Raw genomic sequence first — 72089 nt, forward strand, 5'->3', positions numbered from 1 at the left:
GTTTGTTCATTTTCATCCTCTTCCTTAAAAAAATTGAATTTGTAGTCCTAAAAAAGGAATGATGTTAAATTTAATCTGATGTGGCTAACGGTGTGCCACATTGTACACTCAAAAATGGACGGCCCATGTGAGGAGAAGAATAGTGACAGCGACCCCGACCACCCTAACCACTGTGAAGATCGAAAAACTTACTACGGGGAGAGTCGCCATTGGGATCTTTGTAGAGAGAAAAGGGAAGAGACAGAAGAGGAAAATGAAAGAAAGGTGAAAGGATATGCAAAATGAAAATGGTTTGTACATTGACATCAGTTTCTTCCTACACCAAAAACAAACAACTCTGACATTCTAAATTAAAATTATGAATTTCATTTAGGTTTTAATTAGTAAGAATTTTCTGAACAATTTATCTTTTTAGTGATAATGGAGTAGACGGTGGAGGAGCAGACAGAGGTGGCGAAGAAGGTGTCGCCGACAGAGGAGCGGAGGGAGTCGTTGAGGGTGGAGATGAAGGAGGTGAAGGTGGAGGTGACGATGGAGTCGTAGAGGATAAAAAGAAGAAGAGGTGGTGGTTGTTGTGGAGAGAGTCAATGTTTCTAAGTGTACATCGTTAGCCACATCTGATTAAATTTAACGTCGTTCCTTTTTTAAGACTAAAAATTCGAGTTTTCTAAGAAAGATAATGAAAATGAACGAACCTTTGAAAGAGAGACGAAACCCAAAAATATGTGATACTTCAGGGACTAAAATATATTTAACCCATTTTTAATTCTAATATCTTTAAGAAAATGCAAAATTTTTTTTTTCAGAAAATATTTAGACTATCCTACTATTATTCTCAAATAGGTTAATGCATACTTTTATAAATACCACTAATGTTAAGTAATCATGTAGTATACTCATTGTGATGAAATCACTACTAGCTAATGTGAGTATTAACGTGGTTTTCACCTAACCCAGATTCATAGCATATCCAAGTGGAGAACAATCATCTCTTAGCAATAGAATTTGATCAACAAAATATGCACTTTTGGTGTAACGCTTTTCATAAGTTTAATGAAGTCAATTTATTTTTATTTACTTTTTTAAAAACTAAAATGACCACTCGTGACTTAATTGATATTTTTTTTCCTTGAAAACTTTATCTTTGATCCTATTGTTTGTCTGTTTTGAGATTTTAAGTTTTATTTTTAAAAGATCTTACTTTATACGACAGCAAATATGGTGACAATTTTTAATTAACTATGGGAATCGTTACTATATTTAAATTAATTACAGTAATAAAACAAAAAAAATATGGAAATCGTTACTATATTTAAATTAATTATAACAATAGAACAGCAAATATGGTGACAAATTTTATCTGTTATTATACGAACTGTTTCTATAAAATCAGTGCTAGTATCAAATCAACAGAAAAACAAATCTTAATTACTTAAAAGATGAAAAAATCTAAAAGAATAAAGTAAAAACCATAAAAACATAAGGTCTAAAATAACGTTTTTTTTCTCCAAATTATTCTGTATTTCAATTTTATAAAAGTCTTCTAAAAAAGGGCATAATAGAAAAAGAAGAAATAAAGATGCGTGTGTCGGCGAATGTTAAAAGAGGCGACGAAAATTCGCACGGCTTGCGGCTTATCCACACACAAAAAGGGTTTGCCAAAAAGCACTTTCAACTATTTTGGATTTAATTCGAAGTGATTATAGAAAGAAAGGATAGAATTAATTTAAACATAAACTAAACATAGATTAATATTAAAAAAAATTAAATCTAACTCAAATTTATTAAATGAATTTAATAAAATGAGATTTATTTTTATTTATAATAATATATCTCTATGTTTGGAATTTAAGAAGAATTATAAATCTTAAATTGAATAAAAAATAAATAAATTTAAAAAAAAATATAAATAAAAAACTTGTAAATTCATTATTATAAGATTTTTTATTGAAAATAATATTTTGATCTCTTATATAAATTTATTTACTACTTATTTGTATTGAATACTTCTAATATCTCTTCTAATTATGGTATCAAGTTAATATTAATCTTGATGATGACTTGAATAAATATTATATAAAATAAGTAAAAAATTCTAAAATTAAAATTTTTTTTGTTTAAAATATTTTCTATTTCAAGAAAAAAGAAAATAGCTGTTCCATATGGGTTCAAAAGAATAATTATCAGAGTTTATCTAAACTTATACATAGTTAGTGTTGAATCTCTCCCTGTTATTTTTGATATATGCGCATCCAATGTGGAATTAAAGGACCTTTAATGAGTTTGAATCTAATTATGCAAAAAACTAATTTATAAATTTATATGAAATAAATTATTCTCCAACTATTAATTTATATATGGGTTTATTTGAATTTATAATTTTACTTTTTAACACCGTCGGTCAAAGTGATGAAATACCGGAATCACCTTAAGAGTGACCCCACGCGCATTTTCCTCAGCCACACGTGTTGATTAACATAATTTATTTTAAATCATTCTAAAAAATCCTCTCCAAATTTATCGTGCTTGTGACCTTCCCCCATTATGGAAGTTGTTGATCACAACTTCCATGGTCAACTAGTTGCTTCATGTGTAAAGGAAACTTTACTTTACTTCAACCAATCACTAGAGGACACGTGTACCCAACAAATTATACTTTCCATTGTTTTATCCGGTGTTTGCTCTAGTCATGATAAATAAATAATTGTAAAAGTATAAGAATTTTGAACTAAAATATTCAATATGAATTACCTTTACGTGAATCTTTTCAATTTTTATAAATAGGAATAGGGATGATAAAAGGGGTTAAATCTAAAAGGTAAACTCACTAGTTTGGTAAAACAAATAGATTGGGATAGCGTTTTAAATTTAGGAAATCAAACCAACCGCGTTTATCTCATAGTCCAACAAGCTACTTTTGTGGGTTAGTCAGGTCAATTTGGAGCTTTATTAAAAGAGTTTGAATCCATATAGTAATATTTCATATTAATATAATCTAACAGCTCGTCAAAGTCTTATACAATTTGACAAAGATTTAATACAATTCGATCAAAATTTGAAGCAACTCATTTTAATCTTTTTCATCCCCAACAACCCGTCATTAGTCCATTTTTTAAGTAAAAAATAAAAAAAAATTAGTTTATTTTCATGTAGTATTACACTTTCTATGATAGGAAAAAAAGTAAGTGAACTAACTCGCTAGCCCGACAGTTGATTGTAAACTTGTTTTTAATTAGTAGGACACTCCGTTTCAACCTGTTTTGTTAGGTCAATATCGAGTCAAGCTTAAATGGGTATTGTTGACTCATTTTTTCACTCCTAAATATGAGTGGTTATGTTTAACCATTTGTATTGTTAATGAGATCACACAATATTTAGTTACTCGTATAAGAGTAAATAAGAAGTGCAAAACAAAATGATTCTAAAACATAGAAGACAAGGAGGACATGAAAAATTATTTCAAAGTTTACTAATGGTTCAATAAAATGTTTTAAATTATTATGATATATTTCTAATTGCCCTACTATGATAAATATAGTCTTCTGAGAAGAAGGTCATTCAAGAGAATTCTTTTACTTCATCTTGACCTCTTTTTAGTGATGATGAATGTATCACTAATCCTTTAAAGGATAATTTATTAATGTTTAGAGCAATAGTTTGCACATTTGATAAGAAGAAGGATTCCCAAAAACAATATTTTTCATATTAAGTATCTAATTAATAATAAATTGTGCACATTAATCATTGATAAATGAAGTTGTGTTAACATTACAAGCAAAATACGTGTACCGTACGGTCTTCCCATCATCCCACATGGCCGTATGGTCCTCCCAGGTCGTCCACTGCCTTCCCAGGACGTCTGCCCATGGTCGTCCACCTAGGCCATGCCAACTGCTAATGACTTACAAGCTTCGTTAAATAAACATGGTGAATTGTTTGAAAAAAAAAGTTTTGATTCCTTTACAATAGTAGCATTCCTGTGCCTTTGGATACTTAGTCACCATGACACTTTGATAGAAGAGTATGCTTGATAATGTTTTTATTTTTTTTTTAAAGAAAATTGATCATAAATATACAATGCAACCTTATATATTTGAGAGGTAAATAAAAACTAAGAGAAAATGTAAATAAATGAGAGAGAAATTATAAGAAATTTAGGAAGAGAATTTTGTTTCAAATTTAAAAAAAAATTGTATAACTAAAACTACGAGAAAATCACGACCGTAATTTGAGTTTATCAACAAGCAATAATTCATCTACAAAGTGGTCGTCAATAAATTATACTAAAAAATGACAAAATCTATTAGTAATTGTTGATGACCACAAATTCATTGATAAGCATTCATCAATAAGCACATGTCGATAATTATTGACATATTTTGGTTGTTAGTATAATATGCAATCGATTCTTCTTCTTCCTTTTCCACCTCTTTTTCCTTTTCTTTTTTTTCTTTTTCTTTTTCTTCTTCTTTCTCCTTCTCCTTCTCCTCTTCCTTTTCCTTTTCTTCTTCATCTACTTCATTCTTTACTTCTCTTTGCAGCACCTCGACTATCGTCGCCACCATTACATCCACCACGGTCACCTTCATCTCATATTTTTCCTACTCTTTCTTCTTCTCTTCTTTTTCCTCCATTTCGTCTTCTAACTCTGGCAACACCATTGTCCCACCTTCATGCCTCTACCTCATCGTCGAGTCATTGTCGCTTCATAGTTGAGTCATTACCACATCATTGACAAGCTAGTAATTCACTATAGAGTCTCCACCTCCTTCTCCTCTTTTACCTCATTCTCCTCTCCGCCTCCTCATCTCTTCTTCTTCTCATCCATTTCCCATTAATATACAAAACATTTCATTAGACTTTGTGAAAACTTTGTAACTTGATTTATTGACAGATTTACTCACACAAAAACTTGTAATTTATTGAAAAAAATATTAATCAATAATACAAATTGTAATTTATCAATAGATTTTACCAATATAGAAGAAATTAAATAATAAAATTAGTTGAAAAATCAGTCAATAAATTTAAATTATTTACTATCATCAATAATAATCCACCTGTAAGTATTTGTAATACTAAATAAATTATTGTTAGTAAGACAACATTTACATTCTTTTAGTTTCAAATATTAATAAATTATCTTTGCTTGTGCTTTTAGATTTTAAAAATCAACCATATAAGATCGAGTATATGTAAGGATGAATCAAAGTATCTTATAAAATTAAATCTTTCTAAACTCCAACTCTTACAAGAGTTAAAGAAGTTACTTAAAGTATTTCAAATAAGACTTAATACCTCTTTTGGTCCTTCGAAAGAAGGGTTGTGTTCTTAAAAAGTAACAAGTGAGCCCAACTTTTGGAAAAAATGGGTCAAGTTAATTCTTTTTGGTAACAGCGTCAAAAATTAAACGGTGTGGCTGGTCCCCTAAATAAAACTTAATGACGTGTCCATTGTATTTTATTGTGTGGCAGTGAGTAAACAACTCTGGCTGCTCCCCTGGATAAAACTTAATGACGTGTCCAGTTTATTTTATTGTGTGGCAGTGAGTAAACAACTCTCCACTCAATCTGCTTCTTTGTCTTGTTGAAGTCAGATTCTCTGTTCTGTATTCCAAATAAAAATCCCTCATGCATTTCTGAGCTGTTCATTTCTGTAATATTAATTTCATTTCTTTAGAAGATTATTTATTTTTAATCTATGTATGGAGTTTCTTTTCACAAGATCTTCAATCATTACGATCCTCCAAATTTTGAAATACCACAAATCTGGCAAAAAATTTCATTTATTTGAGAAGTGGAGGAGTTCAATTTTCGTGTCAGAAAAAAATGGTCAAGAAACAACCCGCCTCTACGAAGAAACAACCCACCTTTGTCATGACCACTGCGCCGCGAAGAGGTCGTGTCTGCACTTCCCTACGAAACAACCCAAAACAGAGAAGAAGAAGAAGAGGGTTTTCCTTGCACCGCGAAGGGCCTCGCGATTTTGCCACAGTACTCGCCAGATTGTGCCCTCGCGAGCCACCACGACCTTCTTGGACATGATCTCCTCACGCGGTCCCTCGCAAACACACCTCTCACCACCACAAAAGACGAAAACACCGCCTGCGTCGCGCTCCCGCATCTCTATCGTCTTTGCCACCACAAGGCTTCTACCTTTGCTCGAGACAAGGATAACTCTCAAGGTTGGGTTGTTAGCGTGAAAGAAACAAAGAAAATTGGGAAGACGAAGACAAGCTCTTGATTAGGTTTATGATAGTGAATCTGCTTTTAAAAATTTAATTAGATTTAAAGTGATTTCAATTAAATTACCTATTAAGACTAGAGGTAATTAGAAATTCCTATTTAGAGTGGTTAATGAAACCCTAATTCTTCATAAATTTTTTAATTATAAATTAAAAGGAATCTTCACGTAATTCAACATCTTTTAGTAATTATTTAATTTTTAATAATCATTTATTTTTCTTTAAAGGATTATTCAATTTTTATTTTACACTTTATTCATCCTGACAGTGTCACGCAATCATTAAAATTGGACACCTCATCATGTTTCGTCCAAGAGCACCCGCACGATTAAAATTTTGACGCCGTAACAAAAAAAAATTAACTTAACATGTTTTTTCACAAGTTAGGATCGTTTTTAACCTTTTAGAAAAGTAAGACCACTTTGAACAAACCTCCTAGAAAGCAAAAGAAGTATCAAACCTTCAAATAAAAAGATATTACCTAATATTTGTTGAGTCATTATACTATTTTATTATATAAATTGTCACGATGAGTATTACGTAACGTAAACACAAGTCCTTTAAAACTTGAATAGAAAAACTTTTTGGAATGTGAAATTCTTTCAATTTTGGAGAAAATTAAAAAAGAAACAAAAACATAAATATTTTTGCAAATAAATGTATTATAAAAAATTTCTTATGAAGTAAAAAGAGAAACATTTATATTTTATCCCAGCATATTAATTGAGTTGTTATTCTTTTATAAGCTTTTCTAAAATTAAATCTCAAATTCTCTTAAATAAAGGAAAGATGATGAATGTATGGATGACCATGATATATATATATATATATATATATATATATATATTAGTTTTTAGAAAAATAAAACATTTCTTTTATTTCTTTTGTTTTACTAATATTTTTCAGTTTCCTCTGCTTTGTTATCTCTATCACTATATGTTAAGCAAAATATTAAATTAAATGACCATTATAAAACATCACATAGTAGTGTTGTAATATAATATCGACATGTATCACCTTAAAAATCTTTTAATATTTTCAAAATAAATCTTATTTATGTGTGTTAAAAGGAATATTAAAGACTAGAAGTAGATATCTAAATCAAAGAAAAATATTTTGGATGAAATAATATAGAAATTAACACATTTTATAAGAACTAAAAAGACATTTTGTAACATCCAAATTTTATAAGAACTAAAAAGACATTTTGTAACATCCTAAATTTTATAAGAATTAAAAAGACATTTTGTAACATCCCAAAATATACAGTAATACTATATAATACAATAATCACATTAATAATAATTCAGATCAGTCTTATACTAGAGTCGAACGTATGTTCATGGCCGAACGGCCTTACAGAAAGAGTTACAAATTTAAGTCGTACAAGATAATCAAATCTGACCGAACGGTTTACAAAAGAAAATACCGAACGGTCATACCTAAACAAAGGGAAGATGATCGAACGATCACCTTACTATAACTAGACTATGGACCGAACGTTCTACTGTTCGATCTTTGCTTCAACTTCTTCCAAATTTTCTTCTTCCAGTGCCTCTTCCAACTGCTCGTCTCCTTCTGCTCACATCCACACGGATGATCATTGCAATGACAAGGACGGACGTACAAAACGAGACAACACAAGAAAACACAGGGTAAGCTTATGTAATTTAATTCATGCATAAACATACATTTCAAATAACCAACACCAAATAAATTTCAACGTACGCATCATACAAAGCCTATCACTAGACTGATTGTCCGGACCGTATGAAATTTGTGTAGCTACAAGCGTTCGTGCACCTGGGTGGTGTAGTAACTGGAATACTCTCATCAGCTGCCACCCGAGGTTAGTCCTATTCATACAAAGTACCCCTAACGACGGGATCTCCTGTCGTTCCCACACATGACCTACCCTCCTCTACGTGAGGACAAGTACTCACGGAACATCAGGATGAACCGCCAGCATTAGCATGCCCACAGTCATACTTTACCAATTCCAATATTCATCCATGAGTCGTTCCTCCCTAGAACGCTCGTTCAAATCCACATCATTTCATTCATATCACATTCTCTTCCTATTTCATTCATAATCATTCTCAATTTCATCTTTCATTATCACTTTTCTCAAATTCATCTTTCATTACTAATAAGTTAAATTTCATCTTTGTTCAAAGATTCTTACGGATACTCGATACTGAACGTTCAATCCTTACTCAGAACAAGGACGAACACTTGGAACGAGACAGAGAGGTCTCTAGTTCCAGAATAGAATAAGACCGAGAGGGTTACGGTCGGTTTGAGATAGAAACCGAGTGTAATAAATATAGCAAGAAACGAATGAACCGACCGTTCATTACCAAGTGAATCAATTATATGAACTGACTCGTGATAGCTATAACCGAACGCTGAAAAGACCTCGCCAAGTGTTACGACTCTAGGCCGAAACCAATCGATACAGACACTTCAAGACATTTCAGTAATAATACTTAGAAGAATTTACATGAAGAAACCGAACGCTTATGAATATTTAGCTTATTTGAATTTACATCAAGAAATCTGAATGTCAGTCAATGACCGAGCACGGTAGAGAAGAAAATTCTATTAAAGTTAGACGAATACTATTTTTCATGAAAATAGATTATACAAGAAACGAGTACGAGTGCTTGGTATAAGACCGAGCACTACTCAGTATGAGCGCTAGGTGTAAGACCGAGCACTACTCAGTACGAGCGCTAAGTGTAAGACTGAGCACTAATGAACTTATAATAAAAGGCTTGATAAATAGAATAAGATACTATCGAAGTAGTGTTACGAACAACGAGAATATATCATTACATATATATATATATATATATATATATAAATTTAGTTTATCACAAGATACCCAGATACAACTGTGCTTGGCCGAACGCTCAAGCATAGTATTACCACACGAGGACGCTCGTCCTCAACTAGGATTCTCTCCAAATGAAAGAATCTCATTTCAACTATGTTTACTAGAAGAACCGAACGGTCGAAGACCGTTCAGTAACGAATGTACACTTTCATATGGGAAATCATATCAGGATCATTTATATTCCAACTCATTTATTTCATATAGTTTCACAACTTTATACATTCATCTCATAATCACTTTTCATACTTCATACAATCCAAGCATATCAACCATCATGCATCATACTCATTCAGTCAATTAACGAACGTTCATACAATCCAAGCATAGAAATTCCATATATTTCATACATCAGAACATAGCACAATCATAATTCATTCCCAATCATTGTGTAAACGAACGTTCATGCAGTTCAACAACATACAAATTAAATTAAATAAGCTTCCCTTATCTCAGAGCGTGAACGTACATCCCTCAGACTGAGACTCAGTTCGCCGAACTACGATCCTTTCCACTCTCAACGCTCAACGACTCTTCGAACCAAACAACAGACCAAACTCATTCAGAATGAAACTAAGGGCTCATGCAACCAGAACTTGGTTTGCATGTTTACAAGAACGAACGGTTAAAGACAAGAAAAACTTACCCGTTCAGAATTTGAAACCAATCGGATCAAACTAAAGCTTGGGACGCCGGAAGTGATCCTACGTGCCGGAATAGTGATCGGAGGAGAGAAAGTGAGTGTTTTCTCAGAGAGAAGATGAAGAAGACGTAGAGAGAAGGAGGAGAGAATGAGATTCTTCAGAAATCTAAAAAGAGGGTGCATGCAGAGAGTGGAGTAGATTTTTTGAAAATCCAAGTTTTGCTTCACACGTCAAAACGAACGTTCCATCTTCAGTCAACACCTGTTTTCCACTAACTGATTTTCGGATCTTTTCGCTTGACACCTGACGTTCGTTCAGGGGTTTTTAAGTGCAATTTATTGAGCTGACAAGAGGAGTTTAGGTGCGTTTTTCCAAGGTTTAGGTGCGTTTTTCCAAGGTCTGACACATTTCAAATTGTATAGAAATAAAAAGTAATTTTTTTACAAAAATTAAAATCAAAACTTACTGATTAAGAAAATTAAAGATATAATTCAATGGACATACCAATATCAGAAAATTCACATTAAAACCATTAAATACGTCTGAGTTTGAAAAAAAAATCTGAAATGTTAAATTGAACGTGTAGTACAATATTAAATTAATGCCAGGACAATTATAGAATTAGTCAAATTGTTTATTAAATAATAAGACACTATTTTCTAAGATTCCTCAACGTGCTTTTCCTGAACTATATACTATAGTGTTTAGTATTAGTTTCTACATCACGAATCCTCAACACTAATTTCACAGAGAGTCACGTGGAATATAACTTTAAATCAAAATTTCCATATTAAAAAATTTATTAAGACTGGCACACTATTCTTCTAAACAACTTTGTTTAAAAAGTAAGAAACAATTTAATCATTCCTTAGCAAAACTATTCCTTTTAAATTTTTTTCTCCAAACAAGAATTACCACAATGAATTTCTTTTTATACGATTAAAGAATCATAGATAATTTCAAAAGAAAATAATTCAAATATCCATAATATACTAGTTTATGATTATAAATCACTCTTATAAGGATACTGTAGCGTTAGTTCAGAAATTACAAATATTGTTAATCATAATAAATAATTTATTATTTTATAAAAATTTGATATTAAAGACATTGATTCAGTATATATTATATGACGTCAATTATAAATCCAAGATTCATTCTTTAAATAACTTTCATGTTTATATTTAAAACATAAAACGGAAACTTTAACATCAAATCAAACACATGCTTATTTTATTTTTTACTTAAAAAAGTACGATAGTTTTAGTTTTGTAATAAAAGTATTTTATTAAGATAAGAAACATATCCCTAGTTTATTCCCTTAATTTTAACATAAAATTAAAACTTATTTTCTAAAATTGTGATATATAAAAATAAATGAATATAATTCTTTAATTTAATTGCATTAAATTTTTTAAATGTAAATATAAATAATTTAAATACTAAAATTAAAAATATTTAATTTGTGAAACATATTTAATTTTAAAATTTAATGTCAAAATATATTAAAATTTTGGACAAAAATAAATTTTAATTGGACAATAAAATTATAATATGACGCAGATAATGAACAAATTAAATGAAATGAATGTTTGCACATGAATAACATACCAAACAATTTTTTAGTTTCAAGAAACAATAAATCATCTTGTTTTTTCCAATCTCACTTTGTGCCATCCACACGCTTTCACTTCTATTATATATCTCTCTTCATTCTTCCTCAAAGCTAAACCAAGTTCATCTTTCTCTCTCTATCTCTCTGAACTTTTTTCTTACTAATTCATCAATGGCGTTTCACTCACCTTTCAAAAGCACCGTTGCTCTTTCTCTCTTAGTTTTTCTCTCTCTCTTTTTCACTTCTTCCCATTCTGCCCTCACCTGCGCCTCCTATAAGCTTCCGGCAAACCGCACTTACTCCAACTGCACCGCCCTCCCCACCCTCGGCGCCATCCTCCACTACACCTACAACGCCACCAACCGCACCCTCGCCATCGCGTACGCCGCCGAACCACCCAAATCTGGGTGGGTGGCCTGGGGGCTCAACCTCGCCGGTGGCGGCATGATAGGCACGCAGGCCTTCATTGCGATCCCCGCCTCCGCCGGCGCCATCACCGTCCACCGCTACAACCTCACTGCCACCAAGGCCATCAACGAAGTCGAAGCCTTTACCTTTGATTCGTGGGACGTCGCCACGGAGGGGGCTGGCGGCGTCGTAGCGATCTTTGCCGTAGTTGCGATTCCCGAGAAGGCGTGGAACGTGACCCACGTGTGGCAGGTGGGACCCACCAAGGACGGGAAGCTGTCGATCCACGAGACCAAGCCGGATAACATGCAGTCAAAGGCGACGCTGCCGGTGGCGCTGGCTCCCGCATCTGCAGGTGGAAGCGGAAACAGTAGCGGAAGTGGGAACGCCACCGCGCCAGCCGCCTCGAGTGGGGACAAGAGTGGTGTGAGTGAGAGGTTTGGAGTTGGGTTTTACTTTGGGTTGATTGTGGCTTTGATGACTGGTGCCGTTGCTCTTTGAAGTGATTTTTTTTTCTTTTTTTTACTTTTAATTATTATCTCTATCATTTAATAATTTTTGCTAAACTGTGATAACTGATTTTTTTTTTTATATTTATCATAGGAATTTCTTTTAATCCATTGTCACGATGATTTTATGTTTATTTTTCTCATTTTTCATTTTGGACTTTATCCATAATTTTGTTTATCTTCGTATTTTCATCGGTAAAGTTTATCTTTTCATTATCTTGTAAACAACATCAAATTAGTCTCTATATTAAGGAGGAAAAAAATATTAGTCTCAAATGAACTTGTCATGATCTTGTTCAAGAAGTTTAATTTCTTAATCAAATATAAATTTGAGTTTGAGCAAGACCAATAAAAACTGTAAACAAAACACTCACAAATTTACATTATTACTATAAAGTTATATCTTCATTGTATTTAAAATCAGAGTGGATGAATAAAATTGTATTATTAAATTATACTAATTATTACATATTTTTTTGGAAAAATATAAATTAGTCGTAGATTATAAAAAAAGGGAACCAGATAAAAATGGTTCTTCACAGAGAGACCAAAACAATCTGTCGAAATGATCTTGAAGGGAGCAATACATTTGAAGACTATTTTTTTCCTATCTAACTATTATGATTGAAAAAACAAATAGTAATGGCAATTTTTAGAAAATTTACAATTAAATTTTATTTTTCACAATTTTAGCTTCTTAAATTTATATTATCTATAAATTTAGTTCTTGAACTACACAATAATTATTCGTAACGTTATTCAATTTTCAGCATTTTATTCATAATTCGTTTATTACTTTCGGCATGAAATAATAATAGGAGAAAACTCATTATACTTGCGATTTTCTTACAAGTTTGTGACAATAACAACCGCACAAATTGTTGCCAATATAATTTGATGTGATTCAATATATTTTTAAAAATAAAAATTAAAAAAAGTTATGAATAATTAAAAATAAAGCATTAAAACTGTGTAAACAAATTTCGGATAACTGAAAATTAAGGAACTAACTAAGGAAAAAGAATCTAGAGACCACCTTTATGTAGTTTGTAAAACATATACCAAAATTAGAATTAAACTAAAAACATATATAAGTTGAGTTTAAAAAGATAAAACATACATGATGATTAAATTGTCTTTTGAAGATGAAAAGGAGTATCTCTTGTATTTCAATGAAGTTGAACTTGGTGATAGTGAAATTAGGGTTTCAACCTTATACTTGTATGAATTTGGTTCACTTGGAGATTGTGATAGGAGAGTTTGAACTTTCTCATTTTTCTACTTTAATGAATGTGGAGGACATAGGGGTTGAATTGAAAAAAAGAAAAAAAGAAAAAAAAACAAGAAAATAGCTTTAGTGAGAGTTTAGAAGGGCTACTAAAGAAGGCTGTGGTACATGATGAAATAAGAATATATATGTGTGGACCAAGTGGGCGAGGGTTTTTATTGCGTTGAATTATTGGTGTCTCACTTTTCTTCCTTTTTATATAGAGGTTGGTGCAAGTGGATTCTAACTTCCAAACTTTTTTTTTTGGTCCATCTCGGTTTCTGTAACTTCTTCACTCTGCATTATTACTCTACTTTTCTCACTATTAAACTCACCCATTACCACTTTTCAAGTTTTAACTTTATGTACCTTTTTTTAATTAAATATTAGGGTTAGGATTAATTAAGTTTCTAATTTATGAAATTTGTATGTCTGGTTGAATTTATGAAATTAACGTGATACAGATGTTAGCCTAAAAAATTATCTAACATGTAAAAAAAATATAAACAATATTAAATTAAAAAGATTGTATCAATTTATTTTTAAAGTTTGAAAGTTTGAAACTAAAATATATATTAAAGTTTGAAATAAAATCAAATTTTAATATTACTTTCAAATTTGAGGATTAAAAAATATTTAAGCTTAATAATAATTATATGGTTCTAGTTTTTTATATTTCACTTGTTTGGGTTAAATTTATGTACTTATAAAGAACTCATGAGACAAGTACCTAATTGTGAATGTGAGCAAATTCTCTCTTGCTGACATTGCTGAAACAAAACGTAGAAAAGAAACTTTATTTTGAACCTAAGTTTACTTGAATAATTATGACAGTAAGTAAACATGCAAGAGGGGTTAATAAGAATCCTTCGCATGTGAAAGTTTCAAAATTGGGTGGTTTTTCAGGTTTGGCTGTGACAAATTTGTTTGAACTTTAGAGAGAAAAAGAAACTCTAAAACATGAAGGGGACAACTCTTGAATCATTATGTTGTTTAATGAACATGGTTTTGTCCTTTATGAGTTCACATGCAATGAAACCATAATGTTATAAGGCATAGGTGTCGTAATCAGCAACTTATAAGTATATAAAAATATTTAAATTTGTCTATAAAAATAATGCTTTCATAAAAGAATATAAATAATTTTTTAAAAATTATCTTACTTGACATTCTTTTCATAAATGTTTAATATTATATATACTTTTTTATATTTAATAGGAAAAAATTTATACACGCAGATAAATTTGTTAAGAGCGGTTTAACACTTTTACAAAAGGCTATATTTAAGAATTTTACTGATGACTAATTTAAATTATTTAAATTTTTATTCAAAAGTCAATACCAAATTTCACTTTCGCTCCACCTTTTTCGTTTTTTATCCCCAGCATGGTTTAAAGTTAGCTCACGTCATGCAGACATTCATTTTGCGAAAGCAACAATTTATTTCACAAAAGCAACTAAGTTTGCGCAACACTTTACTAAAAGAAGGAAAGCTTACACACACACATATATTTATATATGACGAATATCAAGTAAGTAATAAAGATATGTTTAGTTTTTAATAATAGAATTTGGAAAGTATGTAAATATATATTTTTTTTAAGAGAATGCTATTTTTCTCTTTTTATTTTTTATATTATTTGTGTTTTATTGATTTGAACATTAATGAATCTATATTTAATATTTATATATAGTTATTTGAAATTTACATTTTAAGAAGTTTATAGTTTAATAAATTATATTTTTGAACTATTTGAATACTCAAAATCGATAATAGAATTCAAAGTAGCATTCAATTTTGATAAGTTTTGAACAACTTAATCTACCAAGTAGGTCAGATTAACTACATCTTGGTATGATCAAATGACATTCAGTCTATTACAAAAAAAAATTGTTACTCACAACAAAAATTAGTAATTCATAAACCAGTTTAATCTATAGATTACTACAAACAAAATTCTTTATGTAAAATAGTCGTAATTAATGTCACGTATGAATTTATTCATATATAATTACTTGTAGGTAAATAATTTTAATGTATAATCTTTGTACCTAAATTTAATAATGTAAAAAATCTAAACAATATAAAATAAATTCTTGTCATAATATCTAAGCAATATTTTCTAACACAATAATAATGTCTAAAGTTTCTTAACACTAGAAGTGTTAAAACGGTAATCCAGTTCGACTCGACTCGACCCATCACAGGTTGGTTACGAGTCAACTTAACCCGACTCACTTATTAATGAACTAAAAAAATTTAAAGTCGATCCAATCCACTACGGGTTGGTAGGTTAAAGGGTTAACTCACTGTCTCACTTAATTATAAGTTTTATTTTAAATAAATAAAAATTATAATTTTTTTAATTCAAATCTAAATAAATTTCACTCTACCTCCAAAGACAATCCAAAATAAAAAATATATATATCATACCGTCTAAGCCTAATCCAAAAACAAACACAAAAGACGAATAAATAAGATTTTAATATTAATCATTTTTGTATCACTTGTCCATCTATAATATTAGAGTATAAATCTATAATATTTCTCTCATCTACAATATAATAATAAAAATGCAAATTAATAATATTGAAACACAAAATAATAAATAATTAAATTAAATTAGGTGGGTTGGAGTCAACCTAGCTCACTACGGGTTTAATCCGAATAAGTCAAGTTCTAAGTGAGTCGGGTTGAAAACTAACCCGTATAAAAAAATTACATTTTTTTAAACCTGATCCGACTCAAAACATGGTGGATCGAGTTGGCTCACGGGTTAAATCCCCATTTTTACAACACTACCTAAAACTAATAATCTGCATAAATACCATATGAAATGGGGTTGGTGATTGTCTTGTAACTGATTGACTTGTTGTCTCTGGTTTTGTCTTTCTGATATTTATTAAATTCAAACAACATTAAACCAAAGCAAATTAGACATAAGTAAAAAGGCTGGATGATCATTAGACAACAAATACATTGGTTTAAAAACTGGGGTTTGAAAAATGGGTTTGGGTTAACAGTTTAGGTCATTCATCATCTGCTGCCAAACAGCAATGTCAAACATATTTTGGCCATTACTTTTATACTTAAAAGAAATGGAAGTGATTTCTGCTCTCCCCACGAAGATACAAGTAAAAGTCCAAAGCTCCCTTTTCATCACTCACCTCCTATTTTCCATATTATAAATCATGCATAACTTTAACTAGACAACAGTCAACACAGATACTAGTAATTTTGCTAATAACTGGTCAATGGTTTGAATGAAATGGTAACTTAAATTTATTTTCAGTAATTTGATAAGCTAACAGATAGAAAAATTGAAAATTCACCAAATAAATAATAAAGTTTTTCTCACCAAAGAAATTGCTTTTGAAGCAGCTGTATTGAGACTTCTGCAAAATGTACATATCAAGGTCAATGTTGTGGTAAAGTACACCAGTTCAACAAGATGGCATATCAGGTTAAATGTATGTGAACTGGTATTGAAGTTGAACAGAGTCCATAAACATCATTGCTAAAAACTAGCCACTCAAAAGTACTATAAAAAGTTTGTGGCATAAATAGATAGGCAGATGCTAGTAATAATGAACAAATAGTTAAAAGAAAAATGCTTCCACCAATCTTTTCTGCAATTTTGAAGAGCTTGAATTCATGCATATGCCATTAAGAATAATGATACTAGGAAGCCATAAGGCATCAAAGAAGTGCAACTGATTATATAATGGATTGTTGGCATGCTAAGTTTCATTAAGCCAAATACAAACTTAATATAAATTATGCAGACATTTTCATTGGCAGAACCAGGAGCCTCTATAGGTATTGAATTAAGTTTCTCTTCCAACTCCTGATTTCAGTATGTAATGTAAATATTTCACTAAGGTGATTTTGATTCCATTCTCACAAAGATCTACACTCTTTGTATATCTAGAATCACCACCAAGATTAGTTTGTCAAGAATGACCACAAAGACTGGTTTCTTTTGTAAAAAACCAGCCCAGAATGGTTTCTTTTGTAAAAAAACAAAGCATCATTTAACTTGAAAATACCTATACGTAAAACATGAAAATAAACAGTACAAAATAGTTCAAAATAGTAGACAAACAATGACGAGTGCTTAAATGAGAAGGTTCTACAATATATAAAATCATAAAATTAAAGATAACAAAACTACTAGGAAATTGGAGGATACGTGATGCTCAATAATGAAAAAGGAAATAAAATGGGGAGTAACATTTAACTTGACTAAGAGTATGGAATAATAATTGACATTTTTGTTAGGCTTCTTGGACCTCAGTAGCTTATCATCAACACTCACATCTCCCAATCTATTCTAAAAGAAGTACTTTCAAGTATAAAGTGTTTTAAAACATTGAATCAGAACGAAACTGTTCCAAGAACATAAAATTTTGGGTAATTAGGTTTAAAACAGAGGATGTATAACATTGACTAGCCATTTGCCAGCTAAGAAGCCAAGACAATACAACAGAATTGATTGTGAAGTACACCAGCTTTGATCACAGCACAATTCAAATAATGCAAAACTAAATTACAAATTCCAATTTCATAAACAACTTATAAGCATCCTTCAATAGCCCTACCTTGCTGTGAACTTCAATCAATGTATTGTAAGTGACAATGTCAGGATTTATTCCATTGCTCCTCGTTTGCTCAAAGAGCTTATTCACCTCATTGATTCGGCTTACTTTCCCCAGAGCATTGATGACTGTTATACATAACTATGTCAAGATAACCTCCCTGCTTTAGTAGCCTATCAAGAACAACACTAGCTAGATCAGCTCGTCCCATCTTTTCTAAACCTTGAAATATCATATTGTATGTAGCTATATAGTATGTAAATATTGGTAGATAAATCACATTTTTCTTGTAGTGAGTCTTCAAACAGAGTTAGATAGTCTCAGCAAATCACTAACAAATAATGATTACAACTAAACAAGCAATACTATGTGTGATTAAGGCATGTTTGGACCAACATTAACCTATGAACAGTGCAATGCCCGTAAAGTAATCCTATAAATAGACATAGTATTCATGTTAACTAACATTTTAGCATCTTGTAGACTAATTGTTTAAAACTGTCACAAAATAATAAACTGACTTGGGTGTCACGATATCTTTTGTATGTATTCTCTTTTTCTATTGGAGTCGAACACTAAGAAGACAAGCTATTTGACAACTATTGATAAAGGATATAAGAAATTGGATGGTCTTATAAAATTATATTGGTTTTGTAAAAACATCCTTAGGATGTTTTAGTAAATACATTTTGGAATCATAGTACTGTGGGGTTAAGGAAAAAATTTTCAAGTTACTTTAGTTTATTATAGTTCTTATTAAAAGTTAGAATATCATTTTCTGTTAATTCGATAATGAGATAGATCCTTCCTATTAGTAATCTCCTCCAATTATTTTTTATATAATCCAATATCTTCAAGATATATTTGCTTCTTGTGGAGATCTAAAAATATTTGAAAAGATATTTGCTAGATTAAAAAAGATTTGACAAATATTATCTTTTGATATTTATTGGTATAGTTACATAAGATAATTATTTAACAATATTAAATAAAATATTTTAAGATATATTTTCTCCAAATTATCTTTAATCATAAACATTTATCAATTATCAAAGCCCTTTAGTATAAAAAATAGAGAAAACCGCAAGATCCAATTTTTGTTACCTATTTCATCTTTTTAGCTTAGCCAAATTTCTTCACTTTTTCATGCTTACTTAAATTGACTTCTTATGATCTTGATTATTTGTTATTCTTGGATTTATATTTAAGGTGTTATGGCACTTTACCCAATTTATTTCCAAACTTCTATGAGCTCACCTTAGCTCAACAACTCAAAATATCCAAAGAACATTTATGCAACTAAAAATTTATTTTTAACATACTTTTGTATCTTAAGTTAAATAAACCCAATTATAACAAATTCTAATTAAAATATTCTATTAAAGTACAAAAACCAACTAAAAATCTAATATTAAAGGCTAAATGAGGGCATAAATATGCACTCATCAAAGAGGCAAAATTTTGTTTTCATAAGAAGCTAGCTTATTTGTTCATATAGTCTATTGAGATAATTCAATGAGAGACACTTTCTTCTAAACATTGTTTATGATTTTCTAATCCATTTAAATAGTTTGCTCTGGAAAGCATTACTTCAACTTTTGGCTTTAGACGTTATAAAACGCTTCTTCATTAGACGCTACTGTTTTAAATAGTTATTCCTACACAACAATAATATGTTTAATGCTCTTTGTTAAACTTCAAAACTTGGGTTGCTTTAAACGGTCTATTCTCCAAACGATTTTTGTCTTAACATGTTCTTGTTCACCGCTTAGATATATGCTTAGCTGAGTAGTATATCCTTCCATCTTGTTGATCCTCAAGTCTTTAGTCTCTCCTTAGGGTTCCATACGGTCTTCGGTATTGTTTCGAGGGTCAAAATCAGTTGTAACCACCTTCAATCGACAAACTTTTCTAGGTGAAATGTATAAGGTCATTTTCAAGTTTGCGACATAACACTCACTTACCGTCTTTTAGTCAACGCGTACAGTGCATATCCTACCTTTTTCTAAGGGGAATTTCATTGCTAGTTGTGGGGTTAACGCTATGGTCTTGTGGGTTGAGGCATGCCTGACCAATCAATACATTATAGGATGTGTTGGCCTCAACAATGATGTATTGAATATGAATCTCTCGACTATCCCACTAAGTCTCGATTCGCGTTCGAAGGTTTAACTATCCCTTCATATCCACTCATTCACCAGAGAATCTGACAATTTCTTTGTTGTATGGCACAATATATCCATTTTCTAGAATGTCTTCTAGTATAAGATGTTGACCTAACTGCCTTGGTCGACCAAAACATTACTAATACTGTAGTCAAGGAGCTCGATTGTTATCACCATTAGATCATCTTGATTGGGGTCAAGGGCTTGAAGTCCTCTTCTATATAGGTGATGGGGTGCACACTCCTTTTTCTTGCAGATGTCGACGATCCATCTTGACGAAGCCTTTAGAGATGGTATTGATGACACCCCTTAGTGGACGATCTTGACTCCTACTTTTGCTGCAACTCCTCAAACTAGTTTATCCATGGAATCCTAGGATGAACTTTCGAGGGCTTCTTGGTGGACTTCGCTTATGACGGAGACTCCACTAAGGACATTCAATCCTAACAAACTTTTTCAAATGTCCCACCCAAATTAACTTTTCAATCTTGTCTTTTAGGGCAACACATTCCTTAGTGGTGTGATTGAGATTTTGGTGGTATAGGTAGTGTGTAACACCCCATCACAGGATGCCACGAGTAAGTATAGAACATTCATTATTTTTAAAAATACTTAACCTCTAATACCATCGCTAAAATTAAATTTTACAAAATATAACTTGGAATTAGAATAATAAATCGAATATAATAAAATTTATGTTTCAAACCTTTCAAGTAATTAACCCAAAACTTTATAACTATCACAACAAGGACCTATCTCCCCTGCTCCTCAAGGGCATATGAGTAAAAAATTTGATGCATTTCACACCGAGTACTATACTCAACAATTAGCTAGAACCAACGGGCGAAACATTCTTCCCTTTTCCACTGTCTCGCACAGGCGAGATTGTTTTTAATCCATTTTGTGAACCTAATAGCTCAAGGGTTTTATACATATGAATGTACAACCTATCATACGAAAAAGGGGAGACATAGATACACATATCTTCTTCCCTAAGATATATTTTGTATTGATCAATATCCTCTCTATATTTGTTTGAAAAAACACTTTGTTGCTTTTTGGATAATCCAAAATGATTTAAAACACTTTATTGTTTAACTTAGGGGGAGTTAAACAATTTTAGCCATTTGGGTTAGTATAAACCTAGGACTGGTGAAATTCATTCTTAAACTAGGAGTTGTGAAACTCGTAACTTTTTAAAGTTAGTGAAACCCTTTAAGAGTGTTTAAAAGAGAACTAGACGTAACTCAATAAATCAATATCAAAACGAGCTTTCATTTTTGCTATTTTTTTACTATGTTTTTAAACGCTTTAAAAAATCCTTAAGTGTTAAACATTGTTTACAAATAGTCTAACTCCTGCAAACAACGTCTAACATCAATTGCAAAAAAAAAAAAAATTCAAACTCTATTCAAATCTTTTCTAAAGTTTGCTTATTGTTTCATTATCATAACATAACTTAATACATGACTATTTATGTTTTTTAAAAAATTAAAAAAATAAAAAATAAAAAATTGAAATTTTGACAAATTAATATATGATATGAATAAACACAACAATAATCTCAACCTAAACTTAAAGGAAATGAATAAATTAAACCATTTTAAAAATTAAAATATTAAATTGAACTAATAGAAAAATAAGGGACAAAATTAATCCAACCAAACAAATACAATAATATACAAACATATAATCTTATGTTTTTTTTTAAAAAAAAAGAATGCAACCCCGGAAGAATATTTCAACGGAAGCAACTACCAAAGAAAATATAAGGAGAGTGGATATTCCCTCATTTATTCCTTTTCCCACATCAAATCAAATCACCACAATCACATTTTATTTTCTCCCATTATTATTACATAATCCCAAAAATATAAGAATTTCATATTATTTTTATTACATTATGGTTTTGTTATGAAACACAAGTAAAAAAAAATAATGTGTTTTCTTACAAGATCCCATTCTTAATAATTTCATTAACTATGTTCGGAATAAAATACTATAAAATAAAAAAAGAGAGATATTATGTTAACAGTAAGGAAAAAGCATTAGCTGCAAAATAACTATTAATACTGTTATAATCGTCTGAATTTAATCAATCTTTCGAAACATTGTTATTATCTAATCTAACGATTTTCCTTAATTTTGGGTGATTAGGTAATTAATTATTACAAATAAAACCATAACAAGTACATTAAATACTCTTGGTAAAATAATCTACCCAAATTTTGTGCTTCATTAATTTTCTTTTATATTATGAAATATTGTTTATATAAACCAATAATTATAATAATAATAATAAAATTTTGCAATAGCGTATCAATGATTTCCATTTGGTTCTTGTAGTTCCCTCCCACACCACACAACGCAACGCGTTGTTGCGTCTCTTTTGGAGTGAGTCTGGTTAGGGCTGTTATGGAGTTCATACAGAGCCGCGTGGAGCCATGGATCAAGGACCAGCGGGAGAAGCTGTTGGGCCTGAAGGACAAGGTGTCGTGGGGCCCACTCCAGTGGCGGATGAAGTGGCCGTGGGCCTCCCACCGTGAGCACAAGAAGCGGATCCAGGAGGAGTACCAACGCCTCACCAACCTCTGCCGCGCTCTCAAGGCGGACTCCGTCTCCGATTTGCAGGACCTTCTCTGCTGCATGGTCCTCTCCGAGTGCGTCTACAAGGTCTCTTTCCTCGCTTTAATTTATCGTTCTCCTCAAAATTAAAATAAGAATCGTAAAATGTTTGTTTGGGTTGGGTTGTGTATAATTCTGATTTGAGAGGAGTAATGTGTACTTCAATTTGTTCTTACTGTATTCACCTCGTTGTTTTTCAATCGATTTTGAAGTTTGACGTTTGATGAAATGTTTTTTTTTCAAGTAAATTACCGAGGTGGACTCTAACTGTAAATTTGATTCGATATATAAGTTTGTCAGGTAAAAAATGGTATGTGAGTGTGATATTGACGGCAATGTCAAGGTTTTTGTGAAAGGACACAACTTGCATACGGTTGCTTGTACTTATTTCTAGTTTGAATTGGAGTTTCACGTTGTTAATACGTGAACAAAGGTTTGTAGTAAATATCAGTGCGTATTATTGAGAAGAATATTTAATTCTAATTGGAGAACAATAAAAACAATACATAAAGAAGTGTTTGTAAGTTTTTTCCTATTTGAGGTGTTTGTATATATGTTGTTTGTGTTATTTTTCAATTAGAATTGGAGTTTTACCTTGGTAATATGCGGAAAAATGTGTAAATTATAGGATCATGCATATTATTGGGTTTAAACTAATTCTAATTTAAGAACAAGACAAACATGTCTAGAACTGTATGTAGATTTTCTGCCTGGGGTGCTTGTGACCGCAATTATGTTTTTATCAGAAAAATTGTGGTTTTTGGAGTTTCTGCAACCACAATTATGATCGTATCTTCCATATCCGTCTACAATATGAAGAAACACGGTTTCAAGTCGGGGTGTTAAAAGAAGAAAAGCGGTGTCTTTGGTCTTTATTAAAATTACATTTGTGGGTCTTCTTTATTAAACTTTGAAAAATAGCGATACTAAAAATGTGTAGGAAAAGGGTTTCTTAGAATTACTATAGGTTTCATACATTGTTGTTCTTCAACGGCAATTCTGTATGAGAGACACGGTTAGTTACTATGCACTATTAGCCTAAAACTACTTTACAATTGTGTCTAATAGGACTTAGTCATTTTAGCTTCATATTCTATTCATTGACATAATGTGAGCATAGGATGAATTCATATTAGATATCAGTGTCAAAATGTTTGAGTGATACTTTATGAAAATTAAACCTTTATAATTTATGTAAAATAGAAAATTGATTTTCTTTTGTTATAATTTTAAGAAACATGGTAAAAGCTAATTGGCTTCATAAAGTAATCATAAATACTTTTTTTTCCCTAAAGCATAAATGAATATGATGAATATTTTAAAGGTTTGGTGTTCTTTCATGTGAATCATGAAATGAATAGGCCATATGCTATTGTATACAAATATTTCTGTCTGTTCATTTTGAGGATTATTCCTGGAGCTTTAATATTCTTTAGTGTTTATTTAAATGCTACAAGTACAGTAGCTCTATGAAATGCGATGGTTTTCTATAATCTTGGAATCAACTACAAGGCATATGCCTCTCAGAGTCTTAGACAAGTGCTTATAGCAACTTTGTAACTTTAATATGATTTTCTTGGATGAATTATTGTATGAATATTTGTAAGTTAAATAAACTTATTGCTCATTATTTCTGACTTATTATATAGAGACCTGCTGGTGAGATGATTCGAGCTGTAAATAAATTTAAGGCAGATTTTGGTGGACAAGTTGTTGCTTTGGAGAGGGTGCAACCATCGTCAGATCATGTTCCTCATAGGTGTTCATTCATTCTTTATACAATTTAATTCTTCTTCTAATCTTACATTATTTTCAAAGATTCCAATATGCCATTATATATTTTGGTATTTGGAGGCTTTTATCCTTTATTATTGTTCTCATCCATTCTATAATATATTTGGATTGTGTTTTGGAGGTAAAAAATAGGTTATTTGGATGTTTTTTACATTAATTGGTGTGATCTTTATTTTTAATGATTGCTTTTTAATGTCATGGCTTTTGTTTGTTCTGTTTAGTGTTTTTTAACAACCTAGCATGTGAATTTCTAGTTTTACTTACCTTATTGGTAACTACTTATAGTATTGCATTCTCTCTCAAAATAGAATTGTGCATTGAAGTAGTTTGTCTCTTCTTCTTCTCTTAGGCTCTAAGAGATTATTTAGCGTTGGGTTCAAATATTATGGACTGTCTTCCTTAGGTTTCTTTTATTTTGACTTATGCAGTGGATGAAATAGAGGATGGATTTGGCTGTTATTCATAACAGAAAGATGTTGCTCTTGATTAAGGAAAATAACAGACAAGAGAATAAACTCAATGTACCCAGTAATGAGGATGTTGCATGATATGAAGGCACAAACTACACTATTCGTACAAGATAGGATTAGGAACAGATACATTAGAGAAGAAGTTTGGGCAGTATTTTACGAAAGATGGTAGAAGCTCATCTTATATGCTTTTTGTAGGCATGTGTGCAGAAGATCTGCAATAATTCAAATAGATGAGATGGAGATTAGCAATCCCTAGTGGTAAAGAGACTGAGAAATACTATTATTGAAACTGTTATGGAAGATTGAGAGGTCAACTGATAGGTTTCTGGGTATGAAACCTATCTGTTCCAAGCACTCACACACAACTCGCACACAATTGTATGAAAAGAATGAATATCTGTATTCACATCAACAAATGTCATGTACAACCATGGTAGCATAATCCCCCTCCACAGGACCAATGTTCCTGTCACCAACTGATATTCCAAAAACTAATCCCCTAACAAAAGAATAGAACTCTATTTATACAAGTCATTTCCCGTCCATCCTAACTGCTAAAACAGTTAGGATATTAACTCTTCCTTCTCCTCTCATACACTCTCCACTCCCTAACATCAACAATTTGTCAATACTCCATAGACGTGAATACATGATCTATGATAGAATATTTTAGAATTTGATACATGTAGTTGAACCCGACTAGTGGAATACAACTTGGATGTTATTGCTGTTGTTGTGTCATACTTATTCGGTTATTATGTTGTTGAAGGTATTTGTTGGCAGAGGCAGGTGACACTTTATTTGCTTCCTTTATCGGAACAAAGCAGTACAAGTGAGTTTTTTCATACGATTCCATGTGCAAGCTTTTCCTAATCATTTTAACTTCAAGAATCTTTACCTTTTTCTATTTTGATGAAAGGGATGTCATTGCTGATGCAAATATACTTCAAGGTGCCATCTTTCATGATGATGCTGTTGAGGAATCTGAAAAAAATGAATCAACTGAATCTGACAATGATGAAAGCCATAATGGAAAAGACTATACATGGAATCCTCTACAATCCAGGTCTAAGAAACCGAAGAAGAAATACAAACCTGCAGCTCATAGGGTAAATGACTATTATCCAATATGTTTTTATTAAATTAACTTGCAGACTCTTATACCTGGAGATCTTTAAATGGGCTCATAGTTTGAAAGGGTGACTGGATCCCTATAGTTTCATAATCCTTTTTATTGAGTTCCTTGAATCCAGTCTGTTTATTATTATAATTATTATTATTAGTGTTATTTTTAATCTTCAGGGACCTGATACATAACTGTAACGACTAGATTGAAAATTTCCAAATTATACAGGGACCTATATTAATTTAACTATTTTTTCAAATTCCTATAGATTGTTGCTTCTTTATATGGTAAATTTATAATAGTTCAATTTCTATTTTATCTATTCTGCTTTATAATTTTCAACTGTTCAACTCTTTATAATCTTAGGATTTTATTCAACAGTAAAATCACAACCTTGGTTTCTGGGTATTGCTATAGAGCAATACTATATGAGTAAATATTATGTTTCTGATTCCAATAATTTCCTTCATAATTCATATTACATCTCAGGGTTTCATGGCTCGTGCTAAAGGAATACCTGCTTTAGAATTATATAGGCTTGCTCAAAAGAAGAAATGCAAACTAGTTCTATGTGGTCATTCACTTGGTGGAGCAGTGAGTTTGATCTATCCAATTTGGATTTTAAAGCATTACTGCTTTAGTGTTTGAACAAATTACATATGTAAAGTTCCTTGTATACACAGGTAGCTGCATTAGCTACTCTTGCCATTTTGAGAGTAATTGCTGCTTCATCTTCATCTTCATCAAAGGAAAATGAAAAAGTCTCTATCAAATGCATTACATTTTCTCAACCTCCTGTTGGAAATTCTGCTTTGAAGGAGTATGTTTTCCCTGTTCTTTTTTCTCACTTTCTAAATTGGTTACCTGCTGATTCTTCTTCAAACCTGCAAAATTAGAATATCAATTATTTATTTCCTTGTTTTTTCTTTTCTTTGCAGCTATGTTAATAGAAAAGGTTGGCAGCATTATTTTAAGAGTTACTGCATTCCAGAAGATCTGGTTCCCCGTATTTTATCTCCAGCTTATTTTCACCATTATAATGCTCAGACTCAGCCAGGGCCTTCTGAAAATGAAACTGACAGCTCATTATTGAGAAAAAACAAGCAAGGGTCAGGGAAGCTTAATGCAGAGCAGTTGGTTTTGGGGGTAGGGCCTGTGCAGAGATCATTCTGGCGACTCTCAAGGCTAGTCCCTTTGGAAGGTCTACGGAGACAATTTAGTACAGGCAGAGAAAGACCAATCAGTTCCAATGAAAGAAATTCATTCCCTGATTCTCTTGCAACTACTTTGAATGAGGAGGAAGTAGTTGCACCACAGTTGCTTGAAATACAAGAGGGTTCTGATGGCATATCACTGAAGCCTTTACCTGAAGCTGATAAACATTCACTAGAGGTTCCAATTAATGGGAAAACAGATGCAACCAACAATGTGATGACTGGAGATGAGAAAAAGTGGCGCAGAGTGCCTTATTTGCCTTCATATGTGCCATTTGGACAGGTAGATATTATGGACTGATGATTTAGTTCAGTTTTCTTTTTGAGTCACCACAGGTTCTATGAATGTTTTTACTTTCTTATTTTTTCATGGTGTACTGCTTTTGCATGTTATTGTTATTGTACTTGCATGCAAAAGATTGATTGATTTGTCCTATAAGATGAAAAAAACTAGATCAGAAACTAGAGTGGAATTAGATTTTCTTTGTCAAATCCTTAACTGCCAATCTGAATCGGTATGATGATGGCAGAATTGACTGTAATTCTCACCAACTAACTCGATTATCCTCTCCACCCTTTCTCATAATTATTGTAGTCAATTGACTTATTTTTTTTTATAAATATAAAAACTGTCAATACTCCCCATGTCGATAGTTCCCCCTAAACATTCACTTGGTCCCCTAGGTAAACAGCTTGTGGCTTTTGAAATTGTTGTGGAGTTGATTGAAGCATGTTGACTAAACCAATTCCACCATTTAGTACAAGAATAATTTCTAATCCTCCTGGGTCAAACATAAACTTATGAATACTCCTGTACTCTTTCAGTTCTGTGTTTTGAGTTTCCTATGGTATGTTTGGCCATAAAACGGAGCATCAGTGGCTCTGAAATTATACTAAGATCCCATGGCTCCCTTTGTAAACTGCACTACTCTACATGGTTTTAGCTGATAATTATTAATATCCTTCACCTTTTTGTCATTTTGTGGTGGGCTGATGGTACTACCCAAAACCTCCATTGTTGCCCTTAGTCCCTGGTTTTCCCTGTATCAAACATGGGCTTCCCTCAATTTTTTTCCTCCTCTTTTCCCGCCCAAAAACAATCCATCTCTAGCAGTCTCATTCCTGATCTCAAGAACTTTTTTTCTTCAGTCTTCTGCTTTTTTGACCTGATTTTTTTTTTGTTTCTCCTAAGTTATTCCCAGTTTTTGCTTCTTTCTTTCTTTCTTTCCCTTCTGTTCTTTTCATACCTTTATCTTCTGTTATGTTTTCTTGCTGCCTTTTGTCCGTTAAAGCAACCATTTTACAGTGGTTTGAAGGTTAGCGTTAAGGAAAAACCTAATGATTTATGCATTAGATTCTACAATCAATGTCAACCAGGCTTTAAATTTTATGCACTTGACAATGCAAAATCAATTTTTAATGTACAGGATCAAAAGCAAAGGAGTAAAATGATTCCATATCTTTTGTTTTTCCTTAGTGTACATTATTTTCCAATTTTCATTTTCCCTGGATGCTATGTTTCTTTTAATTAATTTTGAACTCATTGGAACTTGTTTCATGTAAGACAGCTTTATTTATTGGGAAATTCCGCCGTAGAGTCTCTATCAGGTGCAGAGTACTCAAAGTTGACATCGGTATGATCTTTTCTTCGTTGCTTATGAATCTGTGATATTGTTCTAGTGTCCCAATTTAGGCTTAAGATTTATCTTCCAACATTATATTTATGAATATGGTAGTGTAAGTTCTCTCATTTAGTTTTCCTTTGGCAAAGACATTTTCAGGTCAGATCTGTGATTACTGAATTGAGGGAAAGACTTCAATCACATTCAATGAAGTCATATCGATCTAGATTTCAGAGGTAACCATCTTTCTCATCAGGTTACACTAACAGAATTGGGTTTGCTTAGTTTTCAAATTATTGACACCTAAATGATCATATGCTTACATCATAACCAAGATTCATGCCCAAATCATCTTATCTACTGTAGTATTTCTGAGGATAGGTCCTCTAAGCTTCTTGAATTCCATCTAATGGGCTAATTATTGTTTCAAGCTTTTGATAATACTTTTCTACATTAATTGGTGTTTCATATAGGAATAATACTGGTTTTCCTTCCTGGTTTGCAGAATCTATGACCTTTATATGAGTATTGATTCCTCATCTTTCTCTGGGATTGATCAGTTTCCTCATCTGAAGCAATGGCTTGGGTTTACAGCTGCTGGCACTGTGGAGCTTGGCCACATAGTTGAGTCCCCTGTTATTCGAACTGCAACCTCAATTGTTCCTTTGGGATGGAAAGATGGACTACGAGCAAAAAATGGAGAACCTCTGAAAGTTGATATTGCTGGTTATGGGTTGCATTTATGTACACTGGTTCATGCTCAAGTGAATGGTAACTGGTATTGTCATTACCCCATAAAACATCATAACTTCTAAGATAAATGGAACAGAGAGAGGAGAGAAAAATAACAGTGAAAGAATCTGTGTATTATTCACATTACTTGCACAATCATAAGTACATCGACTTATTTATATGAGTCATTTACTGACAGCTGTCTAATGTTGACAGCTGTTCAATTACAGGGAAAACACTTGTACAAAAACAAAGAAAACTCCATAATATACTAATTATCAACTATTTAACTATAGTATTACTAACACTAAATCACTTATTGGTTTAGTTTTCTTTTGATAAAATTTCTAAATACTAAATGGATCTGTTTAGATTTGTGATGGGTGGAAATGGGGGCAGTCCCAGGGCAGAGAAAGAATTAGTAGTTATAATCAAGTTTGTCAAACTCAGAGTTTACGTAAATTCGTGAGAGTCCAGTAAACTCATAAGAGTTTACTTTGACATGAATTTTTTTTTATATAAATAACATCCTAATTCAAATAAGTCCACAAAATTATAGAACTTAAAAGTACTATAAATAAATAAGTTCATTCAAATATTATAAAACGTAAATCCAAATATTAAGTGTCTATGTCTAATCCTCTAATCCTCTACTGACATTATCATCTTCATCATCATTTTCATCCAACTCTTCCCATGATAAAAGTTGTGCATCCTCATTGGCATTAAAAGTTATTTTATCAAGATCAACAACATCTAGAGCTGGATCTGTTGTTGCTTCATCTAAGTGAACATTTTACCATCATTTCAAATGAGCTCCAATTATGCTCACATTCTGAAGAACTACAAGTCAAGCTTAGAATTTTGAATGGAAAATCTCTTCAACTCTGGAGTTCCATCCCTAAACATCTTCCCCATTCCACAGAATTCTATCATTACCATTAATATCTATCCCATGTTTCCATCCAATATCAGATCTCTTTCTTGGAGCATTTTTACTTCTATGTCTACCTTTAATAGAGGAGGAAGCAGTTGGATTCCTCTCAATTGAATTTGATCCATTCCCAACATTTCGATCAAATTTAAATTTTTTACTACAAAATTAAAAAATATATTATAAATAAAATATCCACGGTTTTTGGTAGACTAGAGAAGAATTATCTAGTAAAAGAATTGCACAGAACAGTGCAGAGAGGGGCTGAATATAAGAGGCTGAAACATAACTCAAGAATAATGCCACTTACACAAACAAACAGTACACACTCTGCATAGAAAGTGTGCATTGTGTGTGACGAAAACAGAGCTCGTGACGGAAAGCAACCGGCGATGGCAACTGACGACAATAGTGAGTTAGGTGGCGACAACGTCAACAGTGAATGCGATGGCAATACACGATGAAGCGATGCAAAGCGATTCCGAGAGAGGGGTGCGATTGTGAGAGATGGCCTGCATGATAGAGGAGTTCAAAAGAACGAAGAAGGGACTTAATCACAACCTAATCTGGTTAGTTTTCTTCAAAAGACGTCCTCCATACGAAGTCGTTTTACACTTAAATTTTTTTTGTCGAACTTGCCAAATCGGAACCAAACTTGTGAGTTCGATTGATTCCACCTCCGTTTCCATGATTCTACTCCGAAACTGAGTTTGGAACCATTTAGTGAACATGTAAACTTGTCCGAGTTAACTCACGAGTTTGATAACCATGGTTATAATGATTAGAAATAGAAACCGTTAAAGTACTAGAAAATATCAAGGTTTTCAGGATTTCACTAGGTGATCGGTGAATGAAACATAGGAATACATTAACTAGCATACATTCATGCTTTCTAAACATAATAAATAGGGCAGCCTGTCATTGTGTACTGCATCTACAAAGATTTTTTCCTATTTCTTATTTAAGTTTTTCTGCTTAAAATAAGCTCAATAATTTTGGTTGAAAGAATGAAAACCACTCAACCCTATTTGCACAAGGAGATCTGTTATAAGTTCCGTGCCTGGCTCAGTGGAGTTTTACATGGTTTTGTCCATAAGAACAACCCCATCTGGCAGTCTCTTGCTGGAACAGTAAGTTTGTTATACCATGTAAAACGAGTATGAGAGTCATATATAACGGAGTCACTATATATAGTACAATATCCCAGGCTTGACCCAATCATGTTTGCCAAGCAAATAAATCACAACCAGAGGCAAAGGTCTTGCGAGCTTACAATAGGAAGAAAATGGCCAATGATTGTCTCTAGACTGTTTGTTAGCTTTCTGTCTGGGGGTATCTAGTAGATAGTTAGAGCTAATTTATGGGTGAACTCTCTAAAGTGAAATAGGGGAATCTTTTGTAATTAGACTGTTTACACTGGGCTTTCTCCCAATGTGAAAGGAGATTGCTCTTTTGTATGGTTCGTATGTTTTCTTTCACTGTAAAGGCATATTCCAATTTTTTCCATTATTATCTCTCTTTTGTGGACTTTCTTTGGTTTTAACTATCTTTCTTAAGGTTCCCCTAACAAATCCCGTGCACTCTTAAAGTTCAATAACCTAATGCTAAGCTAACCCTTAAATCCTCCTAACAATATGTAATATTTCTTTGACATTTTGGTTATCAGTAGCATCTGTCTTGTTACTCCATCTCCATTGGTTATTGTGATTGCTAATTGTTAGAATTATTGGTTTATGGGTGAGTGTGTATGAGCTGTGTGTGAGTGTGTATGAGCTGTGTGTGAGTGTGTATGAGTGGTGTGTGAGTTGTGTTAAATGTATTACAACTAGAAAGCACTCTCTCTAGTTCTATAAATGTAAGATGAAGAGTGGAAATGAAATAAGTCATTTGAGAAATATTTTCTCCTCTTTTAGATCTCAAGTTGGTATCAGAGCGGGTTCATCCTGCTCTGGTTTCTGTGTGTTGTCCACCAGCACTGTCACTGCTGGTCGCACCTGTCCGGTGCCGTTCGTAGTTGTCTGTGGCTGTCCCGCCACTATCTGCAGCTGTCAACTGCAGTTTCAAGTTCTTCAACTTGGTTGTCAGCCATCCTGGTATTTGTCAACTACCGTCTGCCGTCGTCCACCTCCGTCCGCCGTCCGCCGCTGTCCGCCGCCGTCCGCCGCCGTCCGCCGTCACCGCTCCGTCCGACGACCACTGGATCTGGTTCGCCTCTTCACGCGACAGCCAACCCCACCGGTGGGTTCGCCTGATTCTCCGTCACGCGCCGTCACGCGCCGCCTCTTTGCGCGCTGCGAACAGGCGTGTGCTGCCCACGCGCCGCCCTCTGCTCACCGGAAAGTCTCCGCGCCACCTCCATAGCTGTCGCCCTCATCTCCTCTGTCCGTTCTGACCCTCAAAATCTTACTTTGGTGGGTCCAGAAGCTTCCCTTTAAGAAAACCTTAAGAAACCCTATAGGGTTTTCTGGTCCTTCACGGTTTTTCTGATTCCCTCTCCTGTTTTTATCGAAGAATGGCATCTGGAAGTGCTCTTTCTTTCTCTGGAAGTCCCTCAATCACTTCCGAAAAGCTAAATGGAAAGAATTATATGTCTTGGTCTGCTGCTGTAGAAATGTGGTTCCTTGGTCAAGGACGTTATGACCACCTTGAGCAAGATGGGAGTCAAGTACCATCTGACATGGCTGAACAATGGAAACAAGCTGATTTTCAATTATGTGCCCTATTGTGGCAATCTGTGGAACCCCGACTTTTGATATCTCTTAGAGCCTTCAAGACATGTCACACCTTTTGGAAGAAAGCTCAAAGCATTTATGCTAATGATATTCAACGTCTCTATGATACCGCAAACAAGCTCGCCTGTCTCAAAATGATAGATCATGATATGGTCTCCTTCATGACTGAAGCCCAAGCAGCTGTGGAAGAATTGAGAATGTTCTTGGAATCTTCAGAAGATATCAAAAAGAAACTTGACCAGTATTATATGGTGATGATCCTCCGTACTTTGCATCCAGATTTGAATCACATCAGAGATCAACTTCTGACAAGTCATGAAGTCCCTTCCTTGGAAGCTTTGACCACACGTCTTCTTCGTGTTCCTGTGTCTCAGTCTCAGGAAGCTCATGAAACAATAGAACCATCTGTCATGGTTGCCACGCGAGGAAGAGGAGGACGTGGAACTAGAGGAGGAGGTCGTGGAGGACGTGGAGGTCGAGGACGTCAATGCTCTTACTGTAACAGGATGGGTCACACCCGAGAAAACTGCTACTCCTTGCATGGTTTTCCTTCAAAAAGCGCTAATATCTCTCAGGTTGAAACTTCCACTTCCAACTCCAAGTTTACCGAGGAAGAGTATCAAGAGTATCTACGCTTAAAGTCTAACAGCTTGGCACAATCATCTCAGTCCTCAAGTACGTCCACAGCTTGCATTTCTCAATCCATGGCAGGTCCAAATTCATGGGTAATTGATTCGGGTGCTTCTGATCACATTTCTGGTAATACCTCATTGTTTTCAAATCTTTCCCTCCAAGAAAAACCCCATTTCATTACCCTTGCAAATGGCTCTAAAATTTGTTCAAAGGGAGTCGGTCAAGTTTCCCTGTCTCCCTCTCTAACTCTGAAATCCGTTCTTTTTGTTCCTAGCTGTCCATTCAATTTAATTTCCCTAAGTCAGTTAACCAAAATATTAAATTGTTCAATAACGTTTGATTCAAAATCTTTTGTTATACAGGAGCGTGGCTCGGGGAGACAGATTGGAGAAGGATATGAAGCTGGAGGTTTATACCATTTTGGATTTCGTCCACGGGTATCTTGTGTTGCCGCTCTTCCTCCTAAAGTGTTACATGATCGGTTTGGCCATCCTAACTTGTCAAAATTAAAAAAGATGTGTCCTGAACTTAGTGGTCTTCAGACTTTAGAATGTGAGTCTTGTCAACTAGGAAAACATGTTAGATCTGTCTTCCCTAAAAGATCTCAATCAATGTGTACTTCTAGTTTTTCTATTATTCATTCTGATGTTTGGGGACCTAGTCGCGTCTCTTCTTTTGGTTTTCGGTATTTTGTTACCTTTATTGATGAGTATTCTAGATGTACTTGGGTTTATCTGATGAAAGATCGCTCTGAATTGTTACCCATTTTCACATCCTTTTTGAATGAAATCAAAAACCAATTTGGCCAAGTTATTAAAGTCTTAAGAAGTGATAATGCTAAAGAGTATTTCTCATCAACTTTTTCTTCACTTCTTAGCTCCCATGGTATTTTGCATCAGTCCACTTGTCCTCATACACCCCAGCAAAATGGTATAGCAGAAAGAAAAAATAGACACTTGGTTGAAACGGCTCGTACCCTTTTGCTTGGTGCTCATATTCCTGTTCATCACTGGGGGGATGCCATCTTAACTGCATGTTTTCTTATTAATAGAATGCCCTCCTCCTCTCTCAATAATAAAGTTCCTTTCTCCATTCTCTTTCCCAATAACCCTCTCTTTCACACCTCTCCTCGAGTCTTTGGTTGTGTTTGTTTTGTTCACGACATGTCTCCGGGGCTCGACAAACTCTCTGCTCGTGCAATCAAATGTGTATTTTTGGGCTACTCTCGCCTTCAAAAAGGGTATCGATGTTACTCTCCTGAAACCAAAAAATACTACATGTCTGCTAATGTTACATTCTTTGAACAGACACCTTTCTTCTCTCCATCTGTTCAAGATGTTCATATCCTCCAACAGGTACTTCCTCTTCCAGTGGTTGAGTCTAATATCTCAAATACCTCAGTCAATCCAAGTCATACCCAAGGTCCTCCCGAACCTTCCTCTCCACATACTGATATCCTTCGACACAGTACCCCGATGGATACTCCTCTTCCAGAAAATGGTGGATCTTCTTCTTCAGATTCTTCTCCGTCACCATCTCCTGTCACGTCTCCTGATGAAGATGATTCTGGTTGGCCCATTGCTCTCAGAAAAGGTAATCGTTCCACTCGAAACCCTCATCCCATTTATAATTTTCTTAGTTATCACAGAGTATCTCCCTCCTTTTATTCACTTTTATCCTCAGTATCTGCTGTGGTTATTCCTAAAACTGTGAAAGAAGCACTTGATCATCCTGGATGGCGACAAGCCATGATTGAAGAAATGCAGGCTCTTGACCACAGTCAAACTTGGGAGCTTGTGCCACTTCCCTCAGGCAAAAAGGCTGTTGGTTGTCGATGGGTATATGCAATTAAAGTCGGTCCTAATGGTGACATTGATAGACTCAAAGCTCGACTGGTTGCAAAAGGGTACACTCAGGTTTATGGTCTTGATTATTGTGATACCTTCTCTCCCGTGGCAAAAATGACTACCATTCGATTGTTCTTTGCAATGGCAGCCATTCGTCATTGGCCACTTCATCAACTGGATATCAAAAATGCCTTTCTCCATGGTGATCTTGAGGAAGAAGTTTATATGGAGCAACCTCCTGGGTTTGTTGCTCAGGGGGAGTCTGGTATGGTTTGTAAATTGAACCGATCTCTATATGGGCTCAAGCAATCACCACGTGCTTGGTTTGGAAAGTTTAGCTCCATTGTTCAAAAATTTGGGCTAAAACGCAGTGAAGCAGATCATTCAGTCTTTTATTATCATTCGTCTCCAGGAAAATGTGTTTACTTGATAGTATATGTTGATGATATAGTTATTACAGGAAATGATACTACTGGAATATCTCAATTGAAGGAGTATTTGTGTAGACATTTCCAAACCAAGGATCTTGGGAGCCTTAAATACTTCCTAGGCATTGAAGTAGCTCAGTCAAAAGATGGAGTTGTAATCTCCCAAAGGAAGTATGCTCTGGATATTTTGCAAGAAACAGGCATGATTGATTGTAGACCGGTTGATAGCCCTATGGATCCAAATCAAAAATTAACAACAGAAAAAGGTGAGTTATTCTCCGACCCAGAGAGATATAGGAGGCTAGTTGGAAAACTAATCTATCTTACTATTACAAGGCCGGATCTATCTTTTGCAGTTGGAGTGGTTAGTCAGTTCATGCAAGCTCCATGTGTTGACCATTGGAATGCTATCATTCGCATTCTAAGGTATGTAAAAAAGGCTCCTGGGCAAGGGCTGTTATATGAAGAAAAAGGAAGCCTTCAAGTATCAGGATATTGTGATGCTGATTGGGCAGGTTCTCCTATTGATAGACGATCTACTACGGGATATTGTGTTTTCCTTGGAGGAAACATTATCTCATGGAAAAGTAAGAAACAAAATGTAGTGGCTCGATCAACAGCTGAAGCTGAATATAGGGCAATGGCTTCATTAACATGTGAACTTATATGGGTGAAGCAGTTCCTTCAAGAACTTAACTTCTGTGACATCCAGGGTATGAAGATGTATTGTGATAACCAAGCTGCTCTTCACATTGCATCAAATCCAGTGTTTCACGAGAGAACCAAACATATAGAAATTGATTGTCATTTTGTTCGGGAAAAGTTATTGTCAAAAGAAATATGTACTGAGTTTGTTGGATCAAATGACCAACTTGCAGATATGTTGACTAAGTCATTAAGGGGACCTCGGATTGAGTTTATTTGTTCCAAGCTTGGCACATACAATTTGTATGCTCCAGCTTGAGGGGGAGTGTTAGAATTATTGGTTTATGGGTGAGTGTGTATGAGCTGTGTGTGAGTGTGTATGAGTGGTGTGTGAGTTGTGTTAAATGTATTACAACTAGAAAGCACTCTCTCTAGTTCTATAAATGTAAGATGAAGAGTGGAAATGAAATAAGTCATTTGAGAAATATTTTCTCCTCTTTTAGATCTCAAGTCTAATATATATGGTTTAGTCCATGAAAGCATCTTATTTTCTTTATTAAAGTGCATAATGTCTGTGTTACAAACTTACAATTTGTTTTTAAGCTGAATTAGTTGAATGTTGTTGAGTCAATGCTTTTCATTTTTATATTGGTCTGTTAAAGTTATGATTTTATGAGCACTCTTCGGAACTCTCCATGTCTTAGTTTGACTTGAAAATTTACGTATCTTATCTGAATGAGTTTAATCTTTTTTTTTTGGAGATGATTAATTTGTGTTCGGAGAAGCAGTTTTTTCAAGGCCAAGTGCAGCTGTTAATTACCTGGTTTGATAATGTTATGGAGAAACAGTTAAACATATATTTTACATGCTAAGTAAAATTTCTAAGGCAATATGATTAAGTGATTCATAGTAAGTGGGATGGGAAGTGGATTCCTGAAATTTCAAGATACTCATTATCATTGCAAACCCTGGGGATTGGATTTCAATGGGTGGGATTACATTCCATTCCCTTTCTTCCTGTTCCTCTGCATGAACAAATTATAAAAAGCTTTTCCAATATCATCTCTCCAGTCCATCGGTTCATGTAAAGCTTTGGTTACATATGTAACTATATAGATTATGGATGCTTGATTACAGGTGGTTTCTGGAGATGTCAATGACCTTGTTTTATTATATTAGCAAAGTTTTGCTGACTTCTGTCTTCTGTTAAAACGATGATGTTCCTGAATGAACATGTGTATGGTTTTTACTTTTCCTATTGATCTGAAAGTCGTTGTTGGTTGTGTAGATGGGTGAAGATGAAAATAAAATAGAATGTTTAGTAGGAATGAAAGAGGAAAGAAACAATTTTAAAAAATGGTGGGACCCATTGTAATATTTGTCTCCTATTTCTTGTCTCTGTATCTCTTCTCTATTTCTCTTGAACCAAACACTTTTGCTTCTCACTTTATATCTCATCTATTTCCTTTCTACCTACTTGTTTCCATCTTACTTATTTCTCTCCTCTCTACCAAACACAATGTTTATAATGTAGATTCCTTTATTAGTGACCTAGGAGGATGGAACAAAACTAATATATTTACAATGTAATGCAATATGGTAATTAAAATATGTTAAACGTCACCCCTTTCCTGTTGTTTCTCATTGCATATTATTTCTGCAAAATAACTTAAATACGTGAGGTGTATGACATTTGTTTAATGTTCATTAGGTGTTCAACTATGGTTGAATCATTTCCTTCTCCACCAAACTATTCTTCTGATCAAGGAATGCAGCCTGAGATACAGAGGTTGAGAATATTAGTTGGTCCTCCACTAAGAAGTCCACCAAAACATCAAACTGTGTTAGACTCATTGATGCCTGCTTTTTCTTCTGTTGACTCTGAGACTGCAAGTAGTTCAGCACCTGTTGACAAGGATAAATTCATCCGTCCAGAAAGTTTAAATAACTTTGTAATATTTTGCACCAGTGATTTTACAACTGTTTCCAAAGAAGTTCATGTGAGGACCCGCCGAGTACGATTAATTGGGTTAGAGGTATAGGCAATTTTTCTTGGGGGCAGCATATTTAACTCCATTTATTATTTGTCTAATGACCTGCGTGAGTTTGCTACGTGCAGGGAGCTGGTAAAACTACTCTTTTAAGGGCTGTCTTGAATAAATGTAAACCAAATACTGCTGCCAATGATGATGCTGTTTCAGAGGTTGTGCGAGAAGTTATAGCTGATGGTTTGTGCTATTGTGACTCCAGTGGAATAAATACGCAGGTTTTCCATTTTCCATTATTTTTATTTGACAGATTATTATTATTTATAGAAAAAAGAACAAGCATGTTCTTTATTTCTGATGTTTGCCTGCTCTATAGATCAAACAACCTAATGTTAACCAGTTGAATGTCTGTTGCATTCTATATTTGCTTTCTACTTTAATGGTATGGCCATGGTCTGTGCTTTTTTTATGGATGCCAAAATGTTGAATCAGTCCTATAACATTTATTTTATATTCAGGAGGGTAATGGTGTTGTTATCAATGTATTACGTGCATTATATGTTTCAATGAATTGTTATTAATATTTTAGACAACACAGTTAATATGATAGGCAAACTGGCCAGTTTTAGTGTTCTTATTACATAACTACTTGAGCTGGATATAGATTCTTCTCAGTTTAATTATGTAGAAAAATATTCCTTTAACCGAGTGCTGTCAAATACTCTGTAGTTAAGCAAACATTTGAGACATATAGTTATGATTGCTTGTAAGAGCTTGGCCATGAGCACTACTATGTTTTCTTCATGTGTTAAATAAACATTAATGTTGTTTTACAGGAACTAAATGTGGAAACCTCTCGCTTCAGGGATAAACTGTGGCTTGGAATACGTGATCTAAGTCAGAAGACAGATTTGATTGTTTTTGTTCATAACTTATCCCATAGCATACCCCGTTGTAGTAATTCAAATGATAATCAACAAAGGCCAGTCCTGTCACTTTTCTTAGATGAAGCTAAAACTCTTGGAATTCCTTGGGTTCTTGCAATCACAAACAAATTTGCAGTTAGTGCACACCATCAAAAGGCAGCAATTGAGGCTGCTTTGACAGCATACCAAGCATCACCTGGCTCGGCTGAAGTTATAAATTCTTGTCCGTATGTTATGCCCGGATTTGTTGGGGCTTCTATTTCTTTGGATGCAATCAATACAAATTCTACTAAAAGTGTGGGTGCTGAAAAGTTTATATTTGCTCCTATTAACTTCATTAGGAAGCCTTTCCTTAAAAGGGAGATTGTTTTTCCAGTAGAAGGAGTAAATTCTCTCTGTCAGCAAATTCACCAAATACTCCGAAGTGGTGAGGAGTCTTCCTTTCAGGTGGGAAAATCTGTATTCTGTCAAATCTCGTACTTTGAATAATTTTACTAGTACATTATCTTTGTTTTGCATATATTTTACTTCTAAACTGTGATTATGGCCATTAGAATAACACACTTTATTATTAATTAAAATTTATTGAGATTCCTCTTTGCTATTTGACAAGACTCTTATGCTATGTTTGAATTGGGGGATGAATTTGCGAGAGTGGATTTGAGAGGTATTGAATACTGTAAAACTAGGTATAGAATTAATCTCCCTTGTCTCTAAAATATACATAGGGTAATATATTTATAATGAAGAATGATACCAGTTATATATGACAACCAAACATGACTATGGTAAATAGAAGATATTGTTAGAAAACAATATCAACAATATTTACCAGCATAAAACAATATCAAAAGTCTATGTTTCCTAATTAACATAAAACGCAATAAATCTAACAAGAAAGTTGAGTTGTTTGGATTAGGAGAAAGAATGGTGAGAAATGAAGGTATTTGAGATGAAATTTTATAGGAGTTAGTGAGTAATGTGATGTGTTTGATAAATTAAAAAAATATTTTAATCGACAAAAACAGAAGATTACTATTTTGCCCTTGATTATTACTATTTTTGTTAATTTTATACTATTATTATTTATATTATTTTTACTATTTTGTAGTTCTATTATTACTATTAATAATTATAGTGAGTATTTTATTATATTATACTATTTATTAATTTTATATTCACTGTTATCATGAAAATTAAACTTATTCAACCATAAACAATTATGAAAGGATAAAATGGTCATTGGAACGTATTTCCTCGCAAATCTTTTCAATTTTGCAAAGAAAGTTAACCTTCAAATACTTGCTTCGTTTTCTGTTTTTAAATACTTTCTTATTTGTTGTTTTTCGTGCATTCTCTTCCATTCATTGCTTGCATTTGTCTTTGCAAATCCGTGCCTGGAAATAAACACTGCATTAATGTAATTCTCATATGAATTTCGATCAATAATAAAAGATATTAGAGGATATGTTTCTAGCACATATATTGTGGCTTTTTTATCTAAATATTATCATCATAAATGGTATGGTACATTGCTCTTATATATTCATTCTTGAGCTTTCACTAAATGCTTACATTTTTTTGGCATAGTTGGTTATTGACATATTTGAACAGCTTTGATGACCAAGCAATAACATTTTGACATTGTCCCCACTGTTCAAAATCAAGTTCAATAGATAGATTATAAAAAATAACCTTTACTTGTGACCCTTCAGCTAAAAGCTTCAAAGATAGGAGAATCAATTGTTAACCCTTGCGAATAAGGCACGATTAGGAAAGCTCTATAGTAGACTAGGTAATAATTGTTCAGGTAGGGTGCACCCAAGGTAAAGGGTATTTGGGTCTTGATGTAGTTGTAGTATTTGTATAGAGTAAAGGTTTGTTATTGTTGTAATTAGAGAAAAACTTACTAAGTATTTTTCTATAATTATTTAGGTATGAGGTGCCTAACTTAGGGGTGCCTAACTTAGGGGTGCCTAACATAGGAGGTGCCTAACTTAGAGGTGCCTAACTTAAGGAGGTGCCTAACTTTTACTCCTATAAATACATTAGTATGTTGTAATAATATGTATTGAAATAAATATAGTTCTACATGTTTATCAAGATGGTATCAGAGCTCCCGATCTTGGGAGCTCTGTTTCCGCTGCACTGATAAGCTACCAGCCACCAGCAACAGCAGCTATCCAGCCACTTCAACTGTAGCAGAAACTATTGGAATCACTGATAGGACAGAAAGGGACGCCTATCTGCAGCAAACACAACATTGCAAATCGCTCCAGAGAAGACGTTGCCACGCGCCGCCACGCACAACCAGCCTTGCCGGCGCGTGTAGCCCACGCGCCTAGTTCCAGCGAGACCCACTCGCCGCCGACGTCACAGAAGGAGTTGCCGGAGCCTCCTCATTCCGTTACAAGGGCCGGTGACAACCCATTTTGGCTCAGATCGGAGTAAATCTGAGTTTTGAAGTACTGCTCCATATTATTTTGTGTAGCCCACACTGTTTTCCACTGCCCAGGCTGTTTTGCCGCTGTCCGACGCCTTGTGCCGCTGTCTGACGCCTTGTGCCGCTGTCCAACGCCTTGTGCCGCTGTCTGGCACCGTTTGTCGCTGTCCAGGCGCCGTTTGTCGCTGTCCAGACACCGTTTGTTGCTGTCCAGGCGCCGTTTGTCGTTGTCGACAACGTTTGCCGCTGTTCAGGCGCCGTTTGCCGCTGTCAGGCACCGTTTGCCGCTGTCTGGCACCGTTTGCCGCTGTCCGGCGCCATTTGCCGCTGTCCGGCACCGTTTTCCACTGTTTCGTCAGGAGATAGGGTCCCCAGATTGCATTCCCAAGGATGTCTGAGGTAAAATTTATTCCTTTGGGTCCTAATGATCTTCCAAATATGATAGGTTCCTATCGGTTGGATGGGCGGAATTTCTTACAATGGAGCCAGTACATTCGAAGGATTCTCAAGGGTCGTTCAAGACTAGACCACATAGATGGTGGAGGACCAAAACCAGATGACTCAAACTTCCTAATGTGGGACAATGAAGATTCACTAATTATGACTTGGATGTGGCATTCCATGGTTCCTGAGATAAGTCGAAATTACATGTTTCATTCTTCTGCCAAGGAGATATGGGATGATTTACAAAATACTTTTTCATTAAAAAAGGATTTTGCTGCATGTTATGACATTGAAAGCAGGATATTTAATACAAAACAGGGCTCACATTCTGTATCAGAATATCATGGAATTTTGAATGGTCTTTGGATTGAATTAGATCAATACCAAACAATAAAGATGTGTAAGACAGATGCTGCCGCACATGCTGAAGTCGTGGAAAGAGGAAGAATCTTTAAATTTCTCCATGGCCTAAATCAAGAGTATGACCCAATCAGGGTACAGATCTTAGGAAGAGAAAAATTATCTTCCTTATCAGAAGTATTTTTTATGGTAAGAGGAGAAGAAACTCGAAGAGCTGTCATGCTTGATGGGGGGATCTCCAACACAGGCTCTGCCATGACAACCGGAAAGGGATTCCACAAAGGAACGAGCACTGGAGGAAAGTCATTTGAAAGAGGAAATCGTGGAGATTCTTATACTGGAGGAAAGTCATTTGAAACAGGAAATCGTGGAGATTATTGTTCATTTTGTAGAAGATCTGGACATACCAAAGAAACATGCTTCAGACTCCATGGGAAAAGTAATGTTCTAGAGCGTATGAGGAATAACAAAGGGCCTACTCAAAAATGGGTAAATCACACTACCTCAGAACAGGAAGCCACCAATCAATCTAATGTTTCTCCACCACCAGATCTTGACATGAAAGCTTATAAGGAAGAACTCGACCGCTTGAAAGCAATGGTTGAATCAATGAGTAAGCCCTCTGGATCATGTACTCTGTCCATGAAAGGTAAGATTTGTCTCAATACTGTTGGTAATATGACTCAAGGTATTTGGATTCTTGATTCAGGAGCAACTGATCATATGACACCTTGTCGTGTGTCTTTCAACTCATATGATGAAAGCAGTAAAGAACAACTTATTACTGTTGCGAATGGTCAGGGTATACCTATATGTGGCTCTGGGAATATAGTTTTGGAATCATCCATTATATTAAAGGGCGTTTTACATGTTCCACAATTAGCCAATAATCTTATCTCTGTGCAAAAACTCACAAAGGATTTAAATTGTTCAGTAATATTTTTCTCCACTCATTGTGTTTTTCAGGATCTTGCCACGGGGAAGACGATTTTAACTGCTAAGGAGCAAAGTGGGTTGTATCTATTAGAGACTAATGACCAAAGCACAACAAATATTGAGTCTACAAGCTACATCTGAGACGTGGGCAAACTCTCAAATATGGCTTCATCATAAAAGGCTTGGACATCCTTCATTTAACGTTATCAAGTCTTTATTTCCCCATTTGTTTACCAATGAGTCTGTTGAGTCTTTTAATTGTGATATTTGTCAATTATCAAAACATCATCGTGCATCTTATCCTATTAGTAATAAAAAGAGTACTTCTCCTTTTGATTTAATTCACACTGATGTTTGGGGACCAGTTGTCGCATCTATTTCTGGAGCAAAATGGTTTGTTACCTTTATTGATGATTGCACTCGTGTCACATGGACATACCTTATGAACAATAAATCTGAAGTTTTCCAAATCTTTGTTAAATTTTTTCATCTTGTCCAAAATCAATTTGGAAGAAATATCAAAAGAATTCGGTCTGATAATGGTACTGAATATGTTAATCATGAATTCCTCAATTTTTTCTCTCATAATGGTATTGTTCATGAACTTACATGTGTAAACACTCCTCAACAAAATGGGATTGCAGAGAGAAAGAATCGTCATCTCCTTGAAGTAACTAGAGCTCTTCTTTTTCAAATGTCTGTTCCAAAAATTTACTGGGGGAAGCAGTGTTAACTGCCACATATCTCATCAATAGGTTACCTACCCGTGTCTTAAACGGCATTAGTCCTATAGAGTCTTTATTGTCTTTTGTTCCTTCTTCCCCTTTAATATCAAGTCTGCCTAGTAGAATTTTTGGATGTATTGCTTTTGTTCACTCTCATCACCCTAATCGTAGCAAATTAGATCCAAAAGCCCTTAAATGTATCTTTATAGGGTATCCTTCTAATAAAAAAGGGTACAAATGTTATCATCCTCAGAGTCGTCGCATCTTTATCAGCATGGATGTCACATTTCATGAAACACAGTCCTTTTATGTCAGTTCACCACTTCAGGGGGAGAAAACACTTGAAATGGATGAACTCTCCTTCTTGTCATTACCATGTCAGTCTTCGCAGGATGCCCAAGACCTGAGCAATGAAACTATCAGGATCTATAATAAGGATGAAGAAGAAGACAAATTTTTTGGTCAAAAATATGAAAGAAGAAAACAACCCACTTCGACTCTAGAACAAGAAAAATTGTCTAATCCGGAGGTGAGAATCCCTGAAGACAACATCGAAGAGGTAAGTATTACTGATGACTTGCCCATTGCATTGAGAAAAGAAAGGAGATCATGTGCTAAATATCCCATTTCTCAACATGTTTGCACTAACAATCTCTCTGATAAGCATAGAAGTTTTATTGCTGCCATTGATACAACAAGAATTCCTACCTCAATCCAAGAAGCCATGAAACTTGAACATTAGACTCAAGCCATGAAAGAAGAGATGAATGCATTAGAAAGAAATTCAACTTGGGAAATTGTTGACAAGCCAAGAGACAAGAAGGCAGTAGGATGTAGATGGCTATTCACAGTGAAACATAAGGCGGATGGAACAATAGAAAGATATAAAGCGAGACTGGTGGCAAAAGGCTATACTCAAACCTATGGGATTGACTATGAGGAGACATTTGCTCCTGTGGCAAAGATGAATACAGTTCGAGTTATTCTTGCTTTGGCGGCTCATTTTAGATGGGACTTACACCAGTTGGATGTAAAGAATGCCTTTCTTCACGGAGATCTGGAAGAGGAAGTTTACATGGATATTCCCCCAGGGTTTGAAGTGAAAAATGAACGAAACAAGGTTTGTCTCCTAAAGAAAGCATTGTATGGTCTTAAGCAATCCCCTAGAGCATGGTTTGGAAGATTTACAAAAGCAATGATTTCCTTGGGATACAGACAAAGCCAAGGAGACCACACTCTGTTCATAAAACATTCATCTACAGGTAAACTCACCCTATTGCTTGTCTATGTGGATGACATGATTATTGCAGGAGATGACGAAGCAGAAAAGTTGGCATTAAAAGAAAAACTGGCAGCTCAATTTGAAATGAAAGACCTAGGAAAACTTAAATACTTTCTTGGAATAGAGGTTGCTTACTCCAAGGAAGGAATATTCATCTCCCAAAGGAAATATGTACTTGATCTCCTCAAAGAAACGGGAAAACTGGGATGTCGAACTTCAACAATTCCTATAGAACAGAATCATAGAATTGGAAGTGAAGAAAGTACTCCTGTAGAGAAGACCCATTATCAAAGATTAGTAGGAAAACTAATCTATCTATCACACACAAGACCAGACATTGCCTATGCAGTTAGTGTAGTAAGCCAATTCATGCATGATCCAAGAAATAGACACATGCAAGCAGTTGATAAAATTCTCCAGTACTTGAAGTCAAGTCCAGGGAAGGGATTGTTGTTTAAAAGGGAAGACACATTAGGTATGAAAATATATACTGATGCTGATTATGCAGGGTCTATTACTGATAGAAAATCTACTTCTGGGTATTGTATGTTTCTTGGAAATAGTCTGGTAACATGGAGGAGCAAAAAGCAAGACAGAGTATCTCGCTCTAGTGCAGAAGCTGAATTTCGAGCCCTTGCTCAAGGAATGTGTGAAGGACTTTGGATGAAAATCATTTTGGATGATCTTAAAATTAAGATAGACAGTCCTGTGCAACTATACTGTGACAATAAGTCTGCCATAAGCATTGCTCATAATCCAGTACAACATGACAGGACAAAGCACATTGAGATTGACAGACACTTTATAAAAGATAATCTAGACAGAGGCTTTATGATTACAACTCATGTTCCAACAGGTCTTCAGCTAGCAGATATTTTTACAAAAGGGCTACCTCAGGGAAGATTTCAAGATCTTGTAAGCAAGTTGGGAATGATTGATATTCATTTACCAACTTGAGGGGGAGTGTTGTAATTAGAGAAAAACTTACTAAGTATTTTTCTATAATTATTTAGGTATGAGGTGCCTAACTTAGGGGTGCCTAACATAGGAGGTGCCTAACTTAGAGGTGCCTAACTTAAGGAGGTGCCTAACTTTTACTCCTATAAATACATTAGTATGTTGTAATAATATGTATTGAAATAAATATAGTTCTACATGTTTATCAAGAGTTATTAGGTAAGTATCTCAATTATTTAGGGCATTTATATTGAATTCCTTTTTATAGGTTCCACATGACATAACTTTTGATCCTCCTCGTGTTAGTAAGTTGTAGAAGTCTTTACTAACTAAAAAATTGAACTCATTTAGTGCATGTTGAAAATATATGCCTAAATATTTTTAATTTTGAATTTGATTAACATAGCTTTTAGGAGTTTTTGTTGTGATTCAAATTTTAAAATATTGTTCAGAGAAAGAGAAATATATGGTTTTATAATCAAAATTTAGGAAGCTATTATTTTGTTTCTAAGATTAATATAATGCTAATATTTGAACTTTTTATATAGAGTTTGTTGGAAGTTCCACATCGACTAGAGATAAGGCCAATTCATAGTTTATAAATGGGTGCAAACCTCACCCTACAAGCCGGTTTTGTGGGGTTGAGTTAGGCTTAAAGTCCACTTCTAACATGGTATCAGAGCCATGGTTAGAGCCTATCCTAGCGATATTTGTTGTTTGCTGGGCATATTCCACCCACTATCGGGCCGCTATCGGACCACTCATTAAAAATGTCTAATCCCACACTCGAGATGTATATACCTCGGTGTAAGGGGGTGTGTTGGAAGTCCCACATCGACTAGAGATAAGGCCAATTCATAGTTTATAAGTGGGTGCAAACCTCACCCTACAAGTCGGTTTTGTGGGGTTGAGTTAGGCTTAAAGTCCATTTCTAACAGAGTTAATGATCAATATGTTGAAGCTCCTTCACTTCACATAATACATCTCTTGTTCTTTCAAAATATATTTTAAACAAAAAAAGCTAAACAGTATCCAGCATATTACACTATTTTGATAAGAGATGCTCAAATATTCCAGTTGTCTAACATTGACTAAGAATACTATAAGAGGAAAAGTCAACCCATGTAAACCTTGATGTGAGTTGTGATGATATATTACTTATTCACTTACCAACTTTTGTTGTTTGATTTTTAAAGGCATGCATGTAGTGTCGTAGACATAGAATAACATTACATTGGTACCAATTTAGGTGTAAGAGGTGTCAAATAATGGTGATATCACTTGTCAAATTAATACTGGAAAAGAAATTGACTGGGTTGACTTAAATGGAAAGGTGCATATTTTCATTCAAAGGAATGCATATGCTCTAGAATATAAATTTACATATACCTTTGTTTTTTCGTCTTTTTAACACCCACTTTTAATTTTGCTATCTGTAATTTTATAGAAAGTATTATGTTTTAACTTAGTGTTTTAAGTTTAATGCTCCAACTTCCATCTTCACACTGCTTTTACCATGTGTCAAATTTTTGGCCACCTTTCATGTTTTTGGTTCCGTCCTTGGTGGCGTTATGTAATGTTAAAGTTTCGGCTGTAATAGATTGGGACCTTTAAAGGTCATCCTTTTTCTGGAAGTACGTGATCATGTAATTTACTTGAGATTTCCAGTGCTTTTTAATACCATCTACTCCCTTGTGTTTTGAGTCCATCAGCTACACTAAAATATATTGGCAATTAAAATATTCATGTAGAGTTAGCCGTTTTTTTTCTGGTACTTTTCAGAAAATGATTTATAATTAAATATAGAAAACAATTATGATAATTAGACAGGTTTTCCAGAAATTGTTAGGGAGCAAAAGCCCCTAACAAGAATTTTATAGTTTTTCTTTTCTCTGAAATCAGGAAAAGTAGCTTGTAAACAAAAGTTGTCATGACAACACTTTACCATAGGAGATAAATTACCTGTCTTATGAGTGATATAATCAATAGTTACCTGTATAAATTACCTGTCATGACAACACTTTATCATAGGAGTTAAATTACCTGTCTTATGAGTGCCCCTCCCTAAAAGAACTTTCGTGTTGGCTCAAGCCATTGGCGCATGTTTGGCATCAGAGCAAACTTTATTCCATTTCTTTTTACTAACCATAACCTTGGAGTCCACTTTTTTTTTTCTTGTGTTACCTGAATTCCGACAGTTCCGTGCCCTGTTTGTATGCAATACTTCGTGCCATTTAGTTTTCTGCAATACTTTGTGTTATGATGGCCCTTGCTTTGCACTTAAGGGTGTCTGGTGCCTTATTTTGTGAGGTTCTTCCACTAAACAGTATGTGTGCGAATCTTGTAATGATGCAGTTCTTTAGATACTTCACTAAAGATAATAGATGGAAATATGGTTAAATAGAAGTTTAGTTATTAGGATCTCTCTCATTTAGGTATTCTACATCAAGAAAATGATAGAATTTCAGTTATTGCTAAACCAGCTGAGCTATTGGGTTAGAAGTTCAATCTGTTATGCTCAAGATTCCTTGTTTAAGGTCTTAGTTAAATGTTGACATGTACACTTCAGATCTAATTCAATATTAAAAAACTAGTATGGTGAGAATTGTTCTTTACTTGTATATACTAATTTGGTCAAAATAATAGTGAATGTCGGATCTCCAATATACTTTTTCTTGTCAATAACAGCCTGATAAATAAAGCAATAATCCATAGGATAAATTCTAATATTATTTTAGAATTTAGGTTTGGTACCTAACCCAACCTTATAAAATATAGTTGTGAAATAAGGAAGGACTGTTCTCCATTCGTACACATTATTTTGGTCACATGACTATTGATGTTGGATTTCCAACATTAACGATACCAATATTTTCTTATGTTTTCATTGCGCAGCCTGATTATTTTTGTATAACAATGCATGCTAATAAATTCTATTTCTTATTAATGATTTCATCTCAGGAATTTGCAAGAGATAGGCTTACGATGGAGTTGGCACGAGAGCAAGCAATGTCGATTGAAGCAAGGAGAGGTGCTCGAGCAAAGGAAAATTCATTGAATTCTGCTGCTGTGGGGGCATCTGTTGGTGCTGGTCTTGGCCTTGTCCTAGCAATTGTAATGGGTGCAGCATCTGCCCTCAGGAAGCCCTAAGGACCAAATGGACCCGGGGCTCGCTCAACGGAAGTTGGATCTTGTCTTCCCGGTGCTCATATAATTTTTGTTATTAGGATTTCATTCTTTTCCTAGATAATAGGTATATAGATAGAAGAAAAGTATACGAAGGCAAGTTTTAATTTATTTGTCAAGTTAGCAGCATATTTCACTCATTTATTTATTGAATTATTTTAAATTTCTTGAATTTTGAGTTTGTTATATTGTGAGGCTTGGTAAAAATGCCAGTAGATTGGAGTCCAATGAAATTGTGCTGATTGAGCTAAATGGTCAATGCATTATCCATATTTATTTCAGAGTCCAATGTCAGCAACTAATGACCAATGGGACAAAACTTAGGGATGCTCCCTTAGTATTCATTATGCTATTCTTTACAAAAGTGGATAGAAAGGCTTCAAAAGAAAATATAGTGGATTTTTTTTTCACCTCCATACTTTCCTTTTGCAGCCTCATAAATAGGAAAATCCCTACTATGCCCTCGGGTTTTAAGTTTCTTTTTCTTTCTTTTGTTCAAATTTTGTAATTTGGAAAGTTTTTGTATTGTGAAAGCTGGAGTGGGTTTTGAATTTTATAATTCAAAAGTCATTTTTTTCATAAAGAAATGCTTTTAGATTTTATAATTTGGAAGCTATGTTTGGATTTTAGATTATATAATCTGAAATTTAGTTTTGCATAAGTGATTTTGGATTTATAATTTTGAAATAATTTTTTCATAAAAGAGCCTTTCAGATTGTGTAATTAAGAAATGTTTTTTGTGATTGTGAAATTTGGAAGTAATTTTTAAATTGTGAAATCTAGAAGTTGTTTTTGAATTTTATAAGGTAAAAGTCATTGTTGAGAATAACAAGTTTTCATTATAATTTTTTTATCGGTAAAAAATAAATAAATATAAAATAGAACACTTGAGGTTTTCTAATCCTTTTAAAAGAAAATACAAGATATCATCCTTCTTATGTTGCACATTTTTATGGTACCTTATATTTGTAGCATACAAACTAATTGCACCAGCTGGAGGGGATTCGGTCTATGTCAAATGGTGCATGATAGCATCTTTCTGTTCAATCTTCCTGCACGAACAATTTTTTCGCTCCTTGCCATCACAGAAAACAACTTCGCCCTGCGTAGACTAGTATTTTGGGTGGCTTATCTGGACTGATTTAACCCCATTTCATTAACAGCAAGCCTTGACACAAACAACATAGATAGTCAGTGCATCCAAATTGTGTTTTTCTTACAAAATAGCATAACAATTGTTATTCTCTAAAAACAACATAGATAGCTCTGTACAAACAACATCAAGAAACAATTGTGTTTTCTTACAAAATAGCATAACAACGTAGATAGTGAGTGCATCCAAATAATATTACTCCTGCTCACTGATGGAGAAATACAAACTACTTGCAATCAAATGTTGTGTTAATTATAATTTAGATATTATTATAATTTGTGTAAATTTGTACAGCTGTCATTTCTTTAATAGATGAAGAATTATAAGATCATTTATATATATATATATATATATATATATATATATATAGTACTTTACTCTTTCAAATAATACATGAGAATTATTTTTTAAACCTTTTTTTGTATGGCATTAAGAGCCAAACACTGATATCCTTTACAATATAGAAATCAATGCTTCTTTTTTCATTGAATATTTCTGATGACTTCTTCTGATAAAATCAAGGCTTAATACCCTATTTTGTCCCTAGTTTCGCTTAAAAATGCTAAATTAGTCCATCCTTTAAAAAATGTGTCAATTACGTCCTCACTTAATAAAATTTGCATCAATTAAATCCCTTCCGTTAAATCCGTACAAACGGCGTTAATTATCTTGATGCAAAATAATTAACGCCGTTTGTACGGATTTAAGGGAAGGGATTTCATTGATGCAAATTTTATTAAGTGGGGACGTAATTGACGCATTTTTTAAAGGATGGACTAATTTGACATTTGTGAGCAAAACTGGAGACAAAATAGGGTATTAAGCCTAAAATCAATAGGAGAAACATGATTTTGGGACTTCTGTTGCTACCCATATACATGAATCGCTCACCCCTGAATGACTTGTCGACACCAACTATGTTGAGTGGTCGTTGAACACACAAAAAAAGATCAGAGGTAGAAAACGTTGGGGTTACATATATGGAACAAAGGCTGCACTAGAAAACAAGAAATATGATGAATATGAAGAATGGGAAGATGAAAACTGCCTAGTCAAGTTTTGGCTTCAAGACTCCATGACACAAGAAATCAGATCCCTCTTTATTCACTTAGCTATGACAAAGGACATATGGGACACTGTGCAACAAACATACTCGGTCAACCAGGATGCATTCCAATCATATCAATTATATCGCGAGGTAGTATTTACTCAGCAAAGTATTGTAATAATTAATATGTCTATGTTGTAATAATATTCACGAGTAGTTTCAAAACAAAATAAATTTTAGAAGGTCTTGCGACATCATAATTTTTCATATAAAATTAAATTATTCAATGTCTAATATAAATCCATAACAATATTATTGTACACTAAAATTATTGTTAACAAAAAATGTATTTATTTAGATAGATGTAAAGAAAAAATATTTAACTTGCATAGTATAAAAGGTGATGATTTATTCATTTTCAATTTTTGTATTTATTTATTTTCTTAATGTACATTTTGGTCTGATTTTAGATTCACTCTCCATAAGTCTTTTTATTGTTGTTGAACTCAAATTGACTCTTGGTTTACAACATGTTTTCTAAATTAGTAGACTGCATTTTCTTAATGTATTATTACTAACAATATTTATTATGTCAAACAATGCATCAACCAAACACTATAACATAAATAACACAAGAGATTTTATACTGGTTTGCTCCAACTGAGCTACGTCCAGTGTCCTTTGCAGAGGGTTCCACTATAATCTTCACACGATTACAAATGAGTATTAGCACTACTCCTAGTGCTCAACTACCTAGTTGAGATTTTCTTTGAGTATTAGCACCACTCCTGGTACTTAACATCCTTGCCGAGATTTCCTTTGAGTATTCGCACCACTCTTGGTATTTAGCAACCTTAGTTGAGATTTACTTTGAGTATTCAAACCACTCTTGGTACTCAGGAATCTTAGCCGAGATTTCCTTTGAGTATTTGAACCATTCCTGGTACTAGAATATATGGTGCCTAGATTCCTCAACTCAAACAGAGTTCAGTTGTAAGTATTTTAATTCTTTTCAGAATTTCAATCAATGATTGCTTACAAGTAATTTAGACAAAATTTCTTACAAAGAGGATATGATTTCAATACAATGTATTCTAAATACTCGCAAGTGTTTCTCTATTCTCCCTTACAATAGTAAGAAATTGGACGCTTAAGCTTGAGAGTATGTCTTTCTCTTTTTCTCTTCTCTTCTCTTTTCTTTAGTTCAGATGTATTTTTTTCTTTGAGTTCTTTCTCTCTTTTTCTCTTCAGAATAGATATATCATTGTAAGCTTTACTTATGCTCTTATATCCTCTTTATTTTCTTTTTGAGAGATCTTTAATTTATAGACTTCATGGATATATGTTCGTTAGACTGGATTTGTAATTGATAGTCTCGATACTTGTAATTTCTCTTCTTCTTTTAGGTAAACACTTGTAATTTCTCTTCTTCTTCTTCATGGATATATGGTATCAATTGATCAAGTAAACACTTCTTTATATTTTGTCTTTGGTCAGATAACATTTAGCATTTTTAGGTTTTTCTTATATTTTAACAATTTAGTCTTTTAAAAGGTTTTGTCAGAGACATTGTCTCAACCCATTTTTGTTTTCGAGAGATGTTGAATACCTACTCAAGGTATTATAAGTATTGAGCATTTAACTCAATCTCTCTTGTACGCTTTAAGACAAGATATCGTGTATCTAAGCGTTTAGGTGTTTTAGCCTATATGTTTTTGTATTTCTAAGTATTTCCTAGGTATTTTTCTATTCCTAAGACCTAAGTGTTTTCCTAGATGTTTTTCTATGTTTGGAGTTCATGTTCTAGGTTGTGTCTGTTTAGGGTTTAGGCTCTAAGTCTCGTGTTTTTATCATAGGTTATTTTCTGGTTATTCATCTGTTTTAATGTTATTTGATTAAATTTCAAAACATGAGAACATTTGATAGTATAGACGATTTTGTCATTAATAAAAACGTCTAATGTAAATTTGTTTATATTTTTTCATGAAACCCCTTTCTTCCTCACTTCTCCCTTGTGTTTCAAACATTTTGGCTATATGCTCTGGTTGTGGCCCTAGCGAGTGTGTACTTAGGTACAATGGTGATCTAAAATGCATTTATCTCTCCTTTTAGCGTTCGGTGAGGTGGACATTTATGTTTGATTAGATTATAAGTTAATTGTTTTAGGTTAGTGATCAAAACCATTATTTCATCTTTTAAATCAACATTTGTGGTTGTTTTTTTTTTCTAAATCATAATAGTGTATAAATGTTTTTATTGGATTGTTGTGTCTTTGATAACGTGTTATATAGATACTTAAATTTGATATTATGAATATCAAAGTTAATTCTTAAAATTAAGTTAAATAAATAATTGTAATTAGATTTTTATAATTTAAATTCAAAATATATGACAAACGGACTACTTAGTTATTTAAGTCAAGGAAAATTATTAAATCATTACTTTGTTTACAAAGTATTGTAGTAATTAATATATCCATGTTGTAAGAATATTCACGAGTAGTTTCAAAACATAAAAATATATTTTAGAAGGTTATAATTTTTCATATAAAATTAAATTATTTAATATTTTATATAAATCCATAACAGTATTATTGTACACTTTTTAGTTAACAAAAAAATGTATTCATTTATATAGATGTAAAGAAAAAATATTTAACTTCCATAATATAAAAGATGATGATTTATTCATTCTCAGTTTTTGTATTTATTTAATGTACATTTTGGTCTGATTTTAAATTCACTCTGCATATAAGTCTTTTTATTGTTGTTGAACTCAAATTGACATTTGGTTCAAAACATCTTTTCTAAATTAGTAGACTGCATTTTGCATTTTGTTAGTGTATTATTAGGATAACGATATTTATAATCAACCAAACACTATAACACAAATAACACCATCATAAATTAAGTTGGGCGTTAAAAGTAAAATAACATTAATACACTAAGTAATAATTGGAAACTGATATTTGTGTATTACAACTATCTTTCAAATTAAATATGCAAAACTTAATTTGAGCAATAATACATTAAGATAATTAATCTTTTAAAAGGATATAGAATCTAATAAAACATTTATTTACTAATGAATACAAGAAGTGCGCAAGATTTATATAAGAAGTGTACAAGATTTATCGTAAGTTTATCTATATAACTTTTACAAAAGTTAATTATATGAATATCTATATGTGTGTAAAAAAACAATAGCTTGCATAATACAAGAGAAAATTTATTCATTTTCAGTTTATATTTATTTCTTTTTCTTCATCTTCACTTTGATGAGATTTAAAATTAATTAATCGATTCAAATTGGCACTTGGTTCACAAAATATTTATTCACAATCATAAACCAAGTAGTTGATTAAAATTAAAACAACATTAGTATACATAGTAATGATCAAGAATTGGTATTAATGTATTGTAATTATGCGACAAATTATATAAGTCATTACAGAAAGATAAATTACTAGTTTTACATCAATTTTCCTCCAAATATTTGTTTGGTATTTGTTCTGCCAAGTGAATGTAGAAATGTCCCATAGCTCCAGTGCGAAACTTGTTTTCATATATGGATTCCATTGTTAGAATTTCTCCATCTTCGATCTTGATGGAACCAGGTTTGGGATAACAAACTGACATTCCAACTAGGTAACCCTTTTCATTTCCTGCTTCTTTTCCAGTTCCGTATTTTGGATTTGAAGTGCATAAAACCCTTCCATCCTAAGTTAAGCATCATCATAAATATAAAGATGATTCAATAAACTAATTAACTTCTTATAAAGATATATAAATATCAACAAAATTTATTCCTAATGAATATATGAATTACACAAGTTAATGTAAGTTTATCTACATGATATAATTTATATGGGAACAACAAATATCAAACATTACCTGTCCATATAGAGTAGCATTGACAACACCAGTGTGCATATGAGCAGTGCCATATATAAGATAACCACCTTTTGTCATTGGGTTGTCTGCTTTCTTAACATGAGGAAAGTCGCTGTCATGATTTCTCGGGATCGTATACTCTGCCTATAACAAATTTACGAATTTATTTTACTCACATATCGACCAAAAAAGTAATTAATACCCTAATAGTTTTGTTTTGAAAATAAATAAGTTTCTAATGTTTGCTTATAATTTTTAAAGTATATTATGTATTGAACAAATCATGTACCTGACAATCATGAATTGGTGTAGAACCATTTGATCTTACACGATCAGTTGAATCAAGTATGTAGAACTTAAGAGGTACTTGATGTTCATCCCAATCAACCCACCTTATTTTGTATCTTAGGGAAAGCTTTCTTGTTGGGCCATGAAAACCATTTCTTAATTTGCATTGTATGTTATCTTGACAACAAAAGAGTCCTCCTTTATAATTTTTAGATAACAATTGACCATTAATGCCTGTCGTGACATTGTAAAAGTCCTTTGGAAGATTCATAAGCTTACACCTACACTCTGTACAACCTTTTCTATCATGTGTTCCACGTGTATCAATAACCATGATGCTAAACAACCATTTTTCTTTAAACCCACCCTTTATTTTTGCAGTATTACCTAATTCAACTGCAAAAGAATCTGGAAGATTTGATTATGTTCCTCGTGATTCTCCTCCCAAGCCCCAATAATGTGGAAGCAAAAAACCTTGGCATGCACCATCATTTCTTTCAAATTCGATACCATTGCGAAGATCGTGAGATTGTTTAATGTAGGGTGACATGGTAATGTTTTCAATATATTTTACAGCAAACCAATGATGAAGATAAGTTTCATACAAAGGTACTGAATCACCAACTTCATCAACTACTTCAACATCAAAACTCTTGACCCCAATGTGACCCCTTGGAAATTCAATATCTAATAATGTTTTCACCGCAATTTTTCCAGGTCCAACTTCAAATTTTTCAGAAAAAAAGTAGCTGACTTTATATGATTTTCACCAGACTCCAAAACAACTGAGTGAGTTGTTTCAGAAAGCAACATCATTATTGATAATAAAATCATAGCTACTTTAGAGATACTCATATTAACCTACACAGAAATCGTTGCCATTAGCCATGAAAATATGTATATAGGATAATTCATTTGATAATCATATAGATAACTTAAAACATAATGAGAACATATGAATTTGATAAGATTGAAATTAAAATGTGAAGTAATAGAAAATTCATGATAAAAAGTGCATACCTTATAAGAAAAAGATAATTTGTTGATCATGATCATGATTTCTTATTAGATGAAGATTATGATAATTTAAATTTTAAACCGAGTAAATTTATAGTTATAGAAAATTAGTTACTAGTGTTATATATAGTGGATCACTATATAATGATATATTTGGCATAACTAAATTTTAAATTGATGTTGGTTGTCAACTTTTCATTACATGTATAGGGTGTTTGGTAAGGTGTTTAAACCTAATTTAACATGTATTGACCTAGTTTTACACATTACAAAACTATTTGGAAACTTTTGTAACTTTGTTTAGACGTGAAAACAACTTCATTAGTGATTTGTTTAGACAAACTTGATATGGTTTCACTTTTATAGGTTTTTCTTTTTCTTAAATAATAGAAATTACTTATTTTATGACAACAAATTTTTATCTTAAATTATGCTTAAAAGATGAAAATAAAAAAAATATCAATCATATAAATTTAACAAAAGTTTTTTATTCAAATAAACTTATAAGAAAGACACACAAAACATAATTTCAATAACATTATTTAATGATACTTTAATAGCATATATAAAAGGAGAACTTTGTACATGACAATAATTAATATATATAATGTTTTTATATGATTTATAAATATTTTACCTACCTCTAAATTTATACAAGTTAAATATATTTTAAGATTATACTTTAAAACTTGATTATTGAATTGTTGTGGTCTTGAATCATAAACTACTAGAAACAAAGATGTTATAGAGCAATTATTACCAATAACATAACTTAGATTTTTTAACCAAAATGAACAAGTAATACAACACACAACAATAGTGTTAGCATAAAGATGAATCTTAAAAGTTTTGATGATGTCTCAAAATCAAGTTTCAAGTGCTCTTATTGCAAGAAGATCTTCATGAAAACTTGTTTTATGTTAAAACTTTTGTAATTTCGTAGTCTTATGTATAGGAAGTTGGTTTCATGTATTGCCTACTTTTAGTTTGCTTTATAATTCGTTTTGGAATCAGAAAACCTTATTTTGACTCAAAATACTAGAAATCATGGAAACTTAAAGGTAGAAGGGTATATTGATGCAAATTGGGCAGGTTTGAAAGACAATAGAAGATCTACCTTTGGATACTTTACTTTTGTAGGAGGGGACCTTGTAACTTGGAGGAGTAAAAAAAACCTATAGTAGCAAGATCTAGTGCTAAAGAAAAATTCAGAGGCATGTCGTTAAGTGTATGTGAACTTTTGTGGATTAAAAATGTTCTATCAGATTTGGGCTTTAAACCAAATGAAGCTATGAGTTTATACTTTGACAATACGTTGGCTATAGCAAATGCTCACAATCCTGTTCAAGATGATAGAACAAAGCATGTGAAGATTGATAAACATTTAATCAAAGAGAAGCTTGAAGCTGGAATAATTTCCTTTCCCTTTGTAAGATCAGAATTGTAGTTGGCTGATGTTCTTACCAAAGGAATGTTAAGCAGAGTGTTTAATGAGTCTCTATTCAAGTTGAGAATGTGTGGGGGTGTTAAGATATGCCAATATTCTATTAAAAAATATTAGGCAATCAAATATTGTGTTAGTTATAATTTAGATATTATTATAATTTGTGTATATTTGTGCAACTGTCATTCCTTTAATATATGAAAAATTATAGGATCCTTGTATGTATATATATATGCTACTCTACTCTTTTAAATAACACATCAAAATTATTCTTTACACCTTTTTTTATACAATCTAGTATTACAAACTGACCTCGTCTTTTGTAAATTATAGCGAAGATTTTAAGTATATTATGAGTTTAATGCACTAGTCTGATGATGAAAACTTGACTTTAGAGTTTTTAAAAGTTATCCAACCCCATGTTTTGAGTTAATCTAGGATAAATACCTTTTAGAATTCATTTTTAAAAATAACTCTAATTCTTTGTCTTCATAGAACCCACACAATTGCTATCCTTATACAATCCATATACTATTTTGTTTACTATTCACTTTTGTAAGGTAAAACTGTTAGAAGTGTTCTTGTCAATCATTTTGGTTAACTTTGTATTTCCAATTCTTTATGACATTTATTCCAAATGCTCCATACATTTTTACACATAAAGAATAAATGACTAATATTTTCTTCTACATTTCCCTACATAACACATATGTTTAAACCAATTAGTATACCTCTCCTACCCAAATTGTTTAAAGTTGGCACTTTGTTCAGAAGAATATTCCAAGAAAAGTGTTAGGTAGATGAAAGAGCTTTAGTCTTCTAAATTTTCTTAAAAATCTTGTTTTGCTCTCCGTGATTCACACCCATCAACTTCTTGTAGGCTGATTTAACGGCATAAGTGTCTCCACTTATGTCTTTCCATTTCAATGTCTTCCATATCCATACAAAGTGTTATCCTTGTCAATTCACCCTTAAGTTTATCTAATTGAGTTACTTCCCATTCAAACTAACATCTCCTCCACTTCATATCCCATTCCCCACCATGATTGTTCCATCTTCCAAATTCCACTATTGCATTAGATTATGGAATTGACACATAATCTTATAAAGATAGCTCTTAAAAGTTGCTCCAGAATTCATACATTATCCCAAAATTTAATCTTTTCCCCTTTTCCAACTTTCCACTTAATATTATTATATTTGTATGGCCTTCCGGTCAGCCTAGGACCGGACAACCCAACTAACCGATAATACGTCCTCTAGACTGGTCGGTCGAATAATGTGCACCGAACGATAAGCCTTAAACACCAATTAGAATTTATGATGATTAACTTAAGTCAAACCACTATCATTACCAGTTGGACTGTAATTAGGCTAACATTAATCTGAAGCCTATTCCGACATCTATAAATCCAGGTTTGAGGTAATATAGTAGGCTAACTATATTTATACACATTTATGGCTAAGACTGTCAAATCTTTGTTGACTTTGATATCAAAGTACCTTCTACATGTAACCCCCTAGTGCAATCGAATAGAGTGAAGGACGAGCGGTGATCAGGACAAGCAGTTGAACAAACGAAACTTAGAAGATTTATAACCTTTGTAGAAATAGATGGGCCAAGTTTCTCAACCAAGAGGGGGGTGAATTGGTTTCCCTTTATAAAAATTGTTCTTTTAAAAAACTTTTTGAAATCTTTAGAGTTTTCTTGGAATGCAATTAACAAAGAATGAAAGGTAATGTAAAAGTGTAAGGAAAGAGAGAATCACATTGTTGTTTACACTGGTTCGGCCCAACTGCCTACGTCTAGTCTTCTTTCAATCAACCTTAGATTGAAAGGATTCTACTATATTGATTGAGTTCTACACGCAAGACTTACAGAGACAACACTCTCAATGTACTCTCCTCTCTAACTCCAAATCCGATATTGTAACCTAGAAAGAACAACCTCTTTCTGTCAACCCTTAGAGATACCACACTCTAAGTCACTAGAACTTCTCTAAGCCATCTTCCTGGCAAACATCAATAGGGAACCATAATCACTCTTGATTGCAAATGAATCTGATCTCTAGAAAATACAGCTCACTTGTGCATATATGATCATTCTATGACATCACTTGAATTCTTCAAGAATCTTTGAGAATTTCTTCCAAATTTGATAGTCTTTATTCTTGGAGAGTTTCTGACGCTCCTACAATAAAAGCTCAACAAACAAGTTAGATATGAAAGTTATGAATCATTAAAGTTGTTGAATACAAAGAGCAATGCATCTATTTATATATATATATATATATATATATATATATATATATATATATATATATATATCAGTGTAGATGCATACCAAATTTACATTTTTTAGATTTTAAGAGACTAAGTAGAGTACATAATCGATTAAGCAATTAATACAATTTATAACATTTAAAAATATGACCGTTATGATAGTTATGACTTATCAATAACATTAGCGATTAAGTATCATACTTAAGCAAATTTTGAATTTTTTTTTATACAAATCACATCAATGCACTCAATAAACATATGCAGGCATAACCACGAGTTTTAATCGATTATACCATAATCTAATCGGTTAAAACTTGTTGTTTTGCCACAATTAAGCATAACTGACACAAGATGAATCTAACAGATTATATAATCAGTGTAATCTATTAATTTGTACAAATATATTATGTGCAAAGTGTTTCAATCAAAGATTCATTTTCACACAATGAATATACATCACAAGTAGTTCAAGAACATACACAAATATAATCAAGCAACAATTTGCTAATTAGATGTGCTAGAAACTATAAAACAATTTTGTTGTCATAATAAAAAACACAATGTGAGATATAAGTTCATTTACATGACTCCCCCTATCAACAACCTTAACCGCATAAACTGAAACATTTTGACATCCACTGTGTGACACAAGTAAGTTGAAGAAAATCTAATGGTGACCACAAGGAACATGGGTCCAACAAGATCAAGAGAGATAGGAGAGCAACAAGATCCCTTGGAAATGATCAGGGAGATGCAACGACAAATATAAGAGATGTAGAGGAGACATGAAGTCGAGATAGCAATGTTGAGGGTTGAGAATGTAGTCGTGTATCAGAAGCATATCACCCAACATGTTATGTTAGGTGGGACTGGTCCATCAAATGTCAGCAGACAGGTTGAAGGACCTACCAAGATGGTTCAGGAGACGAGCACACGAGCGAGAAGGGGAGCTTTCAAGGTGCAAACGGTGCATATGGAGGGTTTGTTACCTTTTCCAGATGTTATCATAGAGGCACCCATGCCCGAAAGATGGATGCCTCCCGCGTTCGAGAACTATGATGGGTCAACTGACTTGATGAACATTTATGGTCCTTTGTCAACATCATGGCTTTCTACTCGGCGAGCGATCCCGTGTGGTATATGACATTCACCATGTCCATAAAAGGGGGCAATGACGTGATTCAACACTTTTTCCCCAACATATTGGATAGCTTCTCCACTATTCGTACCCTGTTCAATCAACAAGGGTTAGAGCTTAACACACCTTGTGTTGATTAACACCAAGCAAGACAAAGATGAGTCCTTAAGAGCTTTCATGGACCGTTACAATAAGACTACTCGACAAATGAATAATGTTAGCTAGGAGTTCTTCCTCAACAACCTCTAAATGGCCCTAATAACGGGATCATTCGCTGAAAGCTTGTGTGTTAAGCTGCCTAAGACCATGGACGAGCTGCAAGAGCGAGCAGCTGAGTTCATGTGTATAGGAGCAATGTGTGCTTTTCGTAAAAAGAAAAGCAAGAGGTCGTAGTAACCGATGGATGACGGAGACAAGGGGAAGATCTCTTGACTAGAGGATCTTCCTCAGGGGCCAACGTTCTACCATATACTCCCTTGAACTTTCCAAGGGCGAGGATCTTGGAAGAGGTGTTAAATGTAGACCTTCTCCCTTTGGTGAAGAAGAAGCCAACCCCTAGGAATACTGATGGTAAGAAGCACTGTCGGTATCACCAAAACTTGGGGCATACCACGAAGGAGTGTACCATCCTTCGTAACAAGACAAAGGAGCTGATCTGGTTGGGTCATCTCCCACTTTATGTGAAGATCAATCATCCTTAGAGGAGCCCTCCTTGAAGACGAAGCTTTAAGTGGCGTCCAAGTTGCGATGATCATGGACGAGAAAACCAACAAAGAAGGAGCAGAAGCAAGAGCCATGACCTCACCTTGCACGGTCACATAAACAACATAAGAGGAGGATTCATGAGCGGCAGGTCCTCATGGACCGTAAATTGATGTCTATATCGCCCATCACGTGCACATATGAAGACTTTCAGGCACCAAACCCCAATCAAGATGACCCATGGTCATCATAATAGAAATTATGCAGTATGACGTGAGAAAAGTCCTAATTATCAAGGTAGCTATGTTAATATTCTCTACGAGAATGACTTTCCAAAAGATAGATGGTGCTTCAGGACACCAAATCCTAAGCTTTTTAGATGTGTATTCTAGTTATAACCAAATACTCATGTACCTCTCAAGCAGTGCACAACTATCTTGTAGATGAGGAGTCGCAAAACTTGAAGGAGGTGTAACGACTTGTTGGGTGTCTGACTTCCTTATCCTAGTTCATCCCTAAGTTGGCAGAAAAGATACGACAAATTTTGAAGGTAATGAAGAAGAACGCCGACATTAAATAAGAAGAGTAGTGCGAAGGTGCATTTGTGAACATGAAGGTTATCCTGGCCAGCCTACTCGTCATGGCCAAATCGGTCTAGGGCAAAGAATTACAACTCTACTTGGTCGTGTTCGAAGGAGTGATCAATGTCACTCTCATCGAAAAGGCTCCAAAACTATAATTGATTTATTTCATAAGTCGTGTTTTGCAGGATCTAGAGACGTGTTATCGATATATCGAGAAGGTGGGCTTGGTGTTGCTCACGATTGTCCTCCGATTAAGGTCATAATTTTAGAGTCACTAGGTGGTCGTACATGTTATCTATGTTGGCGAGTGGAAGAGAGAATGAACAATTGTCTACCATAATTAGACAAATGCTTACCAAATCTAGTGTAGAGTATTTACCTCATCAACTAGGAGCAAAGACTTAAGGGAGGAGATCAAGCTACTTATGAAGAAGCAAGATAATGGGGAAGTTGTCAGTTTTGCCAAAAGTAAGAAGATCACTCAATATGTTTTTGTAGGTGATGACCTTTATAGGAGGGACTTCTCCACCCCTTGTTTAAAGTGTGCATCTTTCAAAGAAGCCAAGCATGTGCTAAACGAACTCTACAACAAGATGTGCGGTCTACATACCGGACGACGAACACTGAAGGCCCAAGCATTGCGAGTCAGGTATTATTAGCCAACAATGGATGAAGATTGAAAAACCTTTGTCCAAGAAATAGAAACAATGTCAGGGTACCCCCGAATGAGCTGCATAATATCATCTCCTTATTGTCGTTCGCTTAGTAAGGAATGAACATTGTGGATCCCTCGGATGCAGAAGAAGTTCCTCCTTGTGGCCTACACTATTTCACCAAAGTGCATAATTTCATGGGAAAACTTATCTGCCACTGCGGTCTTCCCTGCACATTCATTATTGATAATGGCAGTCAGTTCATCAACAAGAAGTTAGCTGAGTTTTACAAAAATTGGGCATCAAACATGTGACGAGTTCAATCAAGCACCTCCAAACGAACGATCAAGTCGAAGCAGTCAACAAAACCATCATGGTCGAGCTTAAACGTCATCTGAAGGACACTAAAGGAGCTTGGGTAGATAAACTCCTAGAGGTCTTATGGGGATATCACTGCTCACCGCACGGTACCACGAGCGAAACACCCTTCAAAACGTACATGTAATATTTTGACCGACCAACTTCCTTTATTACTTTCTTTAAATTATTAGTTTTAAATCCTTTAAAGGAACATTGAAAAGCATGAAAAACCAGTACCCTTTTTCGGATATGAGGGATACCCATGTCCTATTAGTGTGCAGTCGGGTCTGAAAGAAGAGAAAGGAAATAGGGTGTAGGAGTAATATCCAAGGCTTTGCATATCACCTAGAACGCCTACATGAAGGCCCACCAATTCACGTTGAACTCCCTTACGACGCTCATTTGGAATTCGCTAAAGGGTAACCGGACGAGCAAATCCTTAAATAAGGTAGAATATGCATAGAAGAAATCTTGAGCGACACCTTCCTTTCTGTGGAAGACCCGTTCATTCCTCTTACACACGAGAAGCTTGAAATGTTCAATGTCAATTACTACCCTAGCTAAGTCCATTGTACCAGTGAATTCCTCTAAGGAAATTCACGTGATGAAATAGGACACATACTCCCCAACCTCATAAGAAGCCCAACAATAACCTGGAATGGGCGAGACAAATGCTCAAGACTCAGTCCACTCCCCAGCTACATGCATTTCAATCGTAACCACCTCACCCACATTGACTTGAGTAAACACTAATCATATTTACACCCGTTGTTGTGTCATCTAAATCCACTTCCCGCTTGATTGATCTGAGGATGGAAGACTCAATCGACGATACCGATGATGCCAAGTTGCTATCAACATAACCTCGACCTCCCCTCCCTTCGGACTCCTTAGAGAAAGATAGCAAAACGGTCAACATTATTACCATAAAAGGAGAAGTGTGCAACGCTCGATTCATGCAAAGAAGGTGGACAACAATGATGAAAATGATGTTGAGCCCTACCTCTATCTATAGTTGAAACAGGTGCTCCAATGAACAAATCCTGACCGTTAAATCAAGGAAGATCTGATAGCCTACAACTCACGACCTTTCGTTTCAAGGGATGCACGAATCCTAATGAACCACTGATTGTAACTTCTCCTAACTGATCCCTAGATAACATCTCAAGCGGTCACCCATTACAAATTGACCAGTTACGAAATGAGTCAATCATCTCGAAAACGCCTAAGACCCTTTTTACTACAAACTCATTCGCACATTAAGATATGCTCGGGTTTGAGAGGCTTGTCTATTGTATGGTTGTTTGGTCAGCTTAGGACTGAACGTCCCAACCAGTTGTTAATACCCCCACATAGACCAATTAATCAGATAATATGAACTAAGCGGTCAGTCTTAAACAATAAATAGGATTGATGATGATTAATTTAAGCCAAAAAACGTAGTTGGGCTGTAATTAGGTCGATGCTAATCTGAAACCCATTGCAAAATCTACAAATACAAGTTTGAGATAGTATGGTAGGTTGGTTACATTTAATATGCATTTATTGTCAAGACAATCGAATCTTTGTTGACTTTGACATTGAAGTACCTTCTATAAATAATCTCCTAGTGCGACCAAATAGAGGAAAGGATGAGCGCGATCATAACAAGTAGTTGAACGAATGGAACTTGAAAGATTTCTAACATCGATCCCATAAAGCGAAACAATTATTATTAAGCCAATTTTCCCCTTTTCCCTTTTTATATATATATATATATATATATATATATATATATATATATATATATATATATATATATATATATCATTTTTATATCCCACATAGATTCCTGATTTTATGAACCCTCTTGTTGGATTTTTTCTATTCTACATATTTAGATTCTAAAATTCCTTTCCATAGTCTTTCCTTCCTCCTTGCTAACATCCAAATCCATTTTCCTAGTACCTTCGTTACCACAACTCCAAAGGAACTCTCTTTGAATTTTTCTTATATATCTCTTCACATTTGGGGGCATTTTAAAGAAATACACATAAAATAAGGGTAATGCCGTTAATACCGATTTTAGTAGACATGTCGTCCACCAAGCGGTAGACGTTTTCCTTTCCATCTAGCCAACTATTCCCTAACCTTCTCCATTACCTCATTCCACATGATCATTCCCAAGTATGAAAAAGGAAGATTCATGATTTTACAATTCAGTAGTTCTCCATACCTCAATATCATACCTATTTTGGTTTTAGAAAGGTTTACCTGAAGTTCAGAGGCTAGCTCAAACCACCTTAAAATACTCTTAATAATCATAATATTTTTGTGTTAGCATGACATAGAAATAAGGTATTATATGCAAATTATCGAATATTCACTAACACCTATCTATCCCCTATCTTAACTCCTTGTAGTAAATATTTCTTTGTTGTCACACCCTAACTATTCCGGCCAACCCTTATGCCATAATGAGGAACAAAAAAGGGGTTAAAGAGTCTCTTTACCTAAGACCTTTTGATGGACTAAACTCTATCATTTACTTTCACCGAAATCGTGGAGGACTCAAAACATGCTTTTACCTAATTGATCTGTAAGTTTGTAAATTCCATCCTTACCATCATATAGAATAAGAACTCCCAATTTTAGATCAAATTCTTTTCCTTTCTCCAATTAGTTATCATGTGAAAGAACCTCGTAATCAAATCACCTGACTTTAACATTGAACTCTAGATTTTTGTCTCTCTAAAGCCTCTTGTATAAGATTTACTCTTTTGAGGTGAGCAAGAGTTGAATTCTCTCCTTTCTATATTCATCATCTATTTGACCTTCCTCCTCATGATCAATTCTTTCTATATGATTATTTATGTCACCAAAGATCTCTTTGTTCCATACTTTTAAATCATATTTCATTCTTTTAAGCTTTTCTTTACCTTGTACAAACTTGTCCTACGCACTCTGTAGTAAACAATAATAATAATTTATAGAGAATTCCTTATTTTGGTATTCATTTTGTTTTTCAATTTTATCTTTTAAATATTTTTTAAATTAAGATAATTATTTTATTAGTTTTACATTTTAAGTGAACATTTCTTTGAAATTAACCGTTTTTATACTTAACTATTTTATTACAAAATAAATAAAAACTATTTACAATAAAGATACAAAAATTATTTTAATTTTATAATAATAATAATAATAATTTTATTATCTTTTATTATTATGTGAAAACGTGGCATATGTGTTTTCACTATATATTAGTGATATTTTATATTATTATTTATATTATTATATGATGAAAAAGATTATTTATTTTGGTATATGTATTTTTTTTTACTTTTATCCTTTAAATAACTATTTTTTAAATTAAAATAGTTACTTTATTAAATTTATCTGTTTTTTAAAATTGATATTTTCTATTTAATATTTTTAAAATTTTACCATTTTAAAATTAAAATAATTATTTATAATTTTTTATTATCCTAAAAAAAATTGTACATACATACACGCGTTTTCACTATTAACAATAATAATAATAGTTTTGTAAATAATTTTTTCTTAAATTTCTTCTCCCTTACGCTTATCATGGAAAACCGTCTCTAAAAAAGGTTAAAACTTAATCGTAACTTAAGACTGGATCGGTGGCATTGCCATGCATGAATGCAAAAACAAAGAGACTCTTACGTATGCTGCTAACCTCACCCGACTGTCTCGTCTCTTCTCCCACGATCCACTCCACTTCTCCTGTCATTTTCTTCGTCACCACCATCAGGTACACCAATTTTCACTTTTTCTCTTCACTATTTCAAAATCTCATTTTTAACATTCTCAATCTGTCATCATCCACTTATCATTCATACACATATCAGATGCTGTTCTCCGATTACAACTGAATTGTGACGTTCATGAGAATCTGGGTAACAAATAATTCAATAAATTTCATAGGGCATTGCCAAAATTTGTAATTTTAGATAAATCCTTAATTTTGCATACATTTTTATTTTCGGTCAATTTGAATCCTAAACCTAACATTTTGTTTTAATATTTCTTGATTGGTTATTGGGGTTAGTATGATAAGTTTGTGTAAGGTTTGGTTTGTGACAAGAAATGTGTTTCCAGATTAAGGGAGTTTAAGGGGCAATGGATGTAATAAGAACAAAGAAAAGAGCTGATGTAGATATTGGTGATGAAGGAGAAGACTTGGTTCTTGCAACTCTTGTTGCCAATGGAGATGACATTAGTCCTCTTGTGAGGCATGCCTTCGAAATGGGGCGCCCCATGGGGCTCCTGCGCCAACTGGATTTTGTGGTGAAGAAAAAGGAAGCTGAAATCGAGGCAATGTGCAAGACACACTATGAGGAATTCATCCTTGCAGTTGACGAACTTCGTGGTGTGTTGGTTGATGCTGAAGAACTCAAGAGTGAATTGCAAAGTGACAATTTCAAGTTGCAGCAGGTTGGCAGCACCCTTCTTGTCAAGCTGGAGGAGCTTTTTGTATCATATACAGTGAAGAAGAATGTGACAGAAGCTATAAAGATGTCGAAGAACTGTATGAAAGTTTTGGAGCTGTGTGTGAAGTGCAACAATCATATTTCTGCAGGGGAGTTTTACCCTGCTTTGAAAACTGTTGATTTGCTTCAGAAAAGTTATATAGAGAACATTCCTGCCAAGGCTCTCAAAAGGGTGATAGAGAAGAGAATTCCTTCCATAAAATCACACATAGAGAAGAAAGTATGCAGCCAGGTTAATGAATGGATGGTCCAAATACGAAGTTCTTGTAAAATAATTGGGCAAACGGCAATTGGTCGGGCTCTATCGAATCGTCAGAGGGATGAGGAAATGCTTGAAAGGAAGAGAAAGTCTGAAGGATTGAACATGTCAGGAGTTGAGGATCGAGCTTTTAGTTTGGTGGTTGAAGAAGATGAAGATTCTGCCATGAAATTTGATCTCACGCCCTTATATCGTGCTTGTCATATTCATAGTTGCCTTGGGATCCTAGGGCAGTTTCATGAATATTACTACAAGAATAGATTGCTACAATTGAATTCGGATTTGGAGATATCTTCAATGCAACCTTTTATCGAGTATTATCAGACATTTTTGGCTCAAATTGCTGGGTACTTCATAGTGGAGGATAAGGTCCTGAGGACTGGTGGTGGGCTCCTAGAACCTGATCAAGTTGAAACTATGTGGGAAACTGCTTTGGAAAAGATAACATCAATGTTAGAAGTGCAATTACCCCAGATGAAATCTGCCACACATCTTCTCCTGGTTAAGGATTATGTTGCACTTCTTGGGTCTACTCTTAGACAATACGGATATGACATTGGCCAACTCCATGATGTGCTTGATAATAGCCGTGAAAAATACCACAGGCTTCTTTTGGAAGAATGTAGGAACCAAATCGTTGATGTTCTTGGCAGTGACACATACGAGCAGATGGTGATAAAAAAGGATTCTGATTATGAGAACCATGTTCTGGCCTTTAATCTTCAAACATCAGATATCATGCCTGCTTTTCCATATGTTGCATCATTCTCCTCCATGGTACCTGATGCTTGTCGCATTGTGAGATCCTTCATCAAAGGCTCTGTTGATTACTTGTCTTATGGTGTACGCACCGGTTTGTTTGATGCTGTGAGGAAATATTTGGACAAGTTCTTGATTGAAGTGTTGAATGAATCTTTGCTTGACATCATCAACAGTGCAAGTATCAGTGTTTCTCAGGCCATGCAGCTTGCTGCAAACATAACTGTTCTTGAAAGAGCTTGTGATTTTTTCCTTCGACATGCTGCTCATCAGTGCTGCGTACCCGTTAGAGCAGCTGAGAAGTCTCAAGGTTCTTTGACTGCTAAGGTATTACTGAAAACTTCGAGGGATGCAGCTTATATTGCTCTGCTGACTTTGGTAAACGCAAAGTTAGATGAGTATATGAATCTTATAGATGGTATCAACTGGATTATAGAGGAGACAAAGACTAGTGGAAATGAATACATGAATGAGGTGATATTTTACCTAGATTCACTAATGTCCACAGCACAACAAATTTTACCCTTAGATGCTACCTACAAGGTTGGAACCAGTACACTTGAGCATATTTCCAACACAATTGTGGGAGCTTTCCTTAGTGATAATGTCAAAAGGTTTAATGCAAATGCAGTTATGAACCTCAACGTTGATCTTAAGATGTTGGAGAGTTTTGCAGATGACAGGTTTTATTCTTCTGGTTTGTGTGAAATTTATCCAGGAGGTGGTTTCAAGGGCTGTCTGATAGAAGCACGACAGTTGATCAATCTTCTGTCTAGTAGTCAGCCCGAGAACTTCATGAATCCTGTGATAAGGGAGAGAAACTACTATGCTCTTGATTACAAGAGGGTAGCATACATTTGTGAAAAGTTCAAGGATTCTCCAGATGGAATCTTTGGAAGTCTTTCAAATAAGAACACAAAGCAAACTGCTAAGAAGAAATCAATGGACGTGCTCAAAAAGAGACTAAAGGATTTCAATTGACTAGAGTTGGGATATTATTCTTTCATTTCTACTAGGGTATAATTGTAGTGTTCTTCTGTTATGGATATTTAACTTTCAGTTGAATAGTATTCTGTATTGCTCTGATTCTTTTTTTTTCATATAATAAAAAATCATTTCTGTCTTCAGTTTGTTTATATGACACTAATAAATGTTTCTCGCACTAGAATAACGAAGTTTGATACCATTGTTCATTAATGTTGGTATCAAATATACTTTTATTGAAAATAAAAGCTTTCAGAAATACAACAATCACTCTTAACTCTCACTGTGGTGCACATAATAATCACAACTCACAATAATTCAACACAATAAATAACATACAATCCCACTCTTTTCTTCTCTGGAATTTCACGCTACACACACACCACACTCCTCTAGCTTTCTCTCTTTCACACACTCACAATATTCCTCTCTTTCTTCTCTTGTGCAAGAATGCCTACTTCTTTCTTGGTGGTGTTGGTTTTTCTTTGCACATCTTGCTCTCATTTTATAACCAATAAAAGAACTAAACTCCAAGAAACATTGGTGCAGATTTTCGGTGCTTCAGCAGACAAGGAAAAATACTTTCCTCAAAATCCTCAACTTTACAAAGTAGGGAACATTGGCTTCCT

General features: G+C 33.8%; 3 protein-coding genes and 1 pseudogene across 4 annotated transcripts; 3 read left to right on the plus strand and 1 right to left on the minus strand.

Moving 5' to 3' along the window:
- The first annotated feature begins 11491 nt into the window (after positions 1 to 11491).
- LOC108347034 (auxin-induced in root cultures protein 12) lies at positions 11492 to 12423 on the plus strand. The gene has a single exon (XM_017586136.2). It carries the CDS (start codon positions 11571 to 11573, stop codon positions 12306 to 12308), a length of 738 nt encoding a protein of 245 aa, XP_017441625.1. The 5' UTR covers positions 11492 to 11570; the 3' UTR covers positions 12309 to 12423.
- A 10245-nt stretch (positions 12424 to 22668) lies between these two features.
- On the plus strand, positions 22669 to 50571 carry LOC108347394 (uncharacterized). Of its 2 annotated transcripts, XR_008245439.1 has the most exons (15): positions 22669 to 23020; positions 24622 to 24731; positions 26009 to 26071; positions 26159 to 26348; positions 26855 to 26959; positions 27049 to 27185; positions 27304 to 27862; positions 29148 to 29213; positions 29361 to 29437; positions 29707 to 29979; positions 38864 to 39188; positions 39272 to 39418; positions 39977 to 40363; positions 40443 to 40513; positions 50175 to 50240. XR_008245439.1 is itself a non-coding variant. In XM_017586598.2 (14 exons), the coding sequence occupies exons 1-14, from the start codon at positions 22763 to 22765 to the stop codon at positions 50361 to 50363; spliced, it is 3036 nt and encodes a 1011-aa protein (XP_017442087.1). In that variant the 5' UTR covers positions 22669 to 22762; the 3' UTR covers positions 50364 to 50571. The 2 variants fall into 2 exon arrangements, 1 of the variants encoding a protein (XP_017442087.1); XM_017586598.2 differs by having other exon boundaries at positions 39977 to 40513; positions 50175 to 50571.
- Positions 50572 to 56076: 5505 nt separating this feature from the next.
- LOC108346753 (uncharacterized) lies at positions 56077 to 57597 on the minus strand (annotated as a pseudogene).
- Positions 57598 to 68595: 10998 nt separating this feature from the next.
- On the plus strand, positions 68596 to 71508 carry LOC108347181 (exocyst complex component SEC15A). Its single transcript, XM_017586339.2, has 2 exons — positions 68596 to 68719; positions 69067 to 71508. Exon 2 carries the CDS (start codon positions 69088 to 69090, stop codon positions 71455 to 71457), a length of 2370 nt encoding a protein of 789 aa, XP_017441828.1. The 5' UTR covers positions 68596 to 68719; positions 69067 to 69087; the 3' UTR covers positions 71458 to 71508.
- Positions 71509 to 72089: the final 581 nt, after the last annotated feature.

The sequence above is a fragment of the Vigna angularis genome, chromosome 9 (assembly GCF_016808095.1).
Source record: "Vigna angularis cultivar LongXiaoDou No.4 chromosome 9, ASM1680809v1, whole genome shotgun sequence".
Lineage (NCBI taxonomy): Eukaryota > Viridiplantae > Streptophyta > Magnoliopsida > Fabales > Fabaceae > Vigna > Vigna angularis.

What these genes read in the sequence shown, in the direction of transcription:
- LOC108347034 (XM_017586136.2), top strand. Translation starts at nt 11,571, where the DNA reads ATGGCGTTTCACTCACCTTTCAAAAGCACCGTTGCTCTTTCTCTCTTA.
- LOC108347181 (XM_017586339.2), top strand. Translation starts at nt 69,088, where the DNA reads ATGGATGTAATAAGAACAAAGAAAAGAGCTGATGTAGATATTGGTGAT.
- LOC108347394 (XM_017586598.2), top strand. Translation starts at nt 22,763, where the DNA reads ATGGAGTTCATACAGAGCCGCGTGGAGCCATGGATCAAGGACCAGCGG. An exon ending in ACAAACCTGCAGCTCATAGG is followed by an intron (nt 26,349 to 26,854) that starts GTAAATGACTAT and finishes ATTACATCTCAG; the next exon opens with GGTTTCATGGCTCGTGCTAA. An exon ending in GGAAATTCTGCTTTGAAGGA is followed by an intron (nt 27,186 to 27,303) that starts GTATGTTTTCCC and finishes TTTTCTTTGCAG; the next exon opens with CTATGTTAATAGAAAAGGTT.